We start from the raw sequence: 63,347 nt of genomic DNA, 5'->3' as shown, positions 1-63,347 counted from the left end.
TTTTTTTTTTTGAGACAGAGTCTTGCTCTGTCACCAGGCGCCAGGCTGGAGTGCAGTGGTACAATCTCAGTTCACTGTAATCTCCTCCTGGCTTCAAGCAATTCTCCTGCCTCAGCCTCCCGAGTAGCTGGGATTACAAGCACGCGCCACCATGCCCAGCTAATTTTTGTATTTTTTAGTAGAGACGGGGTTTCACCATGTTTGCCAGGATGGTCTCCATCTCTTGACTTCATGATCCACCCGCCTCAGACTCCCAAAGTGCTGGGATTACAGGCGTGAGCCACGGTGCCCGGCCTTACCTGCTGATCTTAATCCTTCATTTCCTCCACGTCACGACAGATGCTATCAAACTTGCAGTTTAACATTCAGCTTGCTGTCCTTTATTGTGCTGTTATAGAAGATCTGGCGCCATCACTTAGACGCTTCTTGACACACTTTTATGTTAGAAAGAGAAGCTGCAAGGAAAAAGCAACATGTATGACCACATCTGCTCAATTCAGCTCCCGTTGGTCAGTAGTGGCTGCTGCACAGTGTGGCGATGCTTGCTGACAGAAGGATCTGCTGGGCTGGCTCTCAGGGAGAGGATATGATTGTTTCAAGTATGTATTGATAATAGAATACAGAGTATCATTTAATAATGTAAATACAGTTGGTCTTGAACCTGCAGATATAAAGGGCCTTGAGCTTCTGCAGATTTTGGTATCTGCATAGGGTCCTGGAACCAGTCCCCTGTGGATATCAAGGGGAAATTGTACTTCAAATTACAGTAAAGCTATAAAAAAAAAATTGTAGCTTACTGATTAAGCACATAGACTTTAGAATCAGACAGGCCTGGGTGCAAATTAAGAGTTATGATTTGCTAGTGCTCTTATTGTGAGCTTATTACTTAACCTCTCTATGCCACTATGCAATGAGGACAATAATTCCCACTTCCTAGGGATCTTGTAAGGATTAAATGAGACATAGCATGTAAAATGCCTAACACGGTGCTTAATACCTACTAGGCACTCAGTAATTATAGTGATGATATATCAGTAATTATAGTGATTATATCATCGGTGATGATAATGATGATTACCTAAGATAATTTTCTCCCAAATATATTCTACCCAACAATAGTGTATTGGAAATATTAATAGGTGCACTGTGAAATAAAGGTTTCAGAGGTCACAGAGAACATCAATATGTAGTGAGGAAACTAGTTGAGATTTATTTAGCCCAGCTTTTCCCACATTGCTTTGAAGACAGAACCTTTTTTTTCTTGGAACACCTATTGACATCTGTAGGACAGAGTGTCCTCCTAGACCCCTGTTTAGACATTACTGACTCATGAAAATAATTTTCAGTCGTTTGACTGTTAAAAATCCCTCACCAGAAAGCAAAATGAGAACTGAATACAAAGAAGCTTTAAGTGTAAAAACCTGGCCTCCGTGGGCATGGGAGCAATGTTGCAGTTGGCTTGCAGCCTCTCTGGAGTCTGGGAACATCTCAGCCATCTGCTGTGAAGGGGCAGCGTGTCGTGCGGCAGGGCAGGCTTTTAACTTCTGAGTCAGAATTGGTTGTTCCGTCTGCCAGCCTCACTTTGAAACAGAAGCCACCCAGGGCTTTCTCTTAGTGGCAGCTCAGTCGCCTGAAGAAAAGCCCTGAACACTGGACCGTCCTCACTAAGACCACCCAAGGCCAAAACTGGACTTTTTTTTTTCAGTCAGAAATGGCCACACACATATATATATTTTTTATTTTTGTTTGTTTGAGTTTGTTTTGTAGGCAACCACATGAAGCACTGACCAACGAGGCCTAAGCTGGTCTCGGTGTAGGAGAAGCTGGGCACAGTGATGTTTTTGAGGAAGACAGGGACCACTTGTCCAAGAATTCAGGATTGATTCCTAACGCAGTGACTCACAAAGAGACCCAGGCTCTACTGGCCGCCCCTCTTGAATAACAGCTGGTTATTCATGCTAGGGAAAGTGTTTTTGTTTTTTAAGGGAAAGTTTATAGAAAGTGAGAGAAGGTAGATATGAGATCCAAAAGACAAAGTAAAAAGAAATTTGTGTTCTTTACGGTAAGTGAAGGTACTTTTTAAGCAAAATACTGAATTAACATTTGGCGTAATATTGAATTTATGTAATGTCAATTTTGAATTGATGGAGGGAAATCTGCAAGTGAAGGAGACACCAAAGTACTTCTGTGATCAGATACTCTGTATATCTTGCCACTGAGAACATGTTTAATCCCATGCTTCATAAATAGCAACATGGCAAAGAGAAAGATGGAATACTTACCAATTCACTTATGAAGTGAGCAAAAGTAAAACCATCATATAACATTTTGACAAAAACCATCAAAGCGATTAAAAACAAAACTCTTCAGATGCAACTGACACTGACTTACGAAGACAAATTTAAAATGACCAAAATAATACGAAATTAATTTCTTAATACTTTACATTAAAGACTATAATCAGACTGAGTAAGGTTTACCATAGAAATGTAAGAAATAGTTTGTTAATGGGAAATCTATAAGGAAAATACATCATTTCAAAATGACGAAAGAAAAAATTATGTAATCATCTTAGCAGATGCTACTCATTTGTGATTAAAAATATTGTAAAGTAGAAATTGAGAGTAGTTCTTCTCCATCAAGGGAACTAGGTCTTTTCTCCTAAGGCTTAATTGGCTGTACTTGTACAAATACTCACTGGAGACATACTGTAATAGTGTTCTCATTAGAACTGGAAATATGATAAGAATATATTACCTTCACTATTTAGTATTATTTATATTACCTTCATTCTGTTTTCTTTTTTTTTTTCCTTGAGACGGAGTCTCGCTCTGTCACCAGGCTGGAGTGCAGTGGCGCAACGTCAGCCCACTGCAACCTCTGCCTTCTGGGTTCAAATAATTCTCCTGCCTCAGTCCCCCACTCCCTCCAATAGCTGGAATTACAGGCGCCTGCCACCACACCCAGCTAATTTTTGTATTTTTAGTAGACACAGGGTTTCAGCAAGTTGGCCAGGATGGTCTCGACCTCTTGACCTCTGATCTGCCTGCCTTGGCCTCCCAAAGTGCTGGGATTACAGGTGTGAGCCGCTGCACCTGGCCTATCTTCACTTTTTAATATTTTCCTGGAAGTTTTAGCCATTGAAATAAGATAGAAAACAAACAAAAGACCATATGATAATTTTAGGTGTCAACTTAGCTGGGTTATGCTGCTGAGATGTTTGGTCAAGTACCAGAAAGGATGTCGCTGTGAAAATATTTTTAGATGTAAATTTAAATTTGTAGACTTTGAGGAAAACAGATTATCCCTTATCATGTGGGTGGGCTTCAGCCAATTAAGCCTTAGGAGAAAAGACCTAGTTCCCTTGATGGAGAAGAAATTCTGCCTCCAGACTGCCTTTGGGCTTGAGACAGCAACATCCACTCTTCCCTGGGTCTCTATCTAGCCTGCTGTCCTCTCCTGAATATGTTGAATTTTTCAGTGCCAGAATTATGTGGACCAATTTCTTAAAATACAGTCTTTGTACACACACACATGCACACACACACACGCACACACACACACACCCCTCTATTGGTTCTGTTTTTCTCAGAAGCACTCTAATACAAATAGCAACAATAGCTAACACTTACCGAATGCTTCCTATGTGCTGGGCAATGCTTTGAGGGGGTATACATGTATGTATTAACTTATTTAATCCTCACAATAACCCTAAAAGGTAGTGCTGTTTTTGTCCCTATTAAAAACTAATCACAGTGAAATATTCTGAGGATTTATAAGAATATCTGGGCTAATTAAAGCAGAAGATCCAAAAGCCTCAAGTTCCTACCCTACATTCTTTTACTTTTAGCCAGCAACTCCAACTGTCTCATCCTAGGTAAGGTTTACCAGTACTCTGGGATCTGGCACTGATGATGAAATTAATTCTGTTATTTGGGCAGTAGTCAGTTGAATTGGACACAGGCTGGGAAGCAATCATATTCAGGAACTTGTGTAGAGATTGGACTTACACTCTGATGAGTCTGTATTAGTTTCCTATTGCATTTGTAACAAATTACAGTACCACAAACGTAGAGGCTTAAAATAACACATATTGATTATCTTATCATTCTAGAGGTAAGACGTCTTAAAACCGAGGTGTCAGCAGGGCTGAGTTTTAGGGGAGAGTCTGTTTTCTTCTAGCTTCCAGAGGCCACCTACATTCCTTGGCCCGTAGCCTTTCCTCCACCTTGAAAGTTAGTAGTAGGTCATCTTCAAATTCTCTGACCTCTGCTTCCATTGTCCATGACCTCTCTCTCTGATTCTGACCTTCTTGCCTCTCTATTATAAGAGCCATTATGATTACTTTGAACCCACCTGGTTAATCCACAATAATCTCTCTTCTCAAGATCTATAACTTAATCACATCTACAAAGTTCCTTTTGCCAGGAAGATAATATTCACAGGTTTCAGGGATTAGCCTGTGGACATCTTTGGAGGAGTTATTATTCTGTCTACCATAGACACCAAGCATAGGTAAAAGACCCCAGCATGTCTTTCCTATGGAGAAGTATGCATGTAATGGATAAAAAAACTGGCTTCTCAAACTCATGTTATTATCCCAAAAATATGTCAACCTTTAGTGTTTCCCTGTTCCTGGTTTTCTAGGGGCAAACGTGCAGCACAATCCAGTTTTAGAAAACTGTACCACTGGAAAAGAGAATTTTCTTACAACCCTGACTTCTACTCTTTCTATATATGCATAATGTATCAAAACTAGGAAAAAACATGGATTCATATTATTCTCATCTAGTTGCAGGGAAGTCTATGTCTAATACAGAAACAAAAGACAAATTTGCAGTGGACAAGATCAATAGCTGTGACCTACTTAAAAGTTCAAAACCCTGTAGAATTTCAAAGAACAGAAACAAAAAGCAAACAACAAAGTAGAAAACTACTTACAAAATATATAACAAATGATTAATATCTTTCATCCTTAAAGAGAAGTTATAAATTAATAGGAGGAAAACACTCCCACGGCGTCATCATGGGCAAAAGAAACTGACACTTAACTAAGGCAAATATCAAATGGCATATACACACATGAAAATACTTAACCTCGTAAGCAGACAGGGAATGTAAACAAAAACAACTTGACAAATATAAAAACACATAATGACCAATGCTGGTGAAGATGCGGTGAAGCTTTCCAGGCTCCTTCCTGATTGCTGGTAATGGCATGAATGCATGCATTTCTGGGGTCCCATTTGACAATATATATTAAAAGCTTACACACTCTGTGATGCAGAAATTCCACTTACAGACATTTATTTGGATGAAATCATCAGAAAAGTATGCAAAAATTGAGTTGCAAGGATTTTTCCACATAGTCTAAATATTTAAAACATTCATGTGTATATAAGAGCAAAAGAAAGGAAATAATCTAAATGTCTGAAGGAAAGATTGGTTAACTTTATTGTAATCAGCTGTAAAATAGAATATTATACAGACCTTCAAAATGAGAATTTTATCCATTCAATCTGATTTATAACCTGATTGTATATTTGCTATTTTATTTCACTAGAAAACAAGGGCAGGATCTCTTTCTTTAACTGCTGTGCTCTTGGGGACTGAATGAATGGCATGCTATAGATGTTTGATGATTGATTTATTGATACAAACCATATTTTTCAAATAATATAACAACATGTGGAACATCTACAATTTAAAAAGAAACAATAGAAAATAGAAAAATTATAAAGAATAGCATGCAAAAGAAAAATGTATTAGAAGGAAACATCAAAATATTTGTAGATTATCTCTGGATGCTGAGATTGAAGATGATTTAATATTTTTTCACGGTCTGTTTTACAGTTCCCAAATTCACCATAATGACCATTAATTTCACAGTTTGAAAATATGTAATAAATAAATACAATTTGAAAAGAAGAGCTATAGTGCCCTCTATAAAAATCACAACTTGCTCTCCTGACCTTTAGTACGGACTACTCAAAGAGATCTGTGGACCAACAGAACCTTGGAACTTGTATGAAATGCAGAATCACAACCTACTACTAAGTCAGAATTTGAATTTTATCAAGATACTTGGGTAATTCATTTACACATTAACATTTGAAAATGTGTTAGAGTATTTGGAACTGATCATGTCCTAACTGTATTGAGTTTGGTAATTACTATCAAGTTGTAGTACTCAGCATTCTGTACAAAGAAGTTAATACAATTTTAAATATCTCTGTGGCATTGAAATAACTTCTACGCAATTTCAGTAAGTTGCCTCATCATTTGGAGGCAAATAATTCAGAAACTCTAGGGTGAAACCTGCCCTGATACTTGCCTCTGCCTTAGCCCTTGCTGCTGGCTATTTTAACCTCTGATTCAGTGGCTGTGAACACACCCTGCCCTCTTTCCCTTACCTCATTGCCTCCATTAACTCATCCCTGTATTAACTACTAATGTTGCTTTCACTCACCTGCACACCCCATGGATGTGAGTGCTCCAGTTCCAAATAGTTAAATACACTGTCAATTCTGAGATTACTCAGAGATTTAAAAAGGCCTAGTGATCACTTGGTGTTAGGTAGACAGCAGTTTCTTTTCAAAGCAAAAAAATTTTCAGAGATTTATGTATTTCAGTTATTGGACATTTGCCAGATAATTGATTAGCAGGTCAGTCCATGACCTTGAAGACCTCTTAATACAATGGCAAGGGTGAGGGGGTTGGGAGGCAGGCAATGTGTAGAAATGTCGTATAGTGAGCAGATGGGATATGTGCCTTTGACAAAACACAAGAAGGAAGCAATTGTAGTGCCCAGGGAAAGCCAGGAAGGATTTGGGGAGAAATAACTCCTTCTGTAACCTTCTAACTCCTACTCAGATGAAGCTACTGCCATAGCAGATACATCCATAGGCTGTACACATATCACTTTTAATTGCCATCTTCCCTCGCTGACTGATAGTTCAGTGATGGCACACCGCACGTCTCTCAGGTTCAAAAGAGACTGCTTAATCTGTATTTGTTAAATGAAGGGATCTGATCTGAATCTGAGAGAGAGAATTGGACTTGGCCTTGAGGATGGGTGGAGTTCCTTCGGGCAGAGGACATAGCCTGCACCAAAACAAGAGAAACAGAACACCACAGCTTTAACTGTCATCAGCATACGGTCTCCGAGCTGCCTATCAGTGGATCAGGGAGACATTTCCATTTTGAAAAAGGCTTGTCTACCAAACATGGGGGCTACAGAGAATAAAACCTTTTGGCCAGCTACTGGTGACAGATTTAAAGTTAAACCACCAGCCACAAGCACATCTGAGAATATGGTTCCCTCTTTGAAAGGAAGGGCTGTGATTATGCTCAGCCTGCCCAGGAATCCCCAGCCTGTGCTTTATTTATGGCTGCCCCCTTCAAAGCAGAGTGCAAACGTGCTTGGAATGAGCAGGCAGACAGCACAGCTTTGCAGCCTGGGTACCTAGAGCTTCGAGAAAAGGAAGCAGAGTGGGAGGGCTGCCAAGACAGTTGTCTGCAGCATGACCAGGAAGAGGAGAAGCTAGGCTTTTGTCTTCAGTGCCTCCGCATCATTTTTTCAATATCCTTTGGCATTTGAACAGGCCCCTGTTCGTTTACGGCAGGGTGATGTGCACGGTGACGTTTGTGTTAGTGGCTTCCTGATGACTGCCTTTTATTTACCAAACCATAACAAAAGGTGAAGTTACTCCAGAAACTTTAAAGTCTATGTGTACCAAGGGCAAAAACCCCATCAAATTTGGGACGCGTGTCCTTTGGCTGCTGGAAAGGACATAGCCTTTGTTCACCCGCTTACCCTATTCTTGGGGCACTGTGCAGGTTTGGCTGGCAGAGGGACTCTCCCTGTCAGTAAATACTGTGTTATACGACACAGAAGCTGGAGGTGAGAAGCCAAAGCCATGGCTGGAGGATCCTGAAATGCTGGTTTTAGAAACCGGCTTCTTAGTGAAGGTAGCCACTCCCCGGGGCTTATCACCCTGCCCTGCAGCTCTTGAGGCTTTGCCAGGCATGCATTTCATGTCACCTGAGAGAAATCACACCTTCAGGTTCAGCAGAGGCCATTTCCCCAGAAGGGTGTGGAAAGAACTTTGAGATGTGAGACTCTGCGCTGAACTCAAGGACCTTGCATAGCTGTTTGCCTCAGTCCCAACCCAGCTTCATGTAACCTATAATGAAAACGTTTCCCACGTGTCAACGTAAACTTAACGGCACATCCTGATGTGATCAGGATGTATACGAACCAAGGTAGCAAGGGAGAACTTTCGCACTGATTCTTCACCCATAGCAGAAACTATCTTTTCTCATTTCTCTTTAGTATACAGGAGTATAAATATTTTTGGAGCTTGGCTTCAAAAATGCAGTCCCTGGCCGCAGAGAGCTGAATACAAAGGCTCCCTCTTAGAGAATATGTTTTATGTGTTCCTGAATGCTTTCACACATCTGTAGTCCCCATGGAAAGACACAGGCCATCTTGTGAGGTGCCTGAGGTCCATGCTAGGTTCCTTTGATGCAGCGGACGTGAAGGAAGCTATCAAGGGTCTGCCCTGCAAGGGACCCAGGACTCCGGACTCTGGGGCCTGCTGCAGCACCATGGAGACTTGTCTTCACCCCCTTATCACAGGCTTGCAATGCTACTGTCTCTGGTGGAAGAACAGACAGCCTAGTTTGGCAAATTTACTTTCTTCTACTTTTGAGACTTATATCTCAGGCTTTTTGTGAGATCTTTGGTGTAATATCTTCTTGGTTTAGTCTAAATTTAGTTTTTAGTAGGCATGAAAGTAATGCTTAGAAAGTATATAACTTGCTGATGTCAGGGAGAGAGAGATCTAATTTCTGTTATACCAGGGGTCCCTCACCCGCGGGCCGCAGAACTGTACTGGTGTGTAGGCTGTCGGGAACCTGGCCATACGGCAGGAAGTGAGCAGCATGAGAGTGAGCACTACTGTCCGAGCTCCACCTCTGGTCAGATTAGCAGCGGCATTTGATTCTCGTAGGCAGGCAAACCCTATTGTAAACCGTGCATGTGAGGGATCTAGGTTGCATGTTCCTTATGAGACTCTAATAAGGCCTGATGATGTGAGGTGGAACAGTTTCACCCCAAAACCACCACCCTCTCTGGTCTGTGGAAAAACTGTCTCCCATGAAACTGGTCCCTGGTGCCAAAAAGATCAGGGACTACTGTATCATACCATATAATTCAGCTTTTATATGACCCATATTTTTTTTTTTTTTTTTTTTTTTTTTGAGACGGAGTTTCGCTCTTGTTACCCAGGCTGGAGTGCAATGGCGCGATCTCGGCTCACCGCAACCTCTGCCTCCTGGGTTCAGGCAATTCTCCTGCCCCAGCCTCCTGAGTCACTGGGATTACAGGCACGCGCCACCATGCCCAGCTAATTTTTTGTAGTTTTAGTAGAGACGGGGTTTCACCATGTTGACCAGGATGTTCTCGATCTCTTGACCTCGTGATCCACCCGCCTCGGCCTCCCACAGTGCTGGGATTACAGGCTTGAGCCACCGCGCCCGGCCATATGACCCATATTTGTTTATTTAACTGTCATTGTCCTAATTCTCATCTGCATGCTGCCTAAAATAATTAATCTTTGGGTCTACAATAGCAGACTTCTTAGCAATTCTACCAACATGTCCCTCCACGTATCCTATATTTACCAGCCTCCAGTGGAAGACATCAAGGCTCTGAACAGAGCTCCAGAAAAAGGAAATGTCTGCATTCTAGGAAGGGCATACTTTGAAAAGGGCTACTTTTCCTAATTTTCACAAAAGCCCCAGTGGGCTAATGATGTCTCTGGGAGAAAGACAACTCTGGCAGGTTATTTAGATACATTATCCCTTTTTTCTGAGCATGGAGTTTTGGGAGGGCCATTCTCTCCCCAAACCTGTTGCCCCTTTTTACTATTAAAATACTATAAGCATTCCAGGCTGGGTGCAGTGGCTCATGCCTATAATCCCAGCACTTTGGGAGGCTGAGGCAGGTGGATCACCTGAGGCCAGGAGTTTTAAGACCAGCCTGGCTAACATAGCCAAGTCTCTACTAAAACTACAAAAAATTAGCCAGGTATGGTGGCAGGCACCTGTAATCCTAGCAGCTCGGGAGGCTGAGGCAGGAGAATCACTTGAACCCAGGAGGCATAGATGCTAATATATATATATATATATGTACTATATAAGTACATTAGTACATACATGTACTAATATATGTATTTATATGTACTAGTGTGTATATATATACACGCATATATATAAAAAAAGCATTCTAAACAGTTTTGAAAAAACTCAGTAATTCCACTTATTCTTATGTGTTCTATGGTTCCTATTCATACATAATGTATAAATCACATCAGAATGTGCTCTCAATTTTCTATGCTACTTTTTTTGTTGAAACTTATACCATAAACACTTCACATGTCTAGTGGTTTCTGTGTTTCGGAATTGTGATAGTACATAACTTCCCCTGAGGAAATGGATGACAACTCATTTAATTATTCCTGTATTCTTGGACTTTTGGCATTGCGCGTGGTGTTTTGCCTTCATAGAAAGCACCTCCGTGAGCATCTCTGTGTCCATGGGTTTGAACTGCACAGGTCCACTTATTTGTGAATTTTCTTCAGTTTCTGGCACCTAGACAACAAAACCAACAACTCCTATTCCTCTTCCTCCTCAGCCTACTCAATCTGAAGAAGACAGGGATGAAGACCTTTTTGATGATCGACTACCACTTAATGAATAGTAAATATATTTTCTCTTTCTTATTTTCTTAACAGCATTTACTTTTCTCTAGCTTACTGTAAGGATACAGTATATAATACAACATATAAAATATGTACTAATTAACTGTTTATATGATTGATAAGGCTTCCAATTAACAGTGTGCAATTAGTAGTTAAGGTTTTGAGGAGTCAAGAGTTATACATTGGGCAGCTGGCCAAGATGGCCAACTAGAAGCAGCTAGTGTGCCCTGCTCTAATGGAGAGAAATGAAGGGGCAAGTAAATACAGCACCTTCACAAAACACTCCTGTACATGCATTGGGATTCATTAAGAAAACAACTTGACCCATGGAGAACAGAGAAAAATAAGGCAGGACAATTGCCCACCCAGGAGTGACGTGGAGCCAGGGGAGTCTCCCCTGCTCAGGGAAGCAGTGATTGAGTGAGCAACTGCAGTGACCCATGCTTTTCCCATGGAAAGATTTTCAATCCTCAGGTCAGGAGATTCCCCTCATGAGCCCACTTCACCAGGGCCTTCTGTCTGACACAAAGAGCTGTGCAGAGTCTTGCCAGAGCAACTACGCAGATACACTCCAAGCTCCAGGAGCTTTAGATAACCAGGCTTCCCAGCAAAAGCAGCTGCAACTCTGGCAAAGCAGGAGGTTAGACCTCTACATATATCCCTAGGAAAGGGGCTGAATCTAGGGTGTTGAGCAGTGATGGTCTGCAGGCCCTGTTTCCACAGCACCTCACAGGATAGGACCCACTGACTTGGAGCTGCAGCCAGCCACAGGTGGCAGTGTTACACCTCCCCGAGACAGAACATCCAAAGTGGGAGGGGCAGGACACTATCTTTGCTGTTTCACAGTTTTAACCATCGATATTTTGGGCTCTGGCGAATCCGAAATGATTAGGGTGGAGCAGTACCCTGGTAGAGGGTAGCAGCTCTACCAAGAGGCTACCAGACTGCTTTTTTGCACAGGTACCAGATCTTGTTTGTCTTCACTGGGCAAAATCTCCCAACCAAGTTCTACAATCACCCCTGCCAGTGTTTTCCAGCTGTATTAGTCCATTCTCATGTGCTATAAAGAACTCCCTGAGAGTGGGTAGTTTATAAAGGAAAGAGATTTAACTGACTTACAGTTCTGTAGGGATGGGGAGACCTTGGGAAACTTACAATCATGGCAGAAGGAGAAGCAAACATATCCTCTTCACATGGTGGCAGGAAGGAGTAGTGTTGAGCAAAAGGAGAAAAGGCCTTTACAAAACCATCAGATCTCATGAGAACTCCCTCACTATCACAAGAACAGCATGGAGGTAATCACCTCCATGATTCAATTATGTCCCACCAAGTCCCGCCCATGACACATGGGGATTAGGGGAACTATGGGTGGGGACACAGCCAAACCATATCATTCCACCCCTGGCCCCTCCCAAATCTCATGTCCTCAGATTTTAAAACACAATCATGCCTTTCTAACAGTCCCCCAAATTCTTAGTTCATTCCAGCATTAACCAAAAAGTCCAAGTCCAAAGTCTCATCTGAGGCAAGGCAAGTCTCTTCTGCCTATGAGCCTGTAAAATCAAAATCAAGTTAGTTACTTCCTAGATACAATGGGGGTACAGTCATTGGGTAAATATACTCATTCCAAATGGGAGAAATTGGCCAAAATGAAGGGGCTACAGGCCCCATGCAAGTCCAAAATTCAGCAGGGCAGTCAAATCTTAAAGCTCCAAAATGGTCTCCTTTGACTCCATGTCTCACATCCAGGTCATGCTGATGCAAGAGGTGGGTTCCCATGGCCTTGGGTAGTTCTTCCCCTGTGGCTTTGCAGGATGCAGCCCTGCTCTCAGCTGCTTTCACAGACTGGCACTGAGTGTCTGCAGCTTTTCCAAGTGCATGGTGCAAGCTTTTGGTGGATCTACCATTCTGAGATTTGGAGGACAGTGGCCCTCTTCTCATAGCTCCACGAGGCAGTGCCCCAGTGGAGACTCTGTATGGTGGCCCTGACCCCACATTTCCCTTCCACACTGCCCTAGCAAAGGTTCTCCATGTGGGCTCTACCCCTGCAGCAAACATTTGCCTTGACATCCAGGCATTTTCATACATACTCTGAAATCTAGATGAAGGTTCCCAAACCTCAATTATTGACTTTTGTGCACTTGCAGCTCCACACCATGTGGAAGCTGCATCAGCTTGGGGTTTGAAATTCTCCTCAGAAAATGGGTTTTTCTTTTCTATTGCGTTATCAGGCTGCTAATTTTCCAAACTTTTATGCTCTACTTCATCTTTTTTTTTTTTTTCCTGAGGCAGAGTCTCACTCTGTCACTCAGTGGTGTGATCTCATTGCAAACTCCGCCTCTCAGGTTCAATTGATTCTCGTGCCTGAGCTTCCCAAGCAGCTGGGATTACAGGCATGTGCCACCATGCCTGACTAATTTTTGTATTTTTAGTAGAAGCAGGGTTTCATCATGTTGGCCAGGCTGGTTTAAAACTCCTCACCTCAAGGGATCTACCCACCTCGGCCTCCCAAAGTGCTGGGATTACAGGCATGAGCCACTGTGCCAAGCTGCTCTGTTTTATCTTGAATGCTTTGCTGCTTAGAATTTCTTTTGCCAGATACCCTAAATAATCTCAAGTTCAAAGTTCCATACATCTCTAGGGAAGGGACAAAATGCTGCCAGTCTCTTTGCTAAAGCGTAACAAGAGTTACTTTTGCTCCAGTTTCCAACAAGTTCCTCATCTCCATCTGGGGACACTTCAACCTGGACTTTACTATCCATATCACTGTCAGCGTTTTGGTCAAATCTATTCAACAAGCCTTCAGGAAGTTGCAGAATTTCTCACATTTTCCTGTCTTCTGAACCCTCCAAGTCTGTAGGAACTTCCAAACTTTCTCACATTTTTCTGTCTTCTTCTAGCCCTTCAAACTGTTTCAACCTCTGCCTGTTACCCGGTTCCAAAGTCCCTTCCACATTTTTTAGTGTTGTTGCATAGGTACGTACATCGCAATGTGGTTTGCTGCCTTCCTCCCCATCAACTATATCTGGCATTTCTCCCCATGTTATCCCTCCCCAACTCCACACCCCCACTCCCGGCTAACCCTCCCCTAGTTTCCCCCACCACATACCTCAGTGTTTGATGCTCCCCTTCCTGTGTCCATGTGTTCCCATTGTTGAACATTTGCATTTCTCTAATGACCAGTGATGATGAGCATTTTTTCATATGTTTGTTGGCCTCATATATGTCTTCTTTTGTAAAGTATCTGTTCATATCCTTTGCCCACTTTTGAATGGATTTGTTTGTTTTTTTCTTGTAAATCTGTTTTAGTTCTTTGTAGATTCTGGATATTAGACCTTTGTCAGATGGGTAGATTGCAAAAATTTTTTCCCATTCTGTTGGTTGCTGATTCACTCATGATTGTTTCTTTTGCTGTGCAGAAACTCTGGAGTTTAATTAGGTCATGTTTATCTATTTTGGCTTTTGTTGCCAGTGCTTTTGGTGTTTTAGTCATGAAGTCCTTGCCTATGCCTATGTCCTGAATTGTTTTGCCTGGTTTTCTTCTAGGGTTTTTATGGTGTTAGGTCTTATGTTTAAGTCTTTAATACATCTGGAGTTAATTTTAGTGTAAGGTGTCAGGAAGGGGTCCAGTTTCTGCTTTCTGCACATGGCTAGCCAGTTTTCCCAACACCATTTATTAAACAGAGTCCTTTCCCCATTGGTTGTTTTTGTCAGATTTGTCAGTGATCAATCAGATGGTTGTAGATGTGTGGCGTTTCCTCCAAGGCCTCTGTTCTGTTCCATTGGTCTATATCTCTGTTTTGGTACCAGTACCATGCTGTTTTGATTACTGTAGCCTTGTAGTATAGTTTGACGTCAGGTAGTGTGATGCCTCCCGCTTTGTTCTTTTTGCTTAGAATTGACTTGGCTATGCAGGCTCTCTTTTGGTTCCATATAAAGTTTAAGGTGGTTTTTTCCAGTTCTGTGAAGGTCATTGGTAGCTTGATGGGGATAGCATTGAATCTGTAAATTACTTTGGGCAGTATAGCCATTTTCACGATATTGATTCTTCCTAACCGTGAGCATGAAATGTTTCTCCATCTGTTTGTGTCTAGGAATACAACTAACAAAGAATGTAAAGGAACTCTTCAAGGAGAACTACAAACCACTGCTCAATGAAATAAGAGAGGAAACGAACAGATTGAGTATCTTTTTAGCAGCATCTCACTCTCTGCAGTATCAATTAACTATATTAGTCTGTTGTCATAGTGCTATAAATAACTGCCCTAGATTGAGTAGTTTATAAAGAAATGAGGTTTAGGCCAAGCGCGGTGGCTCAAGCCTGTAATCCCAGCACTGTGGGAGGCCAAGGCGGGTGGATCACAAGGTCAAGAGATCGAGACCATCCTGGTCAACATGGTGAAACCCCGTCTCTACTAAAGATACAAAAAATTAGCTGGGCATGGTGGCGTGTGCCTGTAATCCCAGCGACTCAGGGGGCTGGGGCAGGAGAATTGCCTGAACCCGGGAGGCGGAGGTTGCGGTGAGCCGAGATCGCGCCATTGCATTCCAGCCTGGGTAACAAGAGCAAAACTCCGTCTCAAAAAAAAAAAAAAAAAAAGAAATGAGGTTTAATTGACCTATACTTCTGCAGATATGGGGAAACCTCAGGAAACTTACAATCATGGCAGAAAGGAAAGCAAACACATTCTTCTTCACATGGTGGCAGGAAGGAGAATTGTTGATAAAAAGGGGAAAAGCCCCTTATCAAACCATCAGGCCACATAAGAACTCCCTTACTGTCATGAGAGCAGCATGGAGGTAACTGTCCCCATGAATTAATTACTTCCCACTGGGTCCCTCCCATGACAGGTGGGGATAATGGGAACTACAATACAAGATGAGATTTGGGTAGGGACACAGCCAAACCATATCACCAGCTAACAGTAATTCCAAACCTCCCTGGGATGGAGCTCCCAGAGGGAGGGGTGGACTGCCATCTTTACTGTCTTACAGGCTTAGCCATTATTGCCTTTGGGCTTTGGAGAGTCTGAGGAAATTGGGGTTTTGAGCATACCCCCAGTATAGCGCAGCTGCTCTACAGAGAAGTGACCAGACTGCTTTTTAATGCAGGCTCCCAATCCTATTTCTCCTCACTGGGTAGACCTTCTAACTGGGGTCCCCAGTCACCCCCACCAGTATGTTCGGACTAGCAATAGGGCTGTACCTTCCTGGGAGGGAGGAGCAGGCCGCCATCTTTGCTGTTTTGTAGACTTCACCATTGATATCTTCAGGTATTGGAAAATTCAGAGTGACTAAGAACTGGAGTGAACCCCCAGCATACTGCAGCAGTCCTATGGAACAGTGGCCAGACTGTTTGTTATATAGGTCCCTGATCCCGTAACTCCTCAATGGGCAGGTCCTCCTGGCCTAGGTCTCCAGCAACCCCACTGCTGCAACAGTTGAGCCTGTAGGAGCTCTGCAACTCCCTGGGACAAAGCTCTCAGTGGGAGGGGCAGGTTGCTATCTTTGCTGTCTTCAGGATAGCAGAGAATCCATGGGACCAGGGGCTGGTCTGGACCCCTAGCACCGTGCACCAGCCTCACAGAAAAGTGGCAAGACTTTTTCCTATGTAGGTCCCAGTCCTCAATCCTCTTCACTGGACAGAGTCATGTGACCTAGAACTCCAGCACAATCATCCTGCGCATCTGACCACTTCAATCAGAAGCAGCCCACCAGTTAAAGCTACATTCGCAGGCAGAGATGAAGAAGAATCACAACAAGAATGCCAACTCAAATGGCTGCAGTGTCTTATGTCCTTGAAAAAAAATCACTCTAGTTCTCTAACAAGGGTTCTAAACCAGGGTGAGTTGGCTGAAATGACAGAAATAGAATTCAGAATATGGATAGGAATGAAGATTACTGAGATTCAAGAGAATGGCAAAACCCAATCCAAGAAAATAAAGAATCAAAATGATACAGAAGTTGACAGATGAAGTAGCCAGTATAAAAAATAACCTAACTGCTCTGATAGAGCTGAAAAACACACAGGATTTCACAATGCAAGGACAAGATAGATTAAGAGCCTAATTCTACCAGATGTACAAAGAAGAGCTGGTACCATTCCTAAGAAAACTATTTTTATGAGGTTGAGGTGGACAGATTCCTTCCTAACTCATTCTGTGAAGCCAGGATCATCCTGATATTAAAACCTGTTGGAGACACAACAAAAAATGAAAACTTCAGGCCAGTAACCTTGATGAACAGTAATGCAAAAATCCTCAATAAAATACTTGCAAACCAAATCCAGCAGCACATCGAAAAGCTAATTCGCCAGGACCAGGTAAGCTTCATCTCTGGGATGCAAGGTTGGTTCAACATATGAAAGTCAATAAATGTGATTCATCACATAAACAGAACCAAACACAAAAATCACATGATTATCTCAATAAATACAGAAAAACTTTCAATGAAATTTAACATTTCTTAATGTTAAAATGTCTTAATACACTGGGAAATAAAGAAACATACCTTAAAATAAAATTAGAGCCATCTGTGACAAACCCACAGCCAACATCATAAATAATGGTCAAAAGCTGGAAGCATTCCCCTTGAAAACCAACACAAGGCAAGGATGCCCTCTCTCACCACTCCTATTCAGCATAGTATTGGAAGTTCTAGCCAGAGAAATCAGGCAAGTGAAAGAAAGAAAGGGCCAAATAGGAAGAGAGGAAGTTAAACTACTCCTGTTTGCAGATGACATGATTCTGTATCTAGAAAACCCCATAGTTTCCACTCAAAAGTTCTTTCAGCTGGTAAACAACTTCAGCAAAGCTTCAGAATACAAAATCAACATAGAAAAATTACTAGCATTCCTACACACCAATAACAGCCAAACCAAGAGCAAATCAGAAAGGCAATACCATTCACAATTTCTTCAAAAAGAATAAAATACTTAGGAATACAACTAACCAGGGAGGTGAAAGATCTCAACAATGAGAATCACAAAACACTGCTCAAAGAAACCAGAGATGACTCAAATGGAAAAACATTTCATGTTCATGGATAGGAAGAACAAATAAAATAAAACGGTATTTTACAGATTCAGTGCTTTTCCTATCAAACTACCAGTGACATTCTTCACAAAACTAGAAAAAAACTATTTTAGAATTCATATGAAACCACAAAAACCCCAAATAGCCAAGAGAGTCCTAAGCAAACAGAACAAAGCTGGAGACATCATGCTACCTGACTTCAAACTATACTACAGGGCTACGGTAGCCAAAATGGTGTGGTACTGGTACAAAAACAGACACATAGACCAATGGTACAGAATAGCGAGCCCAGAAACAAGGCCACACACCTACAACCATCTGATCTTTGACAAAGCTGACAAAAATAAGCAACAGGGAAAGGACTCCCTATTCAATAAATGGTGACGGGGTAACTGGCTAACCATATGCAGAAGATTAAAACTGGACCCCTTCCTTACATCATATACAAAAATCAGCTCAAGATGGATTAAGCCTTAAATGTAAAACTATAAAAACCCTGGAAGACAACCTAGGTGATTTCCTTCTAGACATCAGAACTGGCAAAGATTTCATGATAAAGACACCAAACGCAATTGCAACAAAAGCAGTAATTGACAAATGGGATCTAATTCAATGTAAGAACTTCTGCACAACAAAAGAAACTATCAACAGAGTAATCAGACCAACTACAGAATGGGAGGAAATATTTGCAAACTATGAATGTGACAAAGGTCTAATATCTAGCATCTATAAGAAACTTAAATTTAGTTTCAAACAACTAAATTGAAACAACCCCATTAAAAAGTGGGCAAAGGACGTGAGCAGACATTTCTCAAAAGATGACAGACATACATCTAACAAGTATGTGAAACAAAGCTTAATCGTTAATCATTAGAGAAATACAAATCAAAACCACAATGAGATACCATCTCATACCAGTCAGAATGGCTATTACTAAAAAGTCAAAAAATAACAGATGCTGGCAAGGTTGAGGAGCAACAGAAACACTTATACAGTGTTAGTGGAAGTGTAAATTAGTCCAACCATTGTGAAAAGCAGTGTGGTGATTCTTCAAGGCGGTAAAAACAAAACTAGTGTTTGACCCAGTAATCCCTTTACTGGGTATATACACAAAGGAATAGAAATTATTCTATCATAAAGACAAATACAAGTGTATGTCCATTGCAGCATTATTCACAATAGCAAAGACATGGAATCAACTTAAATGCCCATCAATGGTAGAATGAATAAAGAAAAATGTGGTACATATACACTATGGAATACTATGAACTCATAAAAATAAACAATATGTTCTTTGCAGGAACGAGAATGGAGCTGGAGGCCATCATCCTTAGCAAACTAACGCAGAAACAGAAAACCAAATACTGCATAGTCTTTTTTTTTTTTTTGAGATGGAGTCTTGCTCTTTTGCCAGACTGGAGTGCAGTGGCATGATCCTGGCTCACTGCAACCTCTGTCTCCCGGATTCAAGAGATTCCCCTACCTCAGCCTCCTGAGTAGCTGGGACTACAGGCATGTGCCACCACACCTGGCTAATTTTTTGTATTTTAGTAGAGATGGGGTTTCACCATGGCCAAGATGGTCTCGATATCCTGACCTCATGATCCGCCCACCTTGGCCTCCCAAAGTGCTGGGATTACAGGTGTGAGTCACCGCATCTGGCCTGCATAGCCTTATAAGTGGAGCTAAATGATAACACATGGACACTAAGAGGGGAATAATAGACACTGGGGCCCACCAGGGGGTGAAGGAGATAGGAGGAGGGAGAGGAACAGGAAAAATAACTAATGGGTACTAGGCTTAATAGCTGGGTGATTAAATAATCTGTACAACAAACCCCCATGACATGAGTTTACCTATATAACAAACCTGTACATGTACTTCTGAACCTAAAATAAAAGTTAAGAAAAAAGAATTACACATGGTTTGGTGACAGTTATGCTTCCAAGGGAATAAAAGTTATGTGGATCTTCGACTGTGTGGGGGGTCATCAACCTTAACCGCTGTGTTGTCCAAAGGTCAATTGTATTTGAATAAATTCCCAGGAGTGGGATTCAGTGTTTACAGATATGCAATATAGCCTTTGACATGTGTTACCATATTGATTTCTGAAAGGATTGTAAAGATTTACATCCTGTGGATTCTCTGTGGTTGAATAATTCAAAAGCCAAGGCAGGAGTGATATTCACTATTTATTAACTAGGTGGAGCATTGATCCATCTAAACCCAGGCTAGTCAGGCTGGGTGCACTGCCTGAGTATCGTTGTGACTTAGCAAACTTTCAGTGGTCTCTAAGGCTCCTTTTCTTTCTATTCTCTGTTCTTTCAATCTGTTTTCTTTCTTTTTACCTCTATCTCTCTTATGCTCCTTTAGCAAGATAGTAAAGCAATAGCTGACATTTTACTGAGTATTTACTCTGCCTTCATATGTATTAGCTCACTTAACTATTGCAACAACCCTATCAGGTGGCTTAGCCCAATTTTATAGCTATGAACCCTGAGACTTGGAAGGCTAAGACACTTGGCCAGGTGCGCAGATATGAAACATGACAGAGCTGAGATTCAAACCCAGTCTGTCTGGCTCCACAGGTCTCAGCTAGGAGGCTGCCCAACCTGCAGGATGTTGGGGTGCTGGGGAGCATGGTAGCACCAGAGAGGGAGGGAGGCTAGAGGCCTAAAGGGGCTGAAGATGTGGTGTTTTCATTTCTTTTTTGCTCTGTTGTTTTCTGCATTGTTAAACTTTTTGATTAGCTTCTCCCAGTGTCATATTTATTTGCAGCTGTTAAACGTTAGAAGACTTTAGAGGGGGATTTATTTAAAGCATAGTTATTAAAATGTCTATTTTGATTTAAGGATTTCTTCTGCTTTGTGTTACTCACTTGTCTCATATCTCTTTAATCTACAGTCATTTCTAATAAAGAACATTCAGAACCTACCAGCCAATGCACTTTAAGCAATTCTTGCCAAGTTGCATTGGAGTATATTATTGCCCAGCCGAATTATCACTCAGCTGCATCTCTGTCTTTTTATTGCTTATAAACTCTGCAATGCATCCATTCAGGTCCATTACAAAGCCATCTATGTATTTGGAGACTATACCTTGTTTACAGTATCCTGTATTCTCCTGCCTGGAAGAGGTCTCTGATTATTTTCCCCTTAATGAACAATTGGTTTTCAATTGAATTTTCACAAGCTGGGCTGTAGATGTCGATCTTTGAAGTGGGGATGATGATAGCTACCCTCATTGGAGAATTTGAGGGTTGGAAGATCTGTTTCTGGTTGTAAACCCCATGGATCCTTGAAAAAAAACGATAGACTGGATGTTTTCCCTCAATGTGTCTCCTGGAAGTTTTCCTCAACAACCTTGGTCATAAACAGAGGACTATGGGAAATAAGGATTAGATAGAGTGGGAAATGCCCTATCTTTGTTGAGTTCCTTCAAAGCAGAGACCCAGGCAAGGAATTGGGTGAGGATAATGAGAGAGAGTTGGGAAAGTGAGACATAGAAGGCGGACAAGTCAACATAAGGGGGTGTGTCCAAGGTCACTGATGTAGGCTGGATCTCTGAGAAGTACATGGAATGCCTTCTAGAATCTTCCACCTGAAAGAGAGGAGGTTGGAATAGTTAGCCCTCTAGCTGCAGTCCCCTGCTGGGCAAGGTTTGCTCCTGGCATTATAACGCCTCCAGCCTGTACTCTTGGGTGGTGCCTGCCTGCAGGACAAGGAGGGTACTTTAGTGTTGGAGACAGAGCCAGGTGAAGATGGGCTCCTGGGAACTATCTATCTCAGTTGCATGGCTGACATCACAGGTGAACCAAAGGCAAGTAACACAGTCACCAGAAGTTTCCTCGATACAGACACAAAATGAGATGAAGGCTTTAAATTTCAAAATCTATCTAGAGCTTTCACATTTCTCCCACCTCCACCACTATCACTCTGGTCCAGGCTACCTTCATCTTTCACCTGAACCAACTGGTCTCCTTGCTCCCTCACTTGCCTTCTTGCATTCTTTCTGCCTTAAGCACCTCTTAAAATACAAATCACTTCATATCACTCTTCTGCACAAAAATCTACCAATAGCTTCCCATCATCCTAAAAATACATACAATACAAAATCCTTATATAGGCCATGGTTCCTTCACCAACTTCATTCCCTGTAACTCTTTTGCTTGTTCATTCTATTCCAGCCACACAGTCTTTCTTATCCTCAAATATGCCAAGAATGATTGTGTCCTGTTTTTCCCTTCAGCTAGGGTATAATGTTCCCTCCAGTTTCACTTGGCTTGCTGCTGCCTCTACTTCCTCAGTGAAGATTTCCCTGACAACTCTTCCGAAATTAGCAGTCGTTTCCTCTTTAACTACCCTTATCCAGATTTATTTTGTTTATAGCACTTTGTATCATAGGTCATGCATCAGCTTGTATATTTATTACTTTGTTTATTGTTCATTTTTTCCACTAGAATAAAATTCCATGAAAATAGCAGTTCGCTATTTTATCTCGACCACCAAGAATAGTCCCTGGTGGCCAGGCATGGTGGCTCACGCCTGTAATCCTAGCACTTTCGGAGGCCAGGGTGGGCGGATCACTTGAGGTCAGAAGTTCGAAACCAGCCTAACCAACATGGTGAAACCCCGTCTCTACTAAAATACAAAAAAAATCAGCCAGGCGTGATGGCATGTGCCTGTAATCCAAGCTACTTGGGAGGCTAGGGCAGGAGAATTGCTTGAACCAGGGAGGCGGAGGTTGCCATGACCCGAGATCGTGCCACTGCATTCCAGCCTAAGTGACAGAGTGAGACTCTATCCCTCCCACCCCTCCCCCAAAAAACAATAGTTCCTGATACAGCATAGGTTCTCAATAAATATGTGTTTAATGAAGTGAATAAATGAGTGATTCAGGAAGCATGATGCCTCTTCCTTCAAATTCTCTCCTCAAATGCTCCCATGAATATGATCAACTGGGTAACCCAGAGGAGCATTACTTCTGTGTATAATTAATCATTTATGTCAATGCAGTGATACCTCCTATTGTAGCTGGTAGCCTGAGGTAGGTAGGAAGTAGGTGGTACCTGCAGGGGCACTAGGGAGGCATGTGCCTGGGGCTACTTCAACCACTTACAAATCTAATGCCAGTTTTGCATCAGCCATGCTGGATGGGTGGGTGAGAGCCAGGGTTAGTACTGGCAAATTCTATGCTTCTTGCCTCTTTTCTAACTCTTTCCTTTCTCCCACCTGCTCAGGAAATGAGAGGGAGGGAGAAGCTACACCATCTGGGGCTGTGGGAAGGTCTGGCAGAGAGAAGGAACTTGACAGTGACAGTACTTGGGAGGCTCGACTTCATCTCGCTGTATCCAAGGACTGACTGAAACAACACAGGCAAGGGCCATTTATGGAAGTATGCACAGCATTGCAAGAATGTGCTTTTGGGAATTTTGACAGAAATCTACATTTTGAAGGAGACATGATACTCATGTTAGGAAACAAATTCTTTCTGTGCCCCTTCTTTCTTTACCCCCACATCAAGTACCCTTTTGCCAACGCCAGGGAGATTCAGTATTTCTCTGTGTAGTGCCCCAATATTATAATTCCACAACAGTTTTTTCTTTAAAATTTTCCTGTGCCCCTTAAGGCTCTGTTGATGTTTAAGTGGGAAAAGGTCAGGTCCTAGTCTCCTACTAAAGTAACAATATAACAGGGACAGTCTAGAAACAACACTCCCAACTACCTTTCTAAGTCAAAGAAGTGATTCTAAATATTGACATCCAGGTTATTGGGGAGAAGGGATGGGCCACTGGAGAAGGAAATTTGGAGCTTGCAAGACTTCATGATGTTGGTACTTGTCTTCTTTGTGGACTGGCTCTGGGACCTGACTCCCAGGGTTGAAATCCTGGTGCTGTCATTTGATTAGTTGTGAGAGATTGGAGATTTGTTAACCTGCTTGTGCCTCAATTGTGTGCCCATGCCTCCTTGGTACCCTTGCAGATACCACCTAGTTCCTACTCACTTGAGGCTACCAGCTCCAATACTAGGGCGTCTCATTGCATTCTCATTGCAGTGACATAAACGATTAATTAAACACAGAAGTAATGCTCCTTTGGGTTACCCAAGTGATCACATTGATGGGAGCATTTCATGCTTCCTGAATCACTCATTTATTCATTTCACTAAACAAATACTTATTGAGAATCTGTAACGTTCCAGGAACTATTCTTGGTGGTGGAGATAAAATAGTGAACTGCTATTTGCATGGAATTTTATTCTACAGGAAAAAATGAAAAAAAAAATTTCTGTAAAATGGGGATAATAACTGGACCTTCCTCTTAGAGTTGGTGTGAGTGTTAAATGAGAGTCCCTGAGCCTCTCTCATGGGGTTGGCATGAGCATCGAAGAATGAGTTAATTGTGTGCAGTGCTTAGAACAGTGCCTATGGCACAGTAAGCTTCCGAATTGATGACAATGATGAGTCCGTGAACTCACAAAGGGAAGCCACAAAGAGCCACAATTCCTATCATTGGCCTTGCCTTTGTAAAAATCTTTTACCCAGTATCCTGCCTATGACACTGCCTTCTAACTCTTCTTTCCCAAAACCTCCTGTGATTCTACTTTTTGTTGACTAGAGAATGAAGTTCCTTGATGGGGCACTCAAGTCTCTCTCCCATTTGTCCTCAGCTATGGATTGATCATTTTCATGGTTACAAGTGACAGAAAGCAATTTGGACTGGCTAAACATTGGGGTGATGTGTTGTCGCCTCCATCATGGCAACATCTAAGTGTATATATGTGCTGGTCTCTCTCGGTGGTGAGCACTCTCCTCAGAGAGACTCAGAAATTCCAAGTTTACATTATCTTCACAGCTAGCGATCTTATGGAAAGAGATTGACTCTTTCCTAAAATTCCAACAAAATTCTTGGGATTTAGTCTTGGCACATTGGTTGACTTGAGTTCTGTGCTCAGTTCTAAATGAATCACTCCATCCAGGGAGATGGAAGGTGGTGATCGGTCGAGCCATGATCACAGGCCCCACTCTGAATCCAGCAGTGGGGTCAACTCTACTTTTCAGATACTAAGAATAGATGGATTTCTCTAAACGAAAAGAGTTACTGTGACAAAGAGAATAGAGAGTGAATACTGAGTAAGCAAAAGTAACAGATGTCTACCATAGCCTATCCTTCCTGCATTACTTGTTCTTTGAACGTGTGCTGCAATTTTCTATTTCCTGCCCTTGTATGTGATGTTTTTCTTTGCTTCTATCTGACACCTCCACCTATCAAAAGTTCAAAGTCCATTTTAAACGATGCTCCCTTTATGTAACCTACTTTTAGACAATCATAATTTATTATATTTATTACAGCCCGTATCACCATCCAACTTGTATTATATTACATTGTACTTGTCCTTTTCTTCTCCTCCTGGATGGTAAACTCCTTAAGGGAGATAATCATGACTCATGCGGTACCATACACTTGCACATTATTTGGAGATCAGTGAATATCCACCATGTGAAAAGCTCTGTGTCAGCTGTAAGGTATAATAAAGTTAGTTGTGGTTATCATCATTATTTTCTAGTAGCATGTTTTCCACAATGTAATTTTAAAATAAATATTCGAGTGATTTCCTAGAATATCTAAGTGTAATCAGAAGTGATTTTGAGCAGTCTCAAAATTCTCCATATTCACTCTACCTCTTTCTAAACCCAAGATTAACATTATTCAGGTGCAGAAATGTGCCTTCTTTCAAGATGCTCCAGGCATCTAGGCCAAGCAAAGAGAACTGTGATTTTATTTTTTGTCTGCATTTAGATTAGGCTCTTTGGCATTGTTTAGTTTCATTCCTTAGCAACCTTTTACATTTTAATAATCTCCTAATATCTTATGGACCTAAATCAAAGGCAGAGCTTCAAGTTTTTAAAGAGTCTTTCTAAGGCCAGTGAGCACATATTTACTTGCCCCTGGACAGTCTGACAGCCTCTTGGAAGCATACCTGATACTAGCCAGCACTGGCCCCCCAGTGCTAGCCAGGCCTGTCAGCTTGGCTGGGCCCTGCTAGCTTTGTCTTTCCTCACTTATCTATTCAGAGACTGCAACGCATTCAGCAACCTTGCAAACGAGTGTCACTGCACACAGAAAGGTTGGCCTCTGGCAGAACTTAAAGTACCACTCTTCTCCTGTTTTCCCATTTCCCCCATTTTATATACTCCCTCCCTTTCCCAAGAGATGGACACAGCATACCACCCTCTGGCTGCTTGGGGCCTCATTCTGGAAATCTCATCGGCATCTACATTTTCTCCCCTCTCTGTTTCCTCCTCCCCTCCTGTTCATAACAATGCCACTTGTCGACCCTTTGGAGTCAATCATCTTTTGTTAGATTAGTCATTAGTTATAATCAATGAGCTATGGTTATTCATGACCTGCTGCATCGACCCTTCCAGATCACACATTTAATTCACACTTCTTAGCGGGATGGCTAGAAACGATTCTCAGCTCACAGAAAAGGCAACCACGGAGTAAGTCTCAGGTTACAGCGCGGCTGGGGAAAGGTCTGAAGACGGGGGCGAGAGCTGGAGGAGGACAGGGTGAGGCATGCTTTCAGCAGTGCTTTATGATGAGTAGAAGACCCTTGAAAAGAGCAGGCAAAAAAATTTAGAAAGACTGAAGCAGAATAGACAGGAAACTCCTTGAAATGATGGGCTTCTAGCTCCTGGTAAGCTATTGTCCCCATTTATGTTTTAAGAGGTAGGAACCTGGGGCTTGTTGACAAAATTCAGCAGGGGATAATACTTTTGGCCAATTTTGACTTTTCAGGATCTTTATTGCTGGTCCCCTCCCCCCCCTTTTTTTTTTTGACAGACATGGTGTCTCTCTCTGTCACCCAGACTGGGTGGTATGATCACAGCTCACTGCAGCCTCAATCTCCTAGGTTCAACCAATCCTCCTGCCTCAGCCTTCTGAGTGGCTAGCACTATAGGCATGCACCACCACACTTGGTTAATTTTTTTTTTTTTTTACATTTTTTGTAGAGACAAGGTCTTACTATGTTGACCAGGCTGGTCTCGAATTCTTTGCTAGCCTTAATCGCTACTACTTTAAACCATGCACTTGTGTGCTTTGCATTTATCATCCCACCTGGTCCACATCAGCCCTCTGAGGAAGTCAGTGACAGAGATGAGCCCATGTTGCAGGTGACAAGGCTGAGACTCAGAAAGTTTGGCTTATATTTCCCAAGGTTCCCTAATAAGCACGCTGTAGAGATAATATTCAAATCAAAGTGTCTGACTCCCAAGCCTTTGCTATAATCTCATTCAATCCTGTCAAAGCAAGCAACGGAAGCAGTTTCCAGCTTCATATATACAGCTTTTTCCATAACTGACTTATCCGCAAACACATTTTTGAGCATGTTCAATGTGTAACCTTGTTCATTGCTGAGGATACTAAAATATGTAGAAAGTGCCCTGGGAATAGTAGGTTGGAACAGTGAGCCCTGCCTGGGGAAATGAAAGTGTTTCACAGAGGTTGATACATTTGAGCCTAGTGATAAAGGTTGAGCAGGAGTTAGGTGGGCAAAGAAAAGAAAGAGATGCTTTGTTTCTCTTTTAGACTCTGCAAACATACTCAGTGTAGGAAGGGGAGCATAGGGGATGACAAATGGCACCATTCTTGTGGTCTCCCCAGTTTGATGTCCCTAGAAGGAGCTTGTGAGCTCTGTGGTAGGGTGCATTGTTTAGGGTAACAAATAGATCCACGGTGACACAACAAAGCAAGGGACAGAATGGGGAGCTTGGAATCTGCAAAGGGAGAATAAGAAACAATAATGGAGATTTGACTTTTTATCTAGACTTTGGGAACAGAGATATAGGGAAATAGATTATGAGGAAGGTAATTTAGGTCAAAACAACAGTGGAAGAGGGCTAGACTGAAGCAGAGACACTTAGGCAGAAGTTTAAAAAAGATTGTCATGGTCTGTTGGCCTTAATGAGAAAAGTGATATTAGCTTATACAAACTGATATTGATTAGCTTATACAAAGTGATATGAATCAGCGGTACCTCAAATAACAAACCCCCAAAGTCTAGGAGAACTGTTAGGTAAAATTTGGTGTATGGTATAGTTTGAATGTATGTCCTTCCTCAAATCTCATGTTGACATGTAATCCCCAGTGTTGGAGGTTGGGCCTGGTGGGAGGTGTTTGGATCACGGGGACGGATCCCTCATGAATGGCTTGGGCCATCCCCTTGGTGATAAGTGAGCTCTCACTTTGAGTTCTCACAAGATTTGGTCATTTAACAGTGTGTGGCACCTCCCACCGCTCTCTCTCTCTCTGTCTCTTGCTCCATTCTCGCCATGTAATGTGTCTGCCCCTCATCTTCCTTCTGCCCTGATGGGAAACTTCCTCAGGTCTCCCCAGAAGCAGATGCCGTCATGATTTCTGTATCACCTGCAGAACCATGAGCCAATTAAATCTCTTTTCTTATAAATTACCCTGTCTCAGGTATTTCTTTATAGCAGTGCAAGAATGACCTAACACAGTATATTAATTCAACTGAATTTAATATGGCTGTTAAGAACAACTGCTTGGGAACATAAAAACTGCCAACATTCAAATGGCAGAGTACAAAATTACATTCGCATTCCAGGTATCCACAGGAACTACAGTATATAAAATCGGAAATGACTGAGTTAGATGGCATAACTGTTTTTATTTTTCACAATTTAAAAGGAAGTGGTTATCTCAAGGTGATTTTTCTGAGGGCCTGTGTTACACTGAGAGTAACAACCACCACCATTTGTTGAATGCAGTGTGTCAGACACTGTTCTGTTTCATGGATTATCTCATTCAGTCTTGATAGCAGCCACATCAGGTGAGTCGGGTTATTGGGTGAAGGTTGCTGAAGTCTCTTGCCCAAGATCCCAGAGGTAGAATTAGGATGTAAAACAAGGAAGCTGGACATCAGAGTTCACGCTTTTTACTCATGTGGTACATACTGTTTCACCTTAACCACAAAATCATTTTGATTTGAACAGCTTTGCTAGGTTCAAAATGGCCTCATGTCATTCTGAATTGTTCTCTAGGGAATCATTGTTAAAGTATCTCCTGAAGAAAGCATGTGTATTTGGGGCCAGTGGGCATAACACAAGCCTGCACCAGAGGATAGCTGGATTCACCATTTAGTTTCACTATGGAATGGCCCAGCTAATTTGAGCAATTTCATGGAGCCCTTGCCTCCAAGAAATTATTTAATCTCTCTGCATACTGCAGTATCTCCTTTGGTATGCAAACCCCATGTATTGAGTAATTTTTAACAAGATGGACTTTTCTCTGTTAGTTGAGGTGAAACAATCAATTACTGGCAATAGATTCAGAACCAAACGGACAGCACACACTTTAAAGAGTCCCTGGATAAAACCTGCTCAATATTGTTCCAAAAAGTTGTCTCAGGTGCACGAAGGTAAGCTCTGACTGTATGCGCCAATGAAGTCTGTTACTAGATGCTTTAAGATGTGGTCATTTGTGACAAAACCAGAATCTTACATTCTGTAACTCTTTACAAGAATCTAACAGCACTTTCTCTTTTTTTTGAGATGGGATCTTGCTCTGTCACCAGGCTGGAGCACAGTGGTGCAATCTTGGCTCACTGCAACCTCCGTCTCCTGGGTTCAAGTGATTCTTCCGCCTCAGCCCCCCGAGTAGCTGGGATTACAGGCACATGCAACCACGCCCAGCTAATTTTTGTATTTTTAGTAGAGATGGGTTTTCACCATGTTGGCCAGGTTAGTCTCTATCTGTTGACCTCGTGATCCACCCACCGTGGCCTCCCAAAGTGCTGGGATTACAGGCGTGAGCCACCGTGCCCGGCCAAGAATCTAACAGCACTTTCATAGATGTTATTTCAGTTGGTCTTTGTTAAGGCTGAACTGTGTCCCGTGAAAGTTCACACGTTGAAGTCTTCACCACTAGCACCTTGGAATGTGTGTGGCCTTATTTAGAAACAGAGTCGTTGCAGACAGAATTAGTGAAGATGCGGCCATACTGGAGTAGGGTGGGCCCCAAATCCAACAGAACTGCGGTTCTTTTATTTTTTTTAAAAAAAGGGAAATTTGGAGACAGACATGCAGGGAGAACGCCATGTGGAGATGAAGACAGAGATTGGGTGGTGCAGCAGAAGTCAAGGAACACCAAGGGCTGCCAACAAGCTTCCAGAAGCCAGGGGAGAGGCCGGGAACATTCTCCCTCACAGCCCTCAGAGGGAACCAACCCTGAACTTGGACTTCCAGCCTCCAGAGCTGTGAGAAAAATACATTCCTGTTGCTTAAGCCACTCAGGTTATTGTGGCAGCCCTGGAAAATTAGTGGAGTCTCTAAAAGCAGACTCTTGAGATAGGTAAACTATTATTTTCTTCCTACTATATAAATCTAGTCAACACTTTGTAAGTGCATAAAAAGTATCAAGCACTATATGTTAAAACACATACTCTGAATGAAGAGACCCCAAACAGGCTTTGTGTGAGCAACATGGCTGTTTATTCACCTGGGTGCGGGCGCACTGAGCCCGAAAAGGGAGTCAGCGGAGAGCAGCGGGATAGGAGTTGGTTTTATAGGTTTGGGGTAAACAGTGGAAAGTTACAGAAGTAACTTTCTCGTGGTTTTTTGCAAGATGGGAGGGGGTTTTAGGGTGTGGAGTCAGGAGGTTGACCAAGGTTGGCTACAAAGTCCAAAGGCCTTGTCTATTGAGGCCAGAATAAGAAACAATAGAAGAATGTCTCAGGTTTGTTAGGTGCTGTTGATCATTCTTCCTTCCAGCTACTTCAGGTTTTCTAATTCCAGAAGGTATACATGTGGGTCACAGGGTCACCATGCTGTCCACAGTGCCGTCAGACCTTACACTATACAAGTGTGAACTCAATACACACAATTCTCCTATGGGGTAAATGATTCTTCTCTCCCTTTGTACACGGAAACCAAGGTACAGAGAAGTTAAATAACCTGCCCTGGGTGCCCCAGTTGAGAAGCACTGAGGCCAGGATTGCTCACAAATTTCTAGCTAAGTGCTCTTTTCACAGCGCCATGTTGCCTTCATGAAAGACAAAGGCCTGAGAAAGCTATGCTTGTGGAAAGATGGAGACGAAATGACAAAGACATGGGTCTTGATAAGGGAGTGGAATTTGTGGGCAGGATGAGACGTGGGGATACAGGCTGGTGACAGGAAAATGAAACGTCTGGGGGGCACATTTTCCAAAATGTATTTCATGGAATACCCTTGCCCTGAGATGCTGCATGAAAAAATGGTTCCAGACTTAAAGAGGGAAACACTCCTGACTCTCTCTCCCATTCAGAGATTCACAGTGCCATTAGCATTGCAAAGACTCTGACAAGTGTTGCAGCAAAGAGTGCATATTTAGCTTTATTTTACCCAGAATTCCTCAAACTTATTTAACTATTCGTTTTTTCCTATTTATCTCTAATATTTCCAAACAAGTTCCATGGTTTAGAGAGAGGAGCTGGAGTAAGCAGACCCAGATATGCCTATAGATAAGAGTTTAGGTTCTTCTTTTGGCCCCATTGTTTCTTTCTTTTTCATAGGAAGACTCTTAAATATTCACTTATTTTTAAAAATTAACCATCTGACATACAAATAGCATGTGGAGACTAATATCAAAAATGCACTTATGTTACATTACCCAGCTTAAGAAATATAACATTATGGATACAGTTGAGGCCTCCTGCAGACGTTTCCCAATTACCTGCTCTTCTTTATAACCTGACCTTCTCCCCAGAGGTGATTTGCAGTATTATCTTGAATTTTTACTTTATCATCCTATGTATATCTTTATGCTTTTACTATATTCTTAAGCAATATAGTGTGGTTTAATATGTCTTAAACTGTTATTGTATTGCATATATCTTCTATAACTTGCTTTTTATCCAACATTATACTGTGTTTTTCATGTATGGCTATGTTACCTCTAGTTCATTCATTTTTACTATAGTGTAATATTCCTTTGTATGACTATGCAAATATTATTCATTCATACTTATGTATAGATATTTAGGATGTTTACCATTTTTCTATTACAAATAACACTGCAGCGTATATTCCCATGCATGAATTGGGAAAAGTATGTGACACTTTTTCTAAGATATAGACATGGAATTGCTGGGTTATAGGGTATCTGCATATTCAACTTTCCTAGATATTGCCAAATTATTCTCCAAAGTAGTTATGCTCATTTCAGTTCTTACCCACTGTGTATGAGAGTTCCAGTGGCTCCACATTTACTCTTGATATTGCCAACCTGCATAGTCTTTGGCAAATTAATAAGATACGAAATTATGCTTTATTATGACTTTTTTTTTTTTTTTGAGATGGAATCTCACTTTGTTGCCCAGGCTTGAGTACAGTCATGTGATCTCAGCTCACTGCAGCCTCTACCTCCCAGGTTCAAGTGATTCTCCTGCCTCAGCCTCCCAAGTAGCTGGGATTACAAGTTGCCCAGCTAATTTTTGTATTTTTAGTAGAGACCAGGATTTCACCATGTTGGCCAGGCTGGTCTCGAACTCCTGACCTCATGTGATCCACCCAGCTCTGCCTTGTTGTAAGTAAAATTTCTATGCTACAAAAGAAATAGCACTTAAAGATAAGTCCTTTCAGCAAGGCAGTTTATTTCTATATAAGGGTATGGCATATGGATGGAACAATGGCAGTCACAGGCTTGGACAAGAAGGGGAAGGGGTACTCATGCTGTCGTCACTACTGCTGTGTCGTCCCCTGTTGGCTAGGGTTAGACAACACAAGCTTGACTAATCCTGATTGGCTATTTTAAAAAGAGGAGGGGTCCGAGCTGGAGTGGCAGGGTGAGTGTTTTGGTGGGAAGGACAATTATGGGTGGGTCAGAGCAGGTAGATCAGGTAGCCAGGGGTGATCAGGTAACTGGGATGAGTCTGGATGGAGCCAGGGAGCGGGGGAGCAGATGTGAACTACTGATTAGAACCAGTGGAGAAGGTTGTTTACTGGAATTACAAGGAAGTTAAACTTTAAAATAGAGTATTAAAGAATAAGAGAGCTGAACATACTGACATACTGATTCTTTTTAGAGAAACTTGGGGTTCACTATAACAGCCTCCCAGTGTGCTGGGATTACAGGCATGAGCCACCATGCCTGGCCTATTATGGTTTTAATTTGCATTTGCCCAATAACTAACTAATAAGATTGATCATTATATTATATGCTTATTGGCCATTTAGGTTTCCTCTTTTGTGGATTTCCTCTTCCTTTGCACATTTATTTTTATGGTTTTTTCTATTATCTTTTCTTCATTAACTTTTGAAAGTTCTTTGTTAGTTCTCAATACTACCTTTCCTCAATTACTTTATAAATATCTTCCTGAAGACTGGAGCTTTTCTTTACACTTTTTGGAATTATTTTGCATAAAAGGTTTACATTATAATTTAATTGAATTTATCTACATTTTAGTTATATTTTATACCTTTTGTGTCTTGTTTGAGAAATATTTCCCTCCACTCAAGCTGTAGAGATAGTCTAGTATATTTTCTTCTAAAAATTTTAAAAGTTTTGCCTTTTACATTTAGATCTTATAAACTTGAGATTGATTTTTGTGCACAATGTGAGGTAAGAAATGATTTCTCCTTCCACCCCGTCAATGTGGAGAGCCTCTTGTTATAGAATTATTTGTTAAATAGTTTACCATTTTCCCCACAGTACACTTTGCAACCCTATCTCTGTCATTACGATATTTTCTTATCATATGAGTCTCTTTTTTGTCATAATACCACATCCTTATTCTGCTTATATATTTCTATACCAATATCATACTGAGTTAGTTACTATAGCTTTATAATACATTGATTTCTGGTATGGTTGGTTGACTGCATTGACAGATAAAATTAATAGCCTTCTTGTATGTATGCCCTTAGCAAAATAACTTTACAGTTCATACTATAAAGAAGATGAGTCTCTTTCTCCATCCTTTGAATCAAGACTGAATTTGCTACAAAGGATGTGATAAAAATGACAGTGTGCCTGTTCCAGACATAGGTCTCAATATATAGATAAGGCCCTACATATTCTCACCCCTTTTGGAACCCTGTGTCCACTATGAGAATAAGCCCAGCTTAGTATGCTGAAGGCTGAAAGAACACCTGAAGCAGGGTGGAGCCAAGCCATGCTGAGACCATCCTAAACCGGCCAGTGCCCACCCAACCTACCAGCTCCTCATGTGAGTGAGCACAGCCAAAATAGCCACACTCGATTCAGAACACCGTAACTGCAATGCCAACCTTACACTTACAAGTCGAAATCAATGCTTATTGTGCTATGCCACGGGGGCTTTGTGGTTGTTTGTTCCACCGTACAATCATGTTAAAAGATAACTGAAATATAGGGGAAGTCCCATCCCTTATTCTGTTATTCAAAACCATCTTAGTTGATCATGGCCTTATGTGCTTCCACATATGCATTTTGGATTTGGTTGTCAAATTCCATGGCCTGGTTTAACCCTTTTATACATAACTCAAGTTCTAGGATGCATTATTTGCAGCATAGAGCCCCTCTAAGATTCCATCTTACGTTATCCTCAAAGGTGTAGTTAAACCAGACCATTTGTGGCTCCATTTTTGATAAGGTGTTAACTTATTTGTATTTGCTTTATCATATTATAATATCATTAGCATGAGATGAGGGTTCTGTTGCCAAGGCAACCAAAAGTGATACATGAGCTCTCAGCTTTATCTAAAACCTTGACTGTCTTTGGCCGTATTCCATGTACTCTCTTGCCTTCACTCCTGAGGTTGAAACAATGGACTATTCTACGATTCTGTCAGCGTCTTTTGTTTTATATCTGTTTCCACCTCTAACACATCGGCATGCTCATCAATCTCTAAATTTACTAATTTAACCCCTTTCTTTCTACCGTTCATCCTTGAGAGCACCTCTCCTTTGGTGCAATGCCGAACAACATTCATTCAACATACATATAATGATTACTTAACATGGGCCTGGCACTCAGGTTACAAAAGTAAATGAGACAGACGGAGGCTTCACCCTTCCAGAATTTGTCATGGTAGGGAGATGGAGACAAGAATAGAATAGACAGGCACACAGATACTTTACAGTTATGGTAAGCATAGTGAAAAACACGTATAGGCCAATGGGTGGAGGCTTGATCCAATTTGAGTCAGTGATGGTTTCTGTGAGGAATAAAATATATACTGGGACTGAGAAGTAAGTTGGTGTTAGCTAGAGTTGGGGAATGGCACATCAGACAGAGAGAACAATATGTGATCAAACCCTGAGATTGGCCAGGAGCAGTGGCTCACGCCTGTAACCGCAGCCCTTTGGGAGGCGGAGGTGGGCAGATCACCTGAGGTCGGGAGTTCGAGAACAGCCTGACCGATATGGAGAAACTCCATCTCTACTAAAAATATAAAATTAGCCAGGCATGGTGGCATATGCCTATAATCCTAGCTACTCAGGAGGCTGAGGCAGGAGAATCATTTCAACCCAGGAGGCAGAGGTTGCGGTGAGCTGAGATCATGCCATTGCACTCTAGCCTGAACAACAAGAGCAAAACTCCGTCTCAAAAACAAACCAACCAACCTCTGAGGTTTCTAGGAGGACAGGGAGTTTTAAAGGAGGCAATATGGCTGAAGATGAGTGTGTGAGACTGAGAGGCACTTGAGATGCATCTAGAGAAGTAGGCAAAGGGAATTTCACAGTGGGCCTCCTAAGGTATCTGCACCACCTGTTCAGGAACCAAGTTGTAAAGGTCTGAAATTGGAAGTTATTCAATAACAGCTCATTTCTCCGTGTAGCCATTTGCTCCAACTAGCAGTAGAGGAGAGATGCACAGTGTGTTCATTGGTCCTCAGAGCATACCTCCCAGGTCACTTCAGATCTTGATCCATGTGACATCTTGCTGAGATGGGGAAGAGACTCTGTCTCCCCTACCATCATGGGTTTCTCTGAGTGCTGCACTCATACCAGGAAATCAGAAGTCAAGCACAGAGGCATGGTTCTATAGCACCACTCACTCTCGAGCATTATTCTGCATGCAGTGGGTCCCTCTTAATCGTCTTCTCTAGGACTGGAATGCCAGTGGGCCCCATGCATGTCCAGCAGATAACTGGTATCAGAACCTCTGACATGGATAAGAGTAGATGCACCTTTCCACAGATATTCATTAATCTAGGGTCAGGCATGGGAAAGCCATGATTTTACTGTCCTAGCTTCTTTATTAGCTTTCTGTCACTTCTTGGTATCTTTATCATCATTTTTTTTTGTTAGGTTACCCAATTTCTCCTTAACTCCAAATTTTCTAATAATAAGCCTACTCTCAGGAAATATGGTATGTTTTATAGAGCATTTAAATATTGATTATAGGGTATAGCTAATCAGGGGCTTTTCCACCCCAGTTTTTAAAGCTGGGGTTTCAGATTCCCTCACTTACCTAATATGCAGAATTCTGAGTGAGTGAGTGTGTTTATTGGGCATTTATTGTTTTTGCCTGCCTGGCATCATTTCCTTCTTTCCTGGTAATGCCAGGACCCTGATTTCTCCTTAGGGGCTGGCCCCTCTCCATATCTTATTCTATCTTGGTGGCATGTCAGCCAACAAGCCTTACCTCCTTAGCCAAGGAAGGGCTGGGGATCTAAGCCGAGCCAAACAGAGTTCCTCTGGGGGAAATTTTGACGGTCTAACAGCCAGAGGAAAACATAGCTTGGTCAGATTCATTTCACTGACAGCACACAAAGAAGTTGTGCCCACTAGGAACTAGTTCCTGCTGTCTGGTGCCCAAAGCAGCTCCATTTCCTCTCCCACTCAATTTTCTTCCATTAAATCCCCCCTTTGCTTAAATTAGAGTTGGCTTCTGTTGTTTGCAATAGGAGAAAAGTTCAACTCGTAATGTGCATGTGTGCATTTTTCTGGGATATAGAATTCTTCAGGTTCTCAAAGGCATCTATAATCGCTATATTAGAAAATCGCTAGATTAGATTATCAGTTCTGCCTTTGAGGAAGGTTGAACACATGCACCTTTGCAAATTAACAGATGCTTCAGTCACTGAACTAAAAATTGTGGAATTTCTGGCATCCTCTGGCAAAGCAGAGTTATTCTTGGCAGAATGGGTCTTTCTCGGGAACTTATAACATAATTGTAGAAATCCCCTAAATGAAAAGGCTAGTCCTGCCTTTACCCACAGCTGAGGTTTGCTTTCTGATCAAAGATACTCCTTGGCTACCACCTCAACCCACACTTGTCCTCAAAGCATTTTTCTCTCCAGCCAAAAGAGCTCTTTCAATACACAAGAAAGTTAAGAGCAGCTATGGGAGTTAGGGTGGAATAAGTTAAGTCTGTCTCTAGGTCAGCATTTTCCCAGGTACCAAGTAGGATGCCCAAAGGGGTGCAAGAAGGTTGGGGCTCCGGAAACTCGGTCCAGCTTAGAAAATCAAAAGCACTTTTTCTATCTTTCCCTAGCTTTTGAAGTTATTAGAAGCCAAGTCTACGACCAAGTAAAATTGGATTTTTTTTGTTCAATTCTAAAATTAAATGCTTTCCAAAAGAAAAAAGGAAAGAACAGGCAAGTAGAACCACTTTTGTGTCCAAACCACTAAAAAGAGAGACAGTTCCAATATACACCCAATTTGTTGTTCCTGTTTCACCCCAATGTCTCTATTTCCCACCAGAAAAATTATTTCAGCTTTATTCAAGGAAAACCATTTTAAATTTTGGGTAGCTCTTTTGCATATTGCTGTTTAATCATGTGCACACGTGCACACACATATATACATGAGAGAGAGAGAGAGAGAGAGAGAGAGAGAGAGAGAGAGAGACAGAGACAGAGACACACTCTCACTCTCCCAAGTTCTCCTTCTGTATTTGTTTCCTTATCACTTGAAGTGAAGTGAGTTCAAAAAACTTAAGTTTCTTTGTCTTAGTCTGCATTTGTCTTTGTCAAACTGCTGGCAATGATGAGGACATCATGAATTGATGTTGGTTCCTCGAAGAAAATGCTGCTGGGATGTCATAGAACACAGAGTGGGCAACTCCGACTGGTATCAGTGAGAGTTGAGAAGCAGAGCAAAGCAAATGCTCATTTAAGCTGAACTCACACTGGTCTCTAATGGGAAGGGGAAGTAGCAGCGTCGTGTTCAACCACCATTATTTTCCAGTAATAGGACCCAAGGCCCACTGACTTTCAGAAAGAGAGTGTGATGACAGCAGCCATTTAGTTGCCCTTGTCATCTCCTCTAACTCAGAAGGTTAATTGTTTTAAAAAGCCATCTCACATTTCATCAGAATATTTTCCTTAATATAAATTTGTCATTCAAAAACCTGCTACCAAGCAGTGCTGGACAGCCTACTGCATGTTATTAGATGATAGCAATGAGAGAATACACATTCTGGTTGGATGAGTAAAACCTTACCCAAGAAGTAAGCTTCTATTAATAGTAGCAAAGCCAGACTATATTACCTGCTGGGCAATGGGTACATTCTAAAGACTAGGAAGCTGCTGCATGTATGTGAGCTTAAATCCTCTCAGCAACCGTACGATACCAGCTAGGCATGAGAGAGAACAGTTCGGCTTTCATGAAAAACCATGCCTTGTTTAGCGCACCTCTTTCCCGTTTATCTCATTCTGATTCTGTGGGGAACTTGGTGCCTTTCATTACCTTTGATGGCTATAGATAACCTATGTGCAAATGATTCTTGCCTGTAAGATACATAAATATGTAGTATCTGAATGGAATTAAATTTAATTCTCCACACCTTAACCCTTCCAATAGAAAAAGCCAGTTTCTGCCTATTTGTAAAGTCATTTCAACATTCCTTTACTCCACGTCAATTTGTGTTTCTTTTTACCTCTCCATTCATCCAAACTTAACATTTATCTGTTAAACAATATCTTTAGCATGTGCTCATTTTATATCTATTTGAGGGTCAGAATTTTACCTATAAAAATGTATATGTATACTTTAACAATATTATTAGCTCCATTTTACAGTTGAAGATATCAAGGATCAGAGTAAGATGACTTGCTGGGATCCATTAATGACAAAGTGACCTAGCCAGAGTGAAACCCCTGTACGTTCCAACTCTACAGCCTGTGTACCTTCTTCTCATTGTGCATCTGCTCTATGCCAGGCATGTGCTAAGTGTGCGGGAATATTATTTTAAGTCATTTAGATATTAATGGCCTTTACTATACTGAAATTGTAGAGTTATGAAATTTTCATGATTTGGTATCTGTGTGTGAGATAAAAATCAAGGCAAAAAAAAAAGGCAGAAGAAAAATCCTTGACAGTTGGAGAAAGGAGGATAAAGGAGGGGTTAAGAATACAATGGAATTAATCTTGGAAAGCTTTTTGGAAGTTTCTTAATTGGCATTGTCTAAATGGAAAAGGCATCAAAAAGAAGCCTGAGGATTAAAGCCAGCAGCTTGTAAACTTATGTCCTGAAGCTTTAAGTACTGTCACTTAAGAAGTAAGCAAGGAAATAGGATCATACCAGAGCTTGCACATCTGTCACCTAGCAGTGTAAAAAAAATGTGACAAATGAGACACGAACCTAGCCTAATCTCTTGATCATTCCCATATGTAACTATTTTGCATGAAGTTTCCATGGGCCCTAAATGCGACAGTGTCATTCTTAAAACTGCTTAAAACTGGGCCGGGCGCGGTGGCTCACGCCTGTAATCCCAGCACTTTGGGAGGCCGAGGCGGGTGGATCACAAGGTCAAGAGATCGAGGCCATCCTGGTCAACATGGTGAAACCCCGTCTCTACTAAAAATACAAAAAATCAGCCGGGCATGGTGGCACGTGCCTGTAATCCCAGCTACTCAGGAGGCTGAGGCAGGAGAATTGCCTGAACCCAGGAGGCGGAGGCTGCGGTGAGCCGAGATCGTGCCATTGCACTCCAGCCTGGGTAACGAGAGCGAAACTCCGTCTCAAAAAAAAAAAAAAAAAAAAAAAAAAAAAACTGTCATTGCATTCACTATGTTTGTAGGCTAAACTCTAAACTCATTTTTTATCATACATCTTTTATCTGACTCCTGCTATTTCTCATCTTTGCTGGTATCCAGCAGCATTCCTCTCAGATGTCCTTTCTTTTTCTTTATTTCCTCCTCCTCTGTCTGTCTGTCTGTCTCTCTCTCTCTCTCTCTCTCTCTCTCACACACACACACACACACACACACACACACACACACACACACCCCTCCACCCTCTCACAATCTAGGCTCCTGACTCTCTGAAGTCCTTGCAGTTCTCCAGTCCAGCAAGCTGTGTTGCAACTCAGCCTTTGTTGAACCTTTCTTTTGCCTTTACCACCACCCTTTCCATCCACCCTGCCTTGGCAAGTACTTATTCATTACTCAACACTCAACTTAAGAGTCACCTTCTTTATAAAAACTGCCTGATCCTTATTTGTGAAAACCAGCCTACCCTATACAGCATGTGTTTATGAAACCCTTGGTTGTGCTTATTTGTTTACACTCTTGCTCCCAGGGACTGTGCCTGCTTTAAATCTCTCTTCTCTCCCAGAAATTCCCATGACGCCTGCTGCATGGTTTGTGCTCAGTAACTGAATGCATTGTGCATCAGGGAGACGGCACATTGGCCTGTGCTCCCAGAAGGGAGCATAAAGATCAGTACATTCAAACCCTTCCCTCCCTGCCGCAGAGAGCTGGAAGTATTCACAGAACATAGGAGGAAACTGAGGCATTGAAAGAGCTGAAAGTATTAATAGGACTCTGCCCCTGACTTTAGCACCAATTCTAACATGCTGCACTACTGTCTGGGATGGTTGAGTGTGGGTAAGAGTTTATTTTCTGTTTTGTTTTTGTGGTGCTTTCATAATTTTGGTAAAGATATTTTAAGTCAGGGCACAGGGCGGTTCAGTTTTCATTACCCAACTTGACATTTTCCTGTTGTACACAGAGCAGCTCTGAGCCCTTATCATAGCCCTGTAACCATATCCCCCGCTGGGTCCAATGCTAAATCAACACTGTCAGTGAAAAACAAACACTAACAGGTGTGCAGCACATTGAGCAAGGGGGAGGGTGTTTATCCTACAGCAAGAGCTAGTAAACTGGAGGGAAGGGAAAAGCCGGTCCAGGTAGGAGCAATCCCGCCGGGTCCCACAGCCCCCTTGGGGACAGGGAGAGGGTGCCAAAGGCTTCGGACAGCTGCCGCGGGCCTGCAGCAACCAGGCCCACCTGTGAGCAAGCTGCAGCAATGGATTTTGGTAATTACATTCAAAGCTTCTGTCAGAGTCACATGTTAAAGCCCCTGGGATCTCTTAGATGAGATCCAGGCAAGTGTTTCTGATATCCACACACTGATGATGATGCAGCAGACACTCCCTGGGTGTCCTCAGCTACAGCACCTGCAACGGTCATGTTTGGGACAGGACATCTTTCATAGGATCTTGTTTCAGGGGAAACCTTTACAAAGTCTGCCCTGAGAGGAGAGCTCTTGCTCTGTATTCCCGAAGCTGCCACCTTGATGTTCCTCCTGAACCAGGGACTATACAATGCTGAGTAATAATAATTACCAGCCTGTGTGGAGCTGTGTACTAGGCTTTTTTTTTTTTTTTTTTGAGACGGAGTCTCACTCTGTCACTGGAGAACAATAGTGCCATCTTGGCTCACTGCAACCTTCGCATCCCAGGTTCAAGCAATTCCCCTGCCTCAGCCTTCTGAGTAACTGAGTAACGGATTACAGGCACCTGCCACCATACCTGGCTAATTTTTGTATTTTTAGTAGAGACAGGGTTTCACCATGTTGGCCAGACTGGTCTCGAACTCCTGACCTCAAGTGATCCACCCTCCTCGGCCTCCCAAAATGCTGGGATTACAGGCGTAAGCCACCGTGCGCGGCCTTGCTAGGCTTGTCTAAGTATGTATTGTCTTATCTAATCCTCACATCAACACTATGAGGTAGATATTGTTATCAGCATCCTCTCTACTATACAAATAAGGAAACAGAGGGACAGGGTGAATTAAATTTCCCAAGGTTATGCAGCTAGCAGGTTTGTGGCAGAGCCAGGATTTAATTCCAGGTCGTTGGTTTCAGAGCTTGCATTCTTAGGCCTCCAGGATGCTGCAGTTGACCTGACAGTTCTCAGCCTTGGCTGTACATTAGAATCACCTAGGAACTTTTAAAACTGCCAATGCCAGGGCTCACCTCCAAAGATACAGATTTATATGGGTTAGGGTAGGCTGAGTACTAAAATGTGTGTGTCTGTGTGTGTATGTAATGTATAATATATACGTGTGTGTGTAATATGTCTTTTGCAACTAGATTAGCCTTAGTCACTTAAAGAGTGCAGCTGGCACAGGTAGGTGTTTCCCATCACATCATCCAAGGAAAGTATGGAGGGGTGGCAGACAACATCGGAAGCCCAGCCACAGAAGGTCTGGCACGGGCGTGGTGCCATGACTAAGGCTTGGGGAAGAATGCCAGAAAGAAGGCAGAGGCGGCCAAAAAAGGTGCTGTGCTAGAGAGACGAAAAAACCAACAGAGGCCCATTGCACCGTTTGCCAAGGGTGGCCGTGGAGACCTGCCAGAGGGGAAGACCACAGGGGTGACCACCTTCACTGCCGCACAGAGCGTTCCTGGAACTCCCCAGTACTAACAAGAATTAGAGTTCCCAGAAAGGTGTTTTAAGAGAGAAACTTGCCTTATAAATCACATCTGTTGGAGGTCCCAGGGGAGTGTTTCGAAATCTGAAGTGTACAGGGCAGAAGGCTCTTGAAACCAGGGCAGATGTGAGTACTGTGAGGTCAGGGCTTCCCCAGCCCGGCACTTGTGTGTCTGGAATTGGCTCAGTTCAGTTGCAAGTTACACTCTCACTCTGCTTACGCCCTAGACATATGTTTTAGAATTATAAAATTCGTGTCTGTTAAAGCCAAGTTAAAATATTTTAAGATAGAAGAAAAACCCACTCAGTTGCATCACCTAAGTGTAACAACTGTTATTCAGTATATTCCTTTATATTGATGTCATTTTTCCTGGATATAATTTTTCAACATAGTGTTAATCATAATGTATATATAAATATTATAGCCTGCTTTTTCACTCAAAATGATGTGACCATTCCTTGCATTATGAATTATTAAGGACTATCCTTATTTATAATAATTACACTAAGAGGGACCAGTTATTGCTCGGTTTCTAAAAATTGAATAATCTATGAACTCATTCTATAGAAAAAAAAATCTGCATGAACTTCTGCTGTTAAGAATTGTGTTTATTTTTACTTAAATGTACAGGACCTAAAACAAGTACTTTATAACATGAAGATGTACATCCGTATGTTACATATCTTTATCTGTCCTTTTTTATAAGGCCTAAAGACAGGTTCTTTATTACTTGAAAACCGCATCATTGAAACAAGTTTACATGTTAAAAATAAGGAAACAAAACCAATAAGATTCATAATTATCATATCGATGACATGTGATAAGCATTGTTTAGTGAATTTAGCTGTTGGTCATTGCTATGGTGCAGGTGTGTGGACTTCTTGGTGCCAGTAGGACCAGTGTTGTGAGCTCGCTCGGTTCCTCTACCGCTTTTCTCTGTTCTAAACTCTTAGAATCTTCATGCACACAACCTGAAGGCATCCTGGGCCTTCACTTGGCATAAACACTTCCTTTGTATCAACTCTGATTTCCTTCGATTTTCTTTAGCTCATGACATTTCAATAGTACCATCTGGTACCAATGTAATCATAAACACGGATTACGAATCGAGTTCCCAAACTGAATCCAAATGGATCTTTCAGCTGTTGTAGAGTATGGCTATATTAATTTTTAAACTGATTGAAAGGTAAACATAAATGTAAAAATGTTCCATAGAGAATTTCCAAATCTAGAAGAAGTATCACCAGACTCTGCCATGTTGAGAAACATTGATTTATTGAATGCCTCTCTTGTATCAGGTAACTAAGCTAGAACCGCTTACTCCCTGTAACAACCTGTCATTCCCATTTCTTAGATGAGGTAATGGAGTTTGTAGAGGTTTTGAGACCTGATGAAGGATGCGGAGCTGTCTGGTGAAGGAGCTGTGATTCTAATCTTGGTCTCTGCCATTCCAGAGCCAGTGTCCTTGGACCATGATCTTGCATGGCCTTCCACAATTTCTTATAAAATGTTCTTTTCCCATGTGGGGTTTAGCATGTTTATACCAATTGAGAGCAGGGCTAGAGATAAATGATTGATTTTTTTCTTTTAGAGAAAGCCTAGCATTTGTCATTTATGGTGTATTTACTTATGAAAATAACCTAATGAGGATGGACCCTTTAAGATATTTCAGTAGATCTGGCAGTAGCCCAGGTGATTGGCAGTAGCTTACCAGCTATTAAATCATTCTGAATATATGAAGAATTGTAATTTCCTTCGCAAAAGGGCTTTGCCACGTGGTGTAATTCCTGCACACACATTGGCATATGCAGGAGCTCTCTCTGTGCAAATCTATTCTTGGAACCAATCATATTAACTTGGTATTTCATCTTTTGGCCCAATACCATAAACTGGCACAAAAAACACGAACCCTGCCATGCACCAAAATTTGGAATAATAAATCAGCCGCCTGTAATTATATTGGGAGAGCCAGCTTTATTCTTTAGCGAGCAGATTGATATATCAGTTTAGACTGGATGTCCTTAGGGCTCTCTGGGAACTTGGGCTGACTTTCTAGTGCCCAGGCAGGCACTGCCCCAGATCCCTGTGTATAGAGGTGAGTTCCCGCTGTGCAGGTCTGTCAGGACTAAAGTGGTTTCCAAACCTGGTTGGCTTCTCCGCAAGGTCCATAGCTGTCAAAAGTAAAACAAAGCAAAGGGCTTGGGATGCCAGGAAGGCACAAGCTCATCCATCAGGCTCAGCAGGAAAGGCCGGGGAGGCAGTGGTGGGAAGCCTTGCTTCACTGTGTGATCCTAGGTGGCTGTTAACTGAGCATTTGAGGACTGTCTCAGATAGACAAGATTGAACCAGGTAATCCCTTTGTCTGAATTCACGTCATTTCTTCAGCAATGGCAGAAAAGACTTGAAGCAGCAGGTTTAATTGGGCAAAATAAGACAAAATAAGTGGGCAAAATACCAATTGGGACCAGAGCTAAAGATAAATAATTTTTTTTTCCTTTAGAGAAAATCTGGCATTTGTCATTTATGATATATTTATTTGCTTATGAAAATAATCTGATGAGGATGGACCCTTTAAGGTATTTCAGTAGATTTGGCAGTAGCCCAGGTGGTTGTCACCTGGTATGACAAAATAGTATTGAAGAACATTTCATATAGGGGGAAATATTCCCTATTCATTGTCCTGCTTGCCTCCAAGACAGTATAAAGAAGATTATATGAAATTTTAATGAGGAAAGGGGTAAGTCAGTGAAAGAAGGGGCCTACTCCTGCATCCTGCCATTACAATTTGCAGATTAATTCCACTGGACTTTAAATGTATCCTTACATTGTGGCATCAAGTGTGAAGATGAAGAGGTCCTGCCTGGATATGTTCCCTTCCTGATTCCTGAATGGCTTAATTTGGCTCTGCCTGTGTGACTCATATGCCTACCCCACATTAAATTGGATGGTTTATTTTCTGAAATCAAGTGGGCTATTTTGGCTTCATGGCTGTATCTCTTTGCTTTTGTGGTTTCCTCTGCTGAGAATCTTCTAACTCTGGGTCCTCACATGCCTGGTGCCTTTTGGGTGCTCTGGTCTCAGTTCAAATTGCCCCTTCTCAGAGAAAGGCCTTTCCCCACCTCTCTCCACTCCTAATCGTTCTCTGCTACACGTCTTTGTTTAACACTTAACACACTCTAGGATTACCTCATTTATTTCCTTATCTATTTTCTGTCCCCTCCTTCCCATGTATGGGTTTTGTTTTCCACTATGTCTTCAGTGCTTAGGACAGTATCAAGTACACAGTGGGCATCCACTAAGTATTTCCTCTTATGTAGTGAGCCCTCCTGGAGCACTAACCATGTTGCCAGACACCATCCTGAAGGCTGTATGAATATTAACTCATTTAATCCTTGCAGCAAGCCTAGGAGGTGAGTCCTATGTTTGTCTCTATTTTATATATGGAGAAACTGTTAAGTGACCCTGGAATCCATTATCTGAACAGCTGCCTTAGGCTGCCTCTCTAGCGTTTTCGTGGAATAAGTGAACGAACGTCTGTCATCACCATTACCTAAGAACTCTTAGAATGATATAAGTCCTAAGTTCAATAAACATAAATATCATGATTCTAAAAATAGAAGTATTAAATATATGAAAGCTATCATGCAAGGTGAAGAGTCACTAGATTCAGGACATCACTGTCATAAGGAGTAATGAGTAAGCAGTCTCATTCTTGGTTTCTAATTCTCCAGAGCTGGTAGGCAGACAGTAGGTTAAATCTTGAGATGATACTGACCATGAAAGGCAAATATTTTTCTTTGTAAGTTGCCCTAGGCACCAAAAGATTCATCAAATGGCTGGAGGATGCAGGGAAACTCAACAGTGCTTAAGAATCTTGGTGGGCTTTATAACTTGAGAATTTTGAAATGTAGTATTATTTGTAGACCTCTACTTTATATGTTTTGGTTGATTGACTTGTTTGAACTCATACATTTTAAGTCAATGTAATAAATGTGTATACATTTATTTTTTAAAAAATCAATAGTTTGCGTAGGCACTTGGGAAGTTATTGAGAATCTTGGAGACATAGAAGGATTTTTAACTTTATCAAAAAATTTCACATTTGTTTTCTCATTTTATTTCAAAGCACCACTAAAGTAGCAGAGCTGGAGTAATGTTCTTTTTCTCCGGGCTAGTTGGCTCCCAGGTCAGTGGTCTGGACTGTTGTGATTTTCCTTCTGTCTCCATAGCTGCTAGCTCATTCTCTTTGCTGGTTCCTCTTCATCTTCCAATCTTGAAACATGACGTGACCTAAGACTCAGCCTTTGGGCATCTTCTCTTCTCTGCACTCAGCTCTCTGGTGGTCTCTTTCATTCCCTTGGATTTAAATGCCATCTCTATGCAAATGACACTCAAATGTTATTTCTAGCTCTGCTCTGTTTCTTTATCTCAGGACTGTTCATCTCTGACATTTCCCATTGGTTGTCTAATGGGTATTTAAAACTTAAATGTCCCAACGTGGGCTTCTGAGGTTGCTCTGCTTTGTCTTCTCCATATCAGTAAGACTACTCCATGCTTCTAGTTGCCAGACTAAAGGCCTGGGGCCATCTTTGACCCCAGTCTTGCTCTGACCCTCCACATATCATCTGTGACAAATCCTGCTGCTTCCACCTTTAAGATTAGATGTATCCAGAATCTGGCCTTTTCTTTACACAGCCACTGCTGCCAGCCTGGGACAGACCTGTATCACTTTTGCCTGGTTGATGACAATGGCTTCCTAACTAGTCTCCCCACTTCTCCTTTGCTGCCTTTCAGCCTACAGTCAGCCCATCCTCCCTGCATGGGCAGATTCAACCAAATGCCAAAGGGAAAATATTGGGGGAAAAATGGATAGTTGCACCAGTACTGAACATGTACAGATTTTATTTCCTGGTCTTTATACCCTAAAAAATAAAACATAACTATTATTTACACAGCATTTACATTGTATTCGGTATTATAAGTAATATACAGATGATATAAAGTATAAAGGAGGATGTGTGTATGTTACTTGCAAATAGTATGCATTTTTTTTAATGTATATTTTATTGTGCTTTAGGTTTTGGGGTACATGTGAAGAACATGCAAGATTGTTGTATAGGTACATACATGACAATGTGGTTTGCTGCCTTCCTCCCCGTCACCTGTATCTGGCATTTCTCGTTATCCTTCCCCAACTCCCCACCCACTGCTGTCCCTCCCCTAATTCCCCCCCACAGACCCCAGTATGTGATGCTCCCCTCCCTGTGTCTCTGTGTTCTCACTGTTCAACACCTGCCTATGAGTGAGACTGGACAGGGAAAATGTGGCACATATACAACCTGGAATACTATGCAGCCATAAACAATGATGAGTTCGTGTCCTTTGTAGGGACAAGGATGAACCTGGAAACCATCATTCTCAGCAAAGTGACACAAGAACAGAAAATCAAACACTGCATGTTCCTACTACACATTTTATATAAAGTGTTGAGTATCCATGGATTTTGTTATCCCAGGTGGATCCTAGCACCAGTCCCCCACAGATACTGAGGGACAACTGTATTCTCAATGTGAAAAGGAAAAGGTTTCTCTTCAAAGTGTCCCTTTTTGTTAAAGAATAAATAATAAGTGTTAGAAATAATAGTTTCTTTTAAAAACTAGCTTTCTTCAAGCTTCCTTGCTTTTTGCTAATAACTCTTTGTTAAGCCCTATGTAGCTGTTAAATATAGTAAGGGAATAAATACATTCTATGTCCTTATACTTTAGCCAAATATTTGTTCTGGCCTATAGCCTGCTCAGACATGTCCAAACATGCCCAGACATTTCCCAGCTTACAGCCTACGCCTCTTCCTTGTTTGGAAATGTTATTATTCTCCTACTTTCCCATAAACAGCCCCCTTGCTTTCTTTGTTCTCCATCATCCATTTACCTATTTAGGAAGGTTTTAAGTTTTTAGCCAATCAGGATCAGTCTAGATTGTGTAGTCCAGCTATAGTCGATGGAGATGGGACACAGCAGTAAGGACCCAATGTGTCAGGGATAAAAACTTCTGCTTTTCTTTGTTTGATGCGCTCTCGTGAAAAATCAGCCTTCCGAGAAGCACCCTTTCTGCAGAAAGTAAAATTGCCTTTCTGAGAAAATTTTTGTCTGAGTGCTAGTTCTTCTTTTTGGCACTGAGGAATAAGCATTTGTTTCTAACATCAACATAGCAGCCAGGGTGATTCTGCCATCCTCAGATCGTGATCCTCCTCTGCTGAAAATGCTCTAAGGACATGGAGTAAAAGCAGTCTTTCAACAATCTACATGGCCCCACTCCTCCTGCTTTCATGGATTCCATATGACTTGACTTCTCCTCTGCAGCTGCAAGACCTCCTTACTGTGCCTTTCACATTTTCCCACCTCAAGGCCTTTGCGTTTATGCATTCTTGTCTCTGCCTACAATGCCTTTTCTTCAGAGATCGCTGTGGCTTTTTCCTCGATTTTTTTTTAGGTCTTTATTCACTTTACTTTTTAGTAAAGCCTTCCCTAGCTACCCCACTTGAAATTGCTATAAACATCCCAGCACTTTCTACTCTTCTCCCATGCTTTATTTTCCTTCTGAACACTTAAGCCACTGTATACATTCTAGATGTGTTAGTGTAAGACTTAGTTTTTTACCTGATCTAAAAATACTGATGATAATGGCACCAACCTCGTAGAGTTGTTGTCAAGATTCACTGATGTACTGTAAGTGCTTAGCACAGTGCCTAATGTGGAGTAAGCTTTCATCGAGTGTTAATGTGCTTATAATGTGCATGCCCCTAGCATCCAGCTCAACACCCTATATGTAGTAGATGTCCCCTAAATTGCTTTTAAACAAATAAACCATCTAATTGGCAGAGTCAACATTTCCAAACTTGTCTTTGTTCTGTGGAATCTATACATGTGAGATGCAGCATGGTACTAAAGCTGATGCCTACAAGAAAAAGTCTGAACTCAACCCTGGAAGATTATTGCTACTAAGCTAGGCCTTGTCATAGAACACTTAGCTGAGCCCATCTGACTCCAGCATAGGTTCTGAAAAATAGGAGAGTCTTTCCCCCAAAGAAAAAGCTGTTCCATGAGAGCATAACCTTTAAAACGTACTCAGTAATAATGCCTTCTGAAGCATTTGTGCAATTAGATGTATTTCATTAACCATGTATTCTGAGCAGAGCAATTTGAAAGAACACATTCCCTTCTGTCTCACTCTGTCATGTTCTCATCAGCCCTTTTACAAATTAATCTCAATAAAAGCAACTTCCTCTCAGCGGTGAGTTAAAATAAGACTGTTCACATAATTATTACTTCATTGTGTTTTTATGCACATTCCTCTGTGCTTTTTAATTATATATAATTACCAGGAAACAGGGAATTAAATCTGTTTAATCTACAATGAAACATGCTAAATAGATAATGTTTCCAGTTTCTGTTTTTGTTTGTTTATTTGTTTAGGTGTAATTCTAAACCAGGGAGAGCAGTTTCAAGAGTGTAGACCCAGATCTTGCAGAAAATGCAGCTTATAGGATTAAGCATTATTTATTTCATGTGTGAGCTATTACCTTTTAAAAATTGTCACACAACTTAGTGACTCAAGTAATGACATCTGGGGTGCAATTATTTCAAATGCCATTTTTCCCCCCTTGTATAAAAGTTGCAATTAACTGTAAACAAGAGTTAAACTTGATGGTAGCATATGGTGACTTTGATATGACAATATGTTTTTACTGCAGTTTCCAATGTGTATGTTTCTGATGATGAATAATTTTATTAAAGCCTGTCACAGTGATCATATTAAAATGCATGATACTATTCAAGAGGCAGCACAGCTCAGTGTTAAATCTCGGGCCCTGGAGACAGGCTTCCTGCACCTGAATCTAGTTTTACCTTCTGTATTAGCTATGCCATCTTAGGCAATTTACGTAACTTCGTTCTGCCTCAGTGTCTTCATCTAGTAGCTATCTCAAAGGGTTATTGATAGAATTAAATAAGTGTACATAAAGTGCTTGGAAAAGAGCACTGAATGAAAGTGAATTGTTGTTATCTATCACAAAAGGCAAGGTCACTGTGCAATGCAACAAACGACTGCAAAATCCCAGTGACTTGAAATAATAATGGTTTACTTCTTCCTCAAGCTACATGTTCCTCAAAGAGTTGCCATTGTTTCAAAGGCTGCCAGTTGCTGCGGCAGAAGTAAAGAAAACTCTGGACGGTCTTGCACTAGCAATTAAGTGCTTCTGGCTGGAAATGGCACTGCAACTCTGCTCCTAATTCATCTGCCAGAATTAGTTACATGACCACACTCGATCACCTGGAAGCCAGGAGGTACAATCCACCTTGTGCCTGGAAAGCAGACAGCAAGCATCTTTGGCAAACAGCACTCATAACATCCACAGTTTCTGTTGTTATGCCTCTGCAGTAAAAGCATCTGGCATTCTTGGTGTGAGTAGCCTTAACCTTTCAGGGTGCTGGCTGTTGCTGTTGGCAATGGAGGACTTCAGGAGGACAGAGAGTGGGGGTGTCTTCGAGTACAGCAGGCTGAACAGAAGGCCCTATTTCGCTGTCGAATGCCAATCAGAGCCACTGAACCGTCTGTAATATAAATGACTTTAAAATGTTACCCATTGAAAAAAAGGACAAGTTCTAACACTTTAAACATGTCAGCTCCAAGATAAGATTGGAAATGATGTATATGTCCCTCCCTGCTACCCCCACCAATATCTACCTCCTCTATTAAAAACTCTACATCATTTCCCAAGGCAGGTAGCTCTTGCAGGTGGTTTTATTTAGATATTCCCACACTTACATTTGTTTGTTTGCCTTGAATTCCTCTAAGGCCATCCAAACAAAAACAAATGGCTTACAGTTTGCTCTTGATTACCTATGCAAATGATTGGGAATCTTGAATAATGTGTATTTGCCTTTATTTGGACTTTTCTATCTGTTTCTTGGCCAGGAACCCTGCCCTTCATCTTTTCAGTTCTCTTCTACACACCTCTTACAGAGGCAGGCTCACCCATTTGAATGCCCTTTGATTTCTGTTTAGTCTAGTCCTCTCTCAGTTAGCCTGGGCTCCTGTTCTGGAGCGGGGGTGATGGTGGGTAAAGCCTGGGCTTTTGGTTTTCCTGTAATCTCTAAATACTTTGACAATTTATTCTGGCCTTTCCAATTGCTGTCACATGGCTGGAGAAAGGAGCAGTGCAGTTCAGATTTCAGAAGTCAGGACTGGATTGAATAAGGGGGCAGCAACGTGAGCTCTTTTTTTAATAACACCATCACTGGAAAGGTCCCACAGCTCTTGCCACTCCCAGCCCCCACCTGCCATGATAAGACATACTTCCACTCCTTTCATCACACGATCCTCCAGCAGCCTGCAATGTTCTCTGTACACAAGCTTTGGAGGCGGAAGTTCCTGTGTCCAGATTATGAGCCTACCACTTATTAGCTGTGTAACGTAGGGGAAAATTACCCAACCGCTCTGAAGGTTGATATTCATCTGCAAAGTAGGGTTTAATGACACTTAATGGGAACAGCTGTCGTGACAATGCAGTGAGAAAATTTGTGTCACTTCCTAGCATAGTTCCTGGCATATTCAGACTCTAAATTAATTGTGGTTGCAATTAATTAAGACCCAGATTAGCTTTGATCTTTTCTGTGAACTCTAACCCTACTTGATATCCTCCTAAACAATATACTGGTTTTCAACTTTAACAAAACTCCTGTAACTAATAGATCCAAAGCTTGTTAGGTTAAATGGAGTAGAAGTTTATTTCTTAAATTATAGTCCAGGGAAGAAGTTCCAGGTTGTGGGCAGGAAGAGGTGGTAAGAGACAGTCCTTTAGAAATTCAGGGCGATATCTGCTCTTCTGTCCTCCGCAAGTGGCTTCCAATGTCACTCTATTCATTGTCTGCCATTTTGCCCTGAGGGATGGGCAAGAACATGGAAGTGTATACATGGGACATTGTATGACCCAGGTACAATGACCCTGTCACAGTCCACTGAGAGAAATTTATCACAGGGCCGCAGGCTACTTCAAGGGAGGCTGAGAATGTGGTGCCATGGGGCTTCCAATCCCTGCTTCAGTGAGGAAGAGGAGAGTGGATTCTGGTGATCAGCTACTTATCTCAGACTGAAAACCTTTTTATATGTGTTAGGAACATCTTTTCCATTAGACTGTTGGCTCCTTGAATCAGAGACCTTGTTGTAGCCTTAACCTTCAAAGTTATATTCAGCGACAGACATGAGATAGCATCCTAAGAATACGTTGGGAATTAAGCTAAATGAACAGGAGTTCTATTCTTTGGACAAATATCTCAGATTTGGTCTCCCTTGAATCTGGATGTTACTTTTGAGTAAATGGACAAGCTTTAACAGGTTGTATTAGGGATTTCGAGTCTTGGACAGTTTATTCTTTGCAGCAATTCAAAGATAATAACAAAAACACTGAGTGTTTCCTGGTGATATGTAGATTCCATGAGCAATTCCCATCACCATAGTTACTCATTATAATTATTTACTGATATGTTATAGGGTATGTTATGCTCTTAGTGTTCTTTCAATCATCTTTTAAAATTACAGGTTCATATAGTCTTTTCTTAAAGATAAATAGCATTTCTGAAAGTAAGCAAAGTGGACAAATCATAATTTTGTAGGGTCTCAGGGTGAGCAAGAAAATCTGGTGTCATACTTTTAAAAAACCTATAATTTTAAATTAAAAGTCTAATAAAACAATATGTTTGGATTGGTAAGACAAGTTTCTTACCTCAATTATCATAGAAAATATGTAAATAAGAGCCAAGCAAACTATAAGAGACAGATCACTAGATTGGGTATAAATAACAATAGAGCAAAACACAATATTTTGAAGTTCCCCTCCTCTAGACACTTATGCCACTTAAGTCGCTGTCTCTGAGGCTCCAGCCCACCTTCTTCTTCACTACTTTGTGGTTGTCAACAAGCTTGACTCTGCAAAGCACTGTTTTGCTTGCCACCTGCTTCCTTAGTCCACCTCTGCCACTGCATGGCTGCAGATTGTAGGACAGGCCGAGGGCGAAGGGTCTTCCTTCTTTCCTTTTGTTTCCCACCCTTGTCCTTCAGCCCTAGCAAAGCTTCTTCCTCCCACAGTCACAATAGTTCCATTCAGCAGCAGCAGTTGAATCCAGGCTGCAGTTTTCTAGCACTCATGGAATTAGCCTCCTCTTATCCTTTAGAGATGTCAGCAGCAGTCAGTTGATATGTTTTTTGCAGGGTCTTGGGGTACCTCTTGAGCTCATGGAGCTGATCCTCCAATCTCAGAGGAACCAATGCCAGTCAAACAGCTTCCCTTTCAGAGGGTTTTTAGTTTCAGTCCATGGTGCGTCAATGCTGAGCTTCCAAGTTTTCATAAATCTGACTTCTTCTCTCTGTTCTTCCGCAGATTGGTAGCAGCTTCCTGCACCTGCTAGCTTCCTGCTACCTTCTCTTTCTGCCTTTTGTTTTTTCAATACCTTAGTTCACAATTTTTATTATCTTCTCTCTGTTAAAACAACTTGTGGTTTCTGTCTTCTGATTGAGCTCTGATTCATAGAATACGTGAAGTTCTTTCTTTCAACAAGCAAGTGGACCAGAATGCTATATGTTTGAATCACTTCTTCATACTTATGTGCTTCTCGATTTGAATTTTTAAAAGTTAAGTTTAATGATGTGTCCTTTTACTAAAAATTATACTTAAACAGCTAAATGAGATTTGCTTCTGCATTTGGTATCTGGATTCGACTTTGAGAATGAACTGATTTTTTTTTTTTTTTTGTATAGCCTTTGCTACTAATTATATTATCTTGGAGGCAAATGTTTCTGTGTGCCTCATTTTCTCCTCATTGTACTGGGGGAAGAGTGTTTGTCATCAGGTGACCTTTACAATACCTTCAGACAGGTGAACTATAGGTCATATTATCGTCTGGCTAGGGACAAAATGACTCATAGATGAGAACTTCTCTGAAGTGCTGACATTTTAAAATGTTTGTTTGATGGACAAGTTTGGTTTCTGAAATACTAAACTTACCTCCTTGAATTCTTAAGCAGAGTATGCTAAGCATATTTATAATTTGTATTAACTCAGGATCATAATTTTTACCCTTAAAGTCTGTTCAGCATTAAATACATCTTTCTTTTTAGGGATCCCTATAAAAAAATTGTCCCAGACTAATCATAATGTGGAAGGTAATGAGACAATAGCATCAGCTAAGGTTTACAGTTACTGAACTCTTACTAAATGCCAGGTGCTTTTTCAGGTTCTTTATATACATCATCTCGTTTATTCCTACAGCAACCCTAAAATTGAGGTACTACTATAATATGGCTTGGCTCTGAGTCTCCATGTGTCTCCACTCAAATCTCACATAGAATTGTAATCCCCACATGTCGAGGGAAGGACCTGGCGAGAGGTGATTGGCTGATGTGGGCAGTTTCCCCCATGCTGTTTCTGTGATTGTGAGTGGGTTATTAGGAGACCTATGGCAAAAAAGTGTTTGGCAGTTCCCTATTCCCTCTCTCCTGCTGCCATGTAAAGAAGGTCCTTGCTTCCCCTTCACCTTCCTCCATGATTGTAAGTTTCCTGAGGCCTCCCTAGCCATGTGGAACTGTGAGTCAATTAAACCTTTATAAATTACCTTTATAAATTCCTTTATAAATTACCCAGTCTCAGGCAGTCCTTTAGTGCAGTGTGAAAATGAACTAATACATATGGTTATCTCCACTTTACCAATGAGGGGACAAGAAACTAAATTACTTCCCAAGGTTCCACAGCAAAAATTGACAGAGCCAGAATTAAAGTCAGTCTGATTCCAAAACCCACTCTTCCAATTCACTGTTTTTGCAATTTTTTAAAAAATGTATACATTCATTTAGGAAACAAGTTTGGGACTGACCATGTGAAGGTCATTGTACTCAGAACTGTGGGAATTACCAAAAGGAGTGAGACACAGCCTTGCCTTCAAGGAATCTATAATCCATTAAGTACTAAAGTACTGACTATAATACTAAGTCATATGTAAAAAGTGTCCTGAGGGGGTAAAGTGCCTCTCAGGAGCACCCCAAAGAGTGGACAATGCAGCCTGGTGAGATCAGGGAAGTCTATGATGGGTAGGTAGAAGTTGGCCACAACCCTGAAAGAATGTGGGGCTGAGGGTGGAAAGAAGGGCAGGAGGAGAGGGGCAAGCTGTGGGGGGTACACTTGGGAGAGCTAGGAGCAGAGAGGTGGGTAAGGTCAGTTGAGGCCAGGTTGCTTGGAAACAAGCTGATTCTTCAGAGACCCTGCCCATTCACTTTACATTCTTTGCCATGTGCAAGAGCATTGAAGTCATCCAAACTTAACATTAAAACCTAAAATACTGAAGATTAATAAGAATCTGTAAGCAGCCTTTAGTATGTGCTAGGCATTGGTCTAAGCACTTTCATCTTTATATCAACCTTAGAAAACAGGTTGTTATAGTTTGGCTGTGCCCCACCCAAATCTCATCTTGAATTATAGCTCTCACAATCTCCATGTGTCATGGGATGGACTTGGTGGGAGGTAACTGAATCATGGGGGTGGGTTTTTTCCATGCTGTTCTTGTGGTAATGAATGAGTCTCACAAGATCTGATGGTTTGATAAAGAGGACTTCTCTTCCACAAGCTTTCTTGCCTGCCACCATGTAAGACATGACTTTGCTCTTCCTTTGCCTTACACCATGGTTGTGAGACCTCCCCAGCCATGTGGAACTCTGAGTCTGTTAAACCTCTTTCCTTTATAAATTTCCGACTCAGGAATGTCTTTATTAGCAGCATGAGAATGGACTAATACATAGGTACTATTATTATCTCCGTTTACAATGGGGAAAGTGAGGCACAGAGTGGTTAAGTAACTTCAGCTATTATGTGTGGCTAAGCCAGAATTTAAGCTCAGCCTGTCTGACTCTAGAATCTGATGGTCTTAGTCACTATCATAAAATGCTTTAAGAAAGAAAAATTATGAAAAAAAAGTAAACACCATCTGAAATTTCCCCCTGAAGCAAATGGTGCTTAGAAGGCTCCTCCTCTGGGCGCTGCCCCTACCTCAGCCCTGTCCAGCCTGTGAGGTCTCTTCTCTCTGGGGAGGTGAGCCAGAGCCTTGCCAGGTGTGGATTTGCCTGTCTCCCCAGAGGGACCTCATGGCCTTGAAGGTGGGACAGTGTCTTACCCTCCAGCACATGCACATGAAACATCATTAGAACAACTGTGTTCTCTATAGTAAGAGACAAACATCTCTTGGTTGCTCTCAGCTGTCTATTAGAAAACAAAAGATGTTTCCTGTAATATGATTTTGGACTTTTCACCCAAGTTGGGTCAGTCCTTTCAAGATCCAAAGCTGTCTGCGACTCTTTTCTTTATGTTAGCTGGTCTGGCAGGATTCTGATTTTAGTAAAAAAAAAAAAAAAAAAAAAAAAAAAAAAATCGGTTTGCCTTTTCTGGATGCCTGATGGAAATGAGACAAGTGCAAATGAAAGAAGATTTACTTACAAGGAAAAAGGAATCAATGCAAACCACAGCCTCATTATTGAAGTTTAAAGACTCTGGTGGAAAAATGGAGGATGTCTAGTCTTTTCTGAACGACTCAGGCTTGTTTCTCATTTCCTGAGATGTCTCTGGAATGGAATTAAGATACAGCATACTTCATAAAACCAAACTGAACAGAAATTAATCTTCTTTATGATTCTGAATATAATTTAGGATTTGTACAACATGGTGCCCATATTATGAACATTATATAGTTTAACAAAACTAGTCTGATTATTTGAACTTTTTGGGTGTTTAGATTCTAGGTAAATAAGAGTATATCATGTTCAGATTTTGCATAGAACTTGTGGAATTAAAACCTAAATTTTATGACAATAAAAATAAAAAAGAAAATTGTCTTTCATAAGCATTACATAGACTTGGAAAGAAATCTAGGGATTACCTAGCCTTGGAATCCCTTATTTTCTAGGCTTACATAGGAAAGAGTGTTTGACTAAGCCTGAGGGACCTGAGTCTTAGGACTCCCAGCCCAGTGTTCTTTCTGGGCATCTAAATATATCTGACTAATAACATATAAGGGTAAGGTTAAGATCCATCCTTATCCTTGACTTTGGCTTTGCTTGGCTTTGATATTGGTTTGTTCTAAATGGGATGGTTGACCTGTCTGAGGCAACTAAAGATTGAGAGCCAATATCCACTGTATGTCCTTCACTCTTGCATCTTCCCCACTCCCCGCAAATATCATACTGAAAAAGTTAAAAAGTGTGCTGGTATCAGACACAATGGTACTTATATTGGAATCAGGAGTTACAAAGACATTTGCAGTTTCTTTGCCCATATGTTATGGTAAAAATATAAGGTTTTAGTGCTTACTTTGCATCTGTACCTCGACTCTAAATCTAAATTTAATTTTCCTTCATTGAACTAAATAACAGTATTTTTTGGTAAAGTTAATTTAATGCATCTTAGTAGAAAAGCAATGAAGAGCACCTTTAGCCATGATGATGTAAACACTAGGGGCTCTTAAAATACACTGTTGGTTATCCATGCTTGGTATTATCTGGAGATGAGAAGGCCATTCATGAAGTGTTTTAGACACTTGTGCAAATCATTTGCCTTCACCAGGGTCCATGACAGTTCTGCCTTTCCCATAAAATCCTGCTAAGCAGCCAGTAAAGAGAGAATCCAGGGCAATGCAAATGCTGCCTCCCAACACTATTTGTTTTTTTGTAATTTATAGCCATTGCTCTCAGTCTTATCAAGTGGAAGAACAGCCCAAAGGGTCTTCCTTTTCTCTCCCAGTTCAATCAAAGGCAGCATTAAGGTTCACAGTGAGAAATTTTATTTTATGCTATGTAACTCTACTTGAAGCTTAGAGCGCATAATACTCTTCTTCTGGGTGTTATTTTACCTACCAGCCTGCTGATCTGGTATTATATGAATTGCAAGCTCTAGTCAGAAAGGAGGTGATTTAAGGAGACTGAACTGACCTGACCTGCAATATCAGTCAATTAGTTGGTTCTGGTGGGCCTGAGACAGACTTTTAGTGCCTTCTTAGTGCTCAGAGGAACTGCAGCAACTTGAGAAGTTTATTAATTTAATAGCAATTTCACCATCGCTTTGGCTTTAGGCCAGTCCATTCATCCCTCTTAAGTACCTAAGTGTGGTTTTTCTCTCCAGCATCTAATTGTTGCATGGTCATCTGAAAAGGTCAATAGCTGGTGAGTCCAAGGAAAATGTGATCAAGGTTAATGTGCTCCAACTTTGCCATTGTTAATTGAGGAAAGAAAGCCAGAGAGAAAATGATCAATGAAAACAGAACTGTATTTGGATAAAAGCAAGGCAAGAAGTATTATATGAAAAGGCAAGTTCAAGACCCAGAGTGGGATTGACTGGGAAAATTGGGTTGTGTTAGTTAAGTTATTTGGTTGCAAGTAGCAGAAAGTGAGTAGTTAAGCAAAAATAAATTATTAAAATAACTTTAATTTAAAATATCGATTGGATACTGGAGTATCTCATTCGCATTCAGGAAGAATTGCTTGAGAATTACTGCTACAGAACCAAGTCCAATGACTCTCTATTTCTCAGTATTTGTTTTATTTGTGATATGTTCTGAATGGCTTAAATTGGGGCAGATGACCACCCAATGGTCAGGTGATCCATCAGCCATGGCAAGGGTGCAGTAAGATCTCACAATTTAGATTTGACTGCTGAGGGACCACCTCTGGACTCAGGGTAGATGCCAGAGAATCCGAGAAGCTATCCTGCAAATTGTTTAAGACAGGTCTTTCTTTGTGGGCTTGAGCAATGAGTATTCACAGCATCTTTCTGGAAAAGTTTTCCATTTGGGCAGCAGGAACTAGAAGAAAAGGCCTGAGAGTCAGTTTCCATGATAAAGCATTGTCATTTGCCAGCTTTGTAACTCCGGCTTTACTGTGCCTCAGTTTCCTTATCTGTAAAATATCTACCCTACTTGCCTTACAAAGGCATTCTGAGGAAGAAAGGAGGTAATAGGTGTGAAATGTAACTTGTAGCACGCTCAGGCAGGCCGAAGCCTTGTTATGGTGCAATTCTGTAAGGACTGCTGCTTATCTGGGCTGTCCAGTCTGGGCACCTGAATTCTGCCTTTACTTGGCAGTGGGGTCCACCTAATTGAGATACCTGTCTGGAAAAAGTCCTGAAAGGATGCTTTACTTTGAGAATTTATGTAGACAAAATATTTTTATCAGATCAGAATGATTGCACCTGAGCTATGGAGCGAGAACCATATTCAGTTTACTAACCGATACCTTCAGTGTGACAGTAATGTGTAACTTCTACCATGTGCAGTGGATTTCTTCTCATTAAGAAGGTGATGCAGGTATTTTTGATTTGGTCCAGTTTGTATCCTTTTCTGTTTTCATTTATCTAATTCACTGGTGCTCTCCTCTTGTAACCAATGCCATGTTTGAGTGACCTTTTTTTGCAGTAGGGCTTCCAACTACAGCCTCAGAGAATTTTCAATTTCTTCATTTCACTCTTCAAAGTCTGGCCTTGTGATAGACTCTTTAGCAACTTTATTTTTCCAGCTGCTTCTGTTCTTAGCTGCACTGGACTTTGGAGGTTCTTGCTTCTGTGATGTGCTGTATGGAATGTGTGTTGCTGATGACTAATTGTTCTGGGTGTAACTTCTCTGGGTGACGTCCAGTTCTCTATCCCCCTGCAAAATAAGCCAACTCTGATTTATATGTCTATGAATTGAGCTGTGGAGGTGGTTGTGGAGGGGAGTTGGAGTTGAAATGCTGTTGGAAACAGTACAGTTTGCTATGGCTTCCAAGCTCAAGAGCGAGTCAAATGTTGGCTGCTGCTCAAGGTCAAAATTTGGGCAGAGGAGCAGAATTAGGTCTTGTGCTATACAAATGTGATTCTAATGAGACTCATCAATTCTTGTTACTGGCTAAATGGAAGACCATGAAGATGGTTTCAAAGTTGGGAAGATGCAACCTTCTCCAGGGCTTCAGTGGCACCTCTCAGAGTTGTTGGTGCAGGAGTTCACACTCTGCCCTTTTGGGACTGGACAAGTCACCTCCAGATGGAGGCACAGCATTTAGAAGATGCTTCCTCTGAAAATTCCCCCGGCTTTTGCATTTAATCATTTCTGACCCAGTGGCATTTAAATCACAATGCTACCTTTGAGAGCTTTCAGGGCTTTACAGAGGACTGTGGTGCAGCAGGCTGCCCTGACATATTCACGTGCATGTGGAACAAACAGCATTGACAGGTGAAAGAAATGGGATTGTGGCACATTTTTTACTGGTTTCCTGCTTCACTACCTTTCAGCATTTTCCTAGGTAAATTCCATTCTTCACTTCACACCACTTCTGGTGACCAAATGTCGTCACTTGACATGGAGCTCTGAGTCAGGCCCAAACCAAGGAAGGGGCAGAGAGAATGGCATAGGTGCAATGGTGGTGTAGGCAACAGCTGAAAAGCCATTGCGTTACTAGGACTCTTGTCTTAGTGGAAAAAAGATCACACTAAAGCCCTTAAATGGAATGTTTTCAAGACAGTTTTAATGCCAATTCCTCCCAAGTACATCCTTCCTTTTCAATTTCTACAGGTTGACACTCTGCATTCTGGAAGGCTGAATATAGGAAGAAAATAGCAAACGTGGAAGCCCCTTCAAAAAGTGATTTGAGTATATTTATTTTTTGGTTTCTTTTCCAAAGACTTTCTGATTAGGGCTTATGCATATTTTAGTCTTAGTTGGGTAAGGTCTAGCTATTTAGGAATCATCTCTGTGTTTCTAGAATAAGAACAGACATCAGACAGAGGCCAGAAAAACATCCTAGTCAGGACAGACTAGGTTATGCTGTGAAAACAAAGTCCCTTGAATCTCAGCAGTTTGCTAGAACAAAGGTCTATATTTTGTCTAAGCTGTGTATCTGTCGTGGGTCAGCTGAACTCACTTCCATGTTGCCTTCATGCTGGGACCTAGGCCAATGGATCAGCATCTATTGGAAGCATCCCTGGTGTTGTTACAGAGGAAAAAGAAGCATAAAAAACCACTCACTGGCTTTTAATGCTTCTGGTCATAAGTGACATATGTTCTTCCTGCTTGAATTCCACTGATGAACACAAGCTACAGGGCCACACCTGATTTCAACAGGATATGTTTTATCCTCTTGCAGGAGAACTACCACAGAGTGGCCTCTGGAATATTTGACAAGATTATGATAATACAATACACTGTGCTCAAGTTTATAAAATATTTAGCATGTGATAAAGATATACTTCGAATTATTAAAGGAAATTGTCCTGGGGAAGTTGGTAGTTTGGAAAAATGAAATAAAATGAGGTTGTTATTGCACCTCACACTGAAAAATGGAATGGATTCATGCTAATAAATAGGAAGAAATATAGATCAGTAACCTACAATATTGGATGTCAAATGCTTCTTACGTATAAAACCAAAGATGAAAACTATAAAGGCTAAGACTAGTAGAGCTTATTATAGAAAAATAAAATCCTTTAGTAAGTATACATATATATAGCTAAAAGGTAACAACAAAAGGAATACAAATATTTTCAATTTAAATAGCAAACAGTCAATACTTTTACTGATAGAGGAGGTCTTACTCATTGGAAAGATAAAGAGGTTGAGTTGAATAGGTTTTGGCTTTTGGATCAGATTTCCTTTTAACCACGTGGCGTCCAGGTGGGACCTTCTCTCATTTTGATGCATTTGGCTTCCTTCTCTCACTCTGGTGAAGATCCTCCGCTTCACCCTGGGATCAGGCTGCATTTGCAGGCTTCCACATGACATCCTATGTGGTCAGAATCAAGAGAGGATTACCTCCGTCCCTATCCTGCATAGGTAAGGTTGGATCTCTACAGGCTTCTGCAGGAGCAGGCCAAGGGTTTCCAAAATCTAATCCCATCTACTCACATCTCACCGCCATCTCCGTTGCTGCCATCATCTTCCCTGAGCCATTGCAGTCTCTTCCAAAGAGGTTTTCTATTGCTATTCCTGCCTCCCAGAATGCAACCTCCTGACAGCAGTAAATCAACTCTTAGCACTACTCTTCTTAAAACTCTCCAGTGGCTTTCAGGTGCACCTAAAATAAAATCTGACCTTTACCTTGGTTTACAAGGTCCTGTGTGAGCAGGCCCCTCCTAACTCTCTGACTCATGGTACCCTCTGTGCACTCTTTAGGCTGCAACCCTGCAGACTTTCTCTCCCTTGCATCAAATGCAACATGCTTGTTTCTGCCTCTGGGGCACTGGCCTTTCTCTCCTGGGTCCCCTCTGCCCAGGAGGCTCCTCCCTGCATCAGAATCCTTCTCTGACCATGTTATTTGAGCACCAGCCTCTACCCCCATCGCTCTTGAGCTCCCTGTACTACGTCGTATTCTTTACAGCAGGTACTGCTTAGTCAGTATTATTTGTTTGTGGTTTGTTGTCATTCTCCTCCTACACTAAGGAAAGCTTTGTGAGAACAGGACCTTGTCCACCTGACGTTTACCACTGCATTTCCAGTTCCTGGGGCACAGAAGGTGCTAAAAAAATATTCATGAAATGGATGCATTCCTTAGAGGATAGTATCTGTTTAACAGATTTCCTTTTGCTATTATTGACAGCGCAACGTCCTCCCTGGCAGGGAGAGAGGGGGAAGGGGGCAAATGAGGCAGAAAAGTATATCTTTGCTAGAGCCAGAAGCTGATGCTTCTGTTTATTGTCTTATGCTATCAGCCTCTAAAAAAGATGTTTTATAGGGCATGATACTGTATCTCCAACAAGAATGCAAGTTCTATTTCACAGGTGCCTGAAACACAAAGGGTCCTAGTTACTTTTCCAAGGTGTCATGTTTTCTTTTGGCTCAAGCTCA

At 41.5% G+C, this 63,347-nt stretch overlaps 2 long non-coding RNA genes across 3 annotated transcripts; one reads left to right on the top strand and one right to left on the bottom strand.

Annotated features, from left to right (window-relative positions):
* Positions 1-15,550: 15,550 nt before the first annotated feature.
* Positions 15,551-34,782, bottom strand: LOC116558294. Of its 2 annotated transcripts, none has more exons than XR_004271949.1 (3): positions 34,767-34,782; positions 30,092-30,095; positions 15,551-15,685 (listed from the first exon to the last, which is right to left on the bottom strand). It is a non-coding gene; the product is annotated as an uncharacterized LOC116558294 (long non-coding RNA). The 2 variants fall into 2 exon arrangements; XR_004271946.1 differs by lacking the exons at positions 30,092-30,095; positions 34,767-34,782 and adding exons at positions 21,942-21,953; positions 32,824-32,836.
* On the top strand, positions 19,808-30,561 carry LOC116558286. Its single transcript, XR_004271938.1, has 4 exons — positions 19,808-19,818; positions 24,126-24,130; positions 25,074-25,079; positions 30,480-30,561. It is a non-coding gene; the product is annotated as an uncharacterized LOC116558286 (long non-coding RNA).
* Positions 34,783-63,347: the final 28,565 nt, after the last annotated feature.

The sequence above is a fragment of the Sapajus apella genome, unplaced genomic scaffold (genome assembly GCF_009761245.1).
Source record: "Sapajus apella isolate SASKATOON/1434 unplaced genomic scaffold, GSC_monkey_1.0 scaffold2, whole genome shotgun sequence".
Lineage (NCBI taxonomy): Eukaryota > Metazoa > Chordata > Mammalia > Primates > Cebidae > Sapajus > Sapajus apella.
This window is presented reverse-complemented; position numbering and strand designations above follow the sequence as displayed.